General features: G+C 38.8%; 3 protein-coding genes across 7 annotated transcripts in view; all 3 read right to left on the bottom strand.

The window, feature by feature from the left end:
* Nucleotides 1-371: 371 nt before the first annotated feature.
* Nucleotides 372-5,200, bottom strand: ap3m2 (adaptor related protein complex 3 subunit mu 2). Of its 3 annotated transcripts, none has more exons than XM_059548698.1 (9): nucleotides 4,859-5,200; nucleotides 4,452-4,732; nucleotides 3,988-4,159; nucleotides 3,762-3,899; nucleotides 3,548-3,633; nucleotides 2,663-2,796; nucleotides 1,861-2,068; nucleotides 1,305-1,449; nucleotides 372-634 (listed from the first exon to the last, which is right to left on the bottom strand). In XM_059548698.1, exons 2-9 carry the CDS (start codon nucleotides 4,722-4,724, stop codon nucleotides 534-536), a joined length of 1,257 nt encoding a protein of 418 aa, XP_059404681.1. In that variant the 5' UTR covers nucleotides 4,725-4,732; nucleotides 4,859-5,200; the 3' UTR covers nucleotides 372-533. The 3 variants fall into 3 exon arrangements, with proteins under 3 accessions (XP_059404681.1, XP_059404683.1, XP_059404682.1); XM_059548700.1 differs by having other exon boundaries at nucleotides 5,111-5,181; XM_059548699.1 differs by having other exon boundaries at nucleotides 4,452-5,010; nucleotides 5,111-5,129.
* A 2,620-nt stretch (nucleotides 5,201-7,820) lies between these two features.
* kat6a (K(lysine) acetyltransferase 6A) lies at nucleotides 7,821-43,486 on the bottom strand. Its single transcript, XM_059548697.1, has 16 exons — nucleotides 42,230-43,486; nucleotides 26,811-26,919; nucleotides 25,685-25,800; nucleotides 24,893-24,974; nucleotides 24,607-24,721; nucleotides 24,156-24,511; nucleotides 23,355-23,470; nucleotides 21,289-21,404; nucleotides 20,849-20,990; nucleotides 15,997-16,158; nucleotides 15,508-15,601; nucleotides 15,123-15,354; nucleotides 14,621-14,810; nucleotides 13,839-14,513; nucleotides 13,406-13,664; nucleotides 7,821-13,299 (listed from the first exon to the last, which is right to left on the bottom strand). Exons 1-16 carry the CDS (start codon nucleotides 42,857-42,859, stop codon nucleotides 10,046-10,048), a joined length of 6,648 nt encoding a protein of 2,215 aa, XP_059404680.1. The 5' UTR covers nucleotides 42,860-43,486; the 3' UTR covers nucleotides 7,821-10,045.
* Nucleotides 43,487-60,154: 16,668 nt separating this feature from the next.
* Nucleotides 60,155-68,204, bottom strand: part of cdca2 (cell division cycle associated 2) — a 19,095-nt gene continuing 11,045 nt past the window's right edge. For all 3 annotated transcript variants that reach the window (XM_059548694.1, XM_059548696.1, XM_059548695.1), the window contains exons 12-13: nucleotides 67,850-68,012; nucleotides 60,155-61,377 (exon numbers count right to left, since the gene is read on the bottom strand). In XM_059548694.1, the coding sequence (XP_059404677.1) occupies nucleotides 60,431-61,377; nucleotides 67,850-68,012 (1,110 nt within the window). In that variant the 3' untranslated portion in view covers nucleotides 60,155-60,430. The remainder of the gene's footprint in view (nucleotides 61,378-67,849; nucleotides 68,013-68,204) is intronic.

Here is a 68,204-nt window from a genome sequence, read left to right as displayed (position 1 = left end):
CAAAGTCAGTATGTAATGGTAGTAATAGATTATTGTTCTGCAATGCAGAAATGAGTCACCTATTGACTCACTCCTCAGAGGAAGAGAGCACAGATCCATACATAACAGTGCAGCTCCATCTCATGAAGGAATAAGACCAAGAAAATTGTAGATGGTAATACAGTGTGAAGTAAAGAGTTGTAAAACTGACAATAAGAAACAAACTAAGAAAGGGTATGAAGAGGAGACAGAGAGATTGAGAGCAACAGTAACCCAAAGCAGCTCCAAAAAAAAAAAATGTAAATGAGAAAATGAGGCTCAGAAATGTAGTTACTGTCCCTTTAACTTGGATGGACCAAAAGCACACTTTGATAGTGTGCACATTTTGACACATGCTCCCATTAATGGCCGACAGTCTTATCACACATTTTCCTGAATTTATCCTGAAATGCATTCCAAAGGAAATGTATTTACTCAAATTTGTTCCCTCTCTTTGTCCCCATTTGCCGTAAACCAATTGAATAAATTATGGAATGGAAGAAGAATGAGGTCATCTAGGTTCGGACTTGAAATTTGCCAGCCTTGGTCATGTATTTGATGCCTTTGAAAGGTTTGTACTTCTCGCCATACATGTCCAACCTATTTACTTTCAGACCTGTTGGGTGAAAAAAAGCCGAAAGCAAACATGTCAGTTGCAAAACAGGTATGTGTTTGGCACAGAGTCTTCGGGGAAAGGTTGTGACTGCTAAAAGCACTAAATCGATGACCAGTCAACATGAGCTTGAAATGCTCTGTCCTACAATGCCATGTTAAAACAGCAGCTGCTCAAACCATGTGTTTCTGAATCAAAACAGCTCCATCTCCTGGCCACATAATAAAATGATCATGAATGTTCTCAATTGCTCATTCATATACAGAATTGTGCTTTATTACATTCCTTGTGGGAGATTAAAGGAACAATTTACTGACTGATGCTCAACTGTGAAAATTCCTCTGTTCACCTTTATTTTAAACAGAAGAAAGTATATATTATATTTGAATGCAATACATTTTATATCCTGTGTGGAAAATTCTACAATGCATAATTGATACACAATAAAGAAATGTGCACTGAAAGCCTATGCATATTTTTTTAAACATTCATAAAAATTCATAACTATTGCTGCTTTAAAACAACTAGTAAGGCTGAAATGCTTTCAATAGTGTATCATATATATATTTTTTGTTATTTTATTTTATAAAACAACCTTAATAATGTGTTGGGTCACAACTTCCTATGTAAAATCTGAAGCAAAATCAGTTAAGAAACCACTAATCTATGGTACCTGAAATGGCCAGCTGTTGAATCTTCAACTGGATGTTGATTGTTGGGTTTTCATCAGGTTTGGAGGCTCCAGCCTGGAGACTCATAGATCCTTTTAAACTGGGCAATTTCTGCGGGTTTATCTTACCCACATCCCATGACAAAAGCTGCAAAAACAGTTGACTGAATCATTAATATGCAGCTACTACCAGTTAAACATTCATATAAACTAAATCACAAGATCTATGCGTGTGCTAACAGCATCATATTATATTTAACTGTGCGTTTCAACCAAAATGTAGAAGGGAAAAAAAAAAGAGAGCCCATATCTGGTAAATTATTATGACCTGCTATTTATTCATTTAACTTTGTCATCATTGGACTTATTATTATTAGTTGATCACAGAGAACTTTTTAGCTTTACATGTGAAAATAGTGAAAATGCAAGGGGAAAAATATCACTCTTGACTTTTAAAAGCCTATGTAACAAATAAAAAATCCAATCAAGTCTGTTCTCAGTTGAACATCAGAACCACATAAAGAACAACGATCACAGAAAACAATCAAAACTTATTTACCTTGGTGACGGGATCAAAAGTGTAGGTGCCCTGTGAGGGGTTGAGGTTGGCGTTGAGGACGCCACGGGGCAGCTGACTGTTCACCAGGACGGATTCCACCGCCTTACCCATAGTCTGCTTTGGGCCGAGGGTGAGCTCAAAACGACCCTGAGAACTGCCCTCTCGGAAGCTGATGTTATGCTTTACATACACAGGGATGGCCACCAGGCTGAAGAACACAACAATAAAGCATTCACAGTTATAACGGTCCATTATATTGCAAAACAACACAAACAATGGCACATATTCTAATGCTCAAATGTTTGGGGTCAGTACCATTTTTTTTTTTTTTTTTTATTAATATACTGATCAAAAGTGACATTAAAGACAAAAACTGCTCTTGTGAACTTTCTATTCATCAAAACATCAATAATAATGAGAAGTGTTTATTCAGCACTAAATCAGCATTTAACAATGACTTCTGAAGGATCATGTGACACTGAAGACTGAAGTAATGATGCTGAAAATTCACCGCATCACAAGAATGCATTACATTTTAAGATAAACTGAAATAGAAGTTATTTTAAATTGCAATATTACCCAATATATCAGTTTTTATTGTATTTCATCAAATAAATGCTCGTTGAGAATAAGAAACCTTCAAACACATTCTTTTTTCTTTTTTTACTCTTACAGACCCCAGACCTATAATTATAAAGGCTACAAAAACAGAATAACATTTCTAATATTAGTAAGGGACTCTACTGTATCTAAAAGGGACTATCTTTGTGGTTTACTAATCCTGACTTTGGGAGGTTCTCACTTCTGAGAGCTGACGTGGTAGGACAGGAGGCGGAAGTTGCCGTCTGGTGGGATGAAGGATAGAATTCGCTCGGCTTCCCAGCGCTTGAACCGAACACAAGGGTGGAAGCTGACATCATCCAGGAGACGAGGGTTCTACAGAATGAAAGATGTAGAAATAAAATGTGGGTTAGTATGCATAGAATATATTACAAACTTGCACTTCAAAGTCCAGTTGTTAATTTGTTTCTCATTGCATAAATGCAAATTCTGCTAAATGTAGAAATGTAAAAAAAAATGTAATAGCCATTTTGAAACTTAAAGAGATCAGCCCAAGAAATCTTACTGGCCAGAAGAACAAGCAAAACATTACAGAGTGCACCTTCTGCAAATCTGTTATTTTATTATTAGTTATATACTATTATACTATTCATTAGTATGGCAAATTAGCTTTTATTTGTTTTTCAGTTTATATTTTAACTTCGGTTACATTTTAGTATTTTTTTGTGATGTGCTTTTTTTTCATTTTTATTATTTAATTTATATTTCTAATTATAATAAAAAAAAAAGAAAATTCTTTTTTGTAATTTTAGTACTTAAAAAAACTTGAATGAAAATGAAAAAATGCCATCTTGGGAACTAACTTCAAATAGGTTTATGTTTTTCCATATAATGTTTATTATATTTTATTTTATTTCCACTTCATTTCAATTAAAAAAAACAAATTGTAATAGCTTTAGTTACAAATAGCAACAATGCTGTGAACAGGGTATTTTTACAATTCAAACACATACTAAAACTCTGACTGCTTGTCAAGCCGATGCATCCAGGCCAAGTTATTCAGGACTTCAAAAAGTTCAACAAAACATCCTTTTATTTAGAAAAATGTCTGCAAATGCTGATTTACCATAAATGACAAGGTGAGATCAGGCATTCCTGTAAGTTTCACACAGGCATCTATCACTCCTTGAATCTCTGCTGTGATAGTTGATCCTTGGTGGGGGGGGGGGGGGGTATAAACATTTATAAATGAAGTACTGATTCAAATGTTTGACAGCAAAGACATCTGCAGTTTATGGTTGCATCTGTAAGTTATTAACATATATATAAAAAAAATCTACCTGATTTGTCAATGATAGCATCGATTTCTTCAATCACGTCAAAATAAGCTTCATTGTTGGTATATTTGACACCTGTGCGCCGCCACGGTACAACGGACAGCTGACCCGTAGGAAGCTGCTCACCAACATTAGTACTTCCTGAGCGCAGATAACAAACAGATTTAATTATTATCACGGATTCAAAAGCTGACAGATATTTAATACACGACCAAATAGCACAGAATACCTGTGATGGTGTTCACCACTGTGCGGAGGATGGTGGGAGGTTTAATGAGCTCTTTTAGGATGTTTGATTCGGTGGCCAGTGGGAAGCCATTATCCAGCATCTCCTCCAGCAGCTCATAGACCACAACAACATTGTCTTTAATGGCTGCTTCTGTGCAAACCCCAAAATAGTCCTGGAAAGAAAAAACATAACTCGATAATTGAACATATTCAACAAATAATAATGGTTTGAAATGGTAGCACTTTAATGTAATTTATAGTAAATTCAGTAAAATATTTGATAAAACAGATCAGTAGTTCACGACAGTGGAAAAACACCATGCACATACTACAGTTTTTATCAAATATAATATTAAAGCTTCTTAAGTTTCCATCTTTTTCTTTAATTAACGCAGTGGTGGCTGAAACCGAATGACCAAAGACCCCATCACTATCACCAATGATAAAGTATCAAACTCCTCAAACCTGAAATGTGTCCACCACACGATGGAGGAACTCGATGACAAACAGAGGAGGCACTTCGCTCTGTATGACGGCCACGAAGTAGATGCGATGGCGGAGCACGTTAATGAGGTAGTGATGGGGGGTCGGGATCACCGGAGGAACGTTCTCCGGTTCCGTGGCGCGTTCCAGGGCCTCGAAAAAGTAATCGCAGACGGACCGGCTGACCACACTCTTCCAGTGCTTCTCCAGAAAGATGTCCCCCGATGCGTTAACCAGGAAAAGGCTGTGTATCATCTTGGGAGCTGGAAAGACAAAGTAAAATGAATCGTTCAGGCAATAACAGAACAGCAACCTGTCAGTATCCTCACGGGTAACGAAACCGATAGGCCTCTGAGCTCATTCGTTATTCGAGAACCCTATCTGGTTACCGGACAGAAGAATAGTTTTGTTTTTAAGAGCAGCCGGCACGGATGAAGGGACAGGAACGGGATGGTTTGGCTGTAAGCAGGGTCACATCATCACCATCACGTTTATATTTTCTCCTCCCCACTCTCGCATCACAGGACTGTCTTGTGACCAGCTACGGATTAAAACAGGTTCATTCATTCCGCATTTTCATCTGTCTTTTCTTTTTCTGTGGGCGTAAAGTGAATGATCACACTGTAAATATAAATCAATACTCACGATCTATGTTTTTTTTTCTGCCACTTCCCAGGATTTATATATTAGACGGAATCAGAAATGTCGCTTCCTGCTCCGTTGTTTGAGACGACAAAATAAATGATTGTCATTCGCTCTAACCAATCACGGACTACGTCTATCGCGTGTACACGCCCGCTCCATATTTTATTGGTAGCGAGAGGACTGTAATACTCGAAGTTCATTGGACAGTGGCCAATCAACGTCACTGTACAGTGTTGTTTTATTGGCTCAAGGTAACGTGTCCTCTGACAATGTGACAATAGCATCGTTTCTCTTATGTCATGCTGAATTATATTTAGTTCAACCAGAGCCCGTCTACGGAGAGCCTTCCCACTCCCTATTAAGTCCTTTTGTACCGAATTTTGGTTGCAGTTCCACCCGAGTTCCACTAGGGGCGATCGCCATGAGTGGAAAATGAATGGGAGTCTATGGGGCTAGACGACTTAATTTGTCCCTTTCACCCGATTGCGGTTTAGAAATCTCAGATCTGATTGTAGGTTTTGCAAGTTCAACATAGGTTATAGATCGAAAGTTGAATGAACGAGTACTTATGCTGCGTTCCAGGCAGGTTTTTGAGCTCGTAATCACTATTTCATACCACGACTAACGACTTTGTACCGTTCCAGGCAAGTTACGCCAAACTTTCTGAGTGCAAGGAATTGTAACTAGATTATTTTTTTATTGCAACGGTACATTGACCTAAAATCGTTTTTTCAACGTGTGCCACTTGCATAAACTGCATCCGTAGGCAGTATTATCCGTAGGGGCTGTCATTGTTGTTTCGCGTGCTGTGTGACCTCGGAACTCGGAGTACATCGATCTAGTACGAGACACGAGTTCACGGGTGGGAAGTCACGAGTTTGATTGTCGTTCCTGTGCACTTTCACGGATTTAAGGTTGGAAAAACATGGGTTACGGGTTGCCTGGAACGCGGCATTATGTCCTTTCGATTTCTTACAGGTTGAGTTGTTGCCCATAACACGCTAGCATTCTGCTAATGAACGCAGATTGGTCAGTGAAGGACTGATTACGACCAGAGATACCGCTTGATTGCATCAGAATCAGCGGGATCAGAATGTTAAGGCGGACTTTTTCGCCAAAGTTTTTCTTTTACAACGCAGCAACTTTTTTTTGGTTGCTGGCACTTTTATCTGCCTATTGTTATGTATGTACTGTGAAATTTACACGGAAAATAAATAGAATTTGAGTACTTGTGTTATTCTTGTGTTAAGAAATACCGGATACATATGGTATTGTATTGCCACCTTAAAAAACACAAACGTCACGCTCAATAGTGCTAATATCAATAAAAATTGAAAAAGGAAAAAAATGCCTCGCAGGTGTGCAATGATAAATTGTTCTAATAGTGGGCAAGGGTTGTCCCATTTCTCATTTCCCAAGGACGAAAAAAAGGTAACCCATGTGGACTGTGTTAATTGTCAAAGCCTACCTGAATTTACGGTGGTTCACGTGGGAGGGAAAGTTGGCCAGATGCCAAGGTGGCTAAAAAATCATAATAATTTTTAAAATAATTTTTAAAGCAAATAAGTGACTCTAAAAAATCTAACACCCAGCCATGTGTAATTTCTTTGCATCTCCTTTCGAATACAACATTCAAATTACTAGACAAAAAATTATATCCTGAGAAAAGTGGATTTTGAGGGGTATACTGCCATTGACCTCCATTCATTCTGCACTCGTCCTGTGAGAGCTCTCACGTGGAATCAGAGTGGAACTGCAACCAGTTCAGAAGCCGGAAGTGTAGTGAGAGTGAAACTTCTCGCCATATTAGACATTCTCTGGTTCAACCCATAAAAAACTGCCGTATGTGTCCCTTATGCGTTAAACAAAGCCAAGCTGACACGAACTTATACTGTTATTACAGACATTTTCTTTGCATAAAGAAAAACATTGAAGATTTTGGTCTCCACAAAGTTTTTTTTTTGTTCTGTCCCTTTTCATATTATATTTTGTTGCCACTTGCCATAAATTATATAAATTAATTACATATATGAAGCCTGTTGTATTTATCTATGTAGATAATTTATATGCTAAAATAAATCTAATTCTATTTTTTTTTATTTTTGTCAAAAGACTTGAAGTTGTGTCTCTAGGTTATACACCAACTCTATTATCGATATTACGATCACTTGTTAAAATAACGTAAAGTTTAGGTATTCTCCAATTAAAAAAATATGTTTGACAACAATAAGTACCATATTTCAATGTCATCGCAAAGATTTTCTGATGGAATGTTCAGGATCTTCAAGAAATGTACTTTAAAATGGGAAAACCATTTATTTTGTTTAATGACCGAAATGTTCAAAAGCTTTTTTTCAGCTATTAAACTTAAATAAGAGATCATTTACTCATTTACAAGACCCCCATGACTAAATTTAGGGGCATTGTAAAGATTAGCCCGTTTTCAAAATGTGAACAAATGCCATGATCCAACGGAAGCTCACAGGGTCAATTAAATGGGGGTGGAAAGTTAGTTTAGTTAGCATATACAACAATTTAAATGTTTATCGGATGTCTAGAAAGTCTTTCCAGTTAAACTGTTCAGTTTAAAAGATGTCCTGTTCATACACTGGCTTTGATATGATAGAGTGGAATAACTTTTAGGAAATAAAATTCATTTGAAAATACACATTACTTTAGAGATTTTTCAAGAAATGCAATAACAAGTGAAATGGCTCAACATAATTTATTTTTGTTTCATGTTAAAATGTACAGAGTTCTTCGAAAGTACTTGCTAAGAAAAAAAGAAAGAAACGAATAAATGGAAATACATACAAGGACAAAACAGAGAGGAGTGGAAGGTGGACGCTTCCGACCATCACCGAGCGCCCCAGCTTGGCTCGCTCTCTTTCTCCGGGCTACCAGACTCTCTCAGCTTACAACTCACCATGTACAATTACAAAGTATACGAAAAGGTAAGCAATATAAACAGACAGAAATATACTGAGCTCATTTTTACATGCCTCATAGATGTAAGGAAGTTGTCACGCACAATAACCAAGAAAAAAAAATAACGCTAAGGGACTTAGATATGTTTTTTCCTTTTGATTTAAAATAGCATTAATATACTACACAAAGATAGAAAACTCTAGAGATGAGATGGAATGGAAAGGTTAAAGGCATCTTAAATTCACTAAAAGTGAGTTGTATTTTTTTTTTTAAGTTTTGAATTTCTTAATAATATTACCCCAAGAGTTGAGCTAAAAAATATGCATTGTTTTGTTTTCCTGAAACAGAAGTGAAAAAAATGACAGTACCAATATCCATGTCAGAATTTCGTTTTTTTATATTTTAGAAAAAACATTTTCTCTACAATAAGTCTTCTAAAGTCAAAAAGAGTCAGCTTGTCATAAAAGAAAGCTGCCCAGTCTGATAAAATTCAGAAAAACAAAAGCGCACAAATAATACATTAAACGTCAGGTCTTTGAGAAAGATTCCTCATATCGACAATGAATACTGGAACATTAAGAAATTCTCTGCCCATTGTCCTAAAACAGTAACCATCTTAGGACATCATGCACTTTAACCTTTATCCCGGGTATGTTCATTTGTCCATGTGTGCATTGCAGACACAGATCTACTTATTTGTAAAACTCCCTCTCGTTGCTAACCGCTAACATTACTACCGCATGATCAGCTGGAGTACGAGCAGCGCTACTTACTGGTGGCACAGTAAGGCCTACTTTATGAGGCATCATTAACATCATTGGATGAGCACAGTTGCATTGCTAACTGCTCTGCAGAGGTGCTCCTGTGTGGTTAAACCCTTTTTACCCACCACGTTACGTGGACGCAGCACTTTGTAGTATGGAATTAAATACCTCCCCTCTATTGACTGCGGTGCCCTCTAGTGGCATCTGTGGAGTGTTCATGAAAGTGTGAGTACTTGATTTCGAGTCTGTGCTGTGAACCAGGCAGTACCAGAATATTTACATTAACTAGTTTCAAAGGACTTCTGCTTAGTCCAGGTTTAGTCTATGAATGCATGGTCATTACTATCAGACGTCCATTTGGGCTCTTACAACTGTTATGTTTGGATATTCACGATTCCATACTGGGAAGACAGATTTACAGTTACCTCGGACGCCTTGTGTGTCCAAACTAGAAGTGCCTCCATGTAAGCTCTCAAGTAGCTATAGAGCTCTGCGCGAGTGAATGTGTTCATGAGTGAGTGTTTTGAGTGAGTGAGTGAGCGTGAATCACTTTGTCCAGAACAGCCACACACATAAAGCATGAGAAAGTCAGACTGAAACACAAGCATTTCAACAGTCAATGAAAAAAAGAGAACATATTAAAAATAAAGTTAATAATAATAATATAATAATAAAAAAAAGAACAAAATAGTCCATCTACAATTATTTTGTCTCTATTTAGGTAAGGCTTCCTATGTCAATTGAACGATTGTGTGCATGATTTAATGTATGTTCAATAACAACGTAAATGTATTTGTTTCTCAGTTTAAAAAGTTAGGTCCACTTCCCCTTTAGCTGCTTTGATGCTTCTCCCTTTCTGTCTCACGGATGGAGTGGCAGACATTTCGGTGGACCAACCCGTGTTGGTACAACCAAGGCAGACAGGGTCTGTGGGAGTGTGACACTTGCCACAATAAAGGTTCATAAAATTATCTCCCGTGATCAGACCATCATCATCATCATCATCTCCCCAGCTCCGTCAGCTCAGGCAGCTGGGAAATGAACCTAAAAGGAACAGAGCTTGACGACAACATATTTAGCAAGGAAAGAAATCGTCGCAGTCTCTATGTCCTCTTCTTCCACCAAGCTCACTTATCTTGTTGCCTTTTTGCGCAGACTTTGGAGGGTGGATACAAATGGAAAAAGTACAGAGATGCAGAGTCCGGTGGGGAACGTCTCTCTCTGCTCATTCTCTGGTGCTCATCTGCTCATATAAGGCGACTGTTTGGGGACGCCAGCGTAGCTGTGGTGCGAGGGGCCCGTGTACATCATGTTGCCATGATGATTGGGCTGCATAGGCTGCTGTGGGTAAGCCTGCCCTCCCATCATGCCCATTTGCATCTGCATGGGGTACTGGGCTGGCTGGTTCATATAGGGTGGGTTACTATGGTACCCGCTGTTCATCATGGGCTGCGGCATGCGGTAGCCAGCTGACATGGCAGCATTGAGTGGATTCATGTTCATGGAGTTGTAGGCAGCAGGTGTGGGCATGAGGTTTGTCATCATGCCACGTTGCACCGTTAGAGTGCGTGGGGAGCCTTGCATGGTCACGCCACCAGAGCTGCGACTGTACAATTGCTGCTGGTGAGGGGAGCCCGTAGGAATTTGAGAGGCTTTGGACCGAATTGAAATGTGGCCTTTGACCGTTGCCATTTGGCCTTGCAATCGCTGTGAATGGGGAGGGGGAGGTAGTCCAATATTAGCGCCTGCCATGTTGCACTGGATCAAGGGGGAACCAAGATTCATGGAGCCAGAACTCAAATTGGGAGGTGGGGTCATAGTGGGCTGAGCCTGGGGCAATGGTGGGTGTGGAGAAGAAGCAAGTTGCGCTAAGCCTGGGTTGGAGAGTGAAACACTCGTTGCGTATGAAGTGACTGCTGCTGAATGTGAATAAGACATGGCGTGGGGGTCCATTATGGTGTTGGTTAGCTGCTGGAGTTTGGCTAAACTGAAAGAAGCAGAGTGTTGACCATAGCCACCAGCGCCAAAGTCCTGGCCCATGCGGTCATACAAACTCCGGCCTCCTCCACCACTGCCTGCACTTTCAGGAATTTCCATGATCATGGGCGTAGAAGCAAAACCATTTCCCATACTGCACTGCGAGAGAGCTTGTTGTTGAGGTGGAGGGGGTGGTGGAGCAGAGGGTGGAGGCTGCGATTGAGGGTTTTGCTGTTGCTGAGTCGGTTGTGAGACCTTCTTCTGTTGCTGCTGGCTGGCACTTGGCGGCCTTTCGATGACGCAGCCTTGCGGAGACTTTATACCACAACTTGGAGTGCTGCTTGGAGGGGGAGGAGGTGGGGGAGGAGGTTGTGGGACGCTACTACCGCTGTTAGCACCAGGTCCATTGGTTGGTCCTGGACCTGCTTGCTGGATAAGGCTACAGCTACCCATGGCAATCTGAGAGCCAACACCTGTGCTAGAGGATGTCAGCCCGGGAGTTGAGACGAAGGAGCAGCTGTTGCCTTGCGAAGATGATGACGAAGATGTGGCTGAACTAGAGGCCGAAGATGACGAAGTGGAGGAAGCTGCTACCGCTGCTACTGCGGCTGCAGACATGCCACTTCCATTACTTCCATTACTTCCATTCCCTCCTCCGTTACCTCCACCACCCATTGTCGAGTCATAGCTGCTCGGATTGTCATAGTTTTCGGTGGTGCTTTCAATGCTGCCCAGGTCACTAAATCCACTGTCCACCACTTGTTGTGAATGATCAGAAACAGACGGCACATCCATCATGGGAGAGGTCTCCATGTTTTGCAGTGAGGGAGCTGATAGAGAGCTGGGATGCTCAGGGGTTATTTGAGTATACCCTACACCTGTTCCCCCTCCAGCTCCTGTGGGACCAGGCACTCCTGTTCCAGGGTCCATGGGACCAGGAGTCATTCCAGGACTGTTGATTGAACGGACAGACTGGTTCGGTAACGTGGGCATCGGTGGGTTGGGCATGGGACTGTGCTGGGAGGCTCCACAATCTTCCACCAGTGCTAGTGTTTCCTCCTCTCCCTCACCGTGACTGTAGCTTTGGAGGGTTCGGCAGGCAGCCAGCGTCTCTTCGCAATCCTGGTAGGCTCCATGGGACTCTGAATCCTCCTCCTGGGCTTCTCCTTGTGTAAGTGACTGGACAGCTTGCACTGTTTCCAGATCCAGCTCACTATTGTGGTGATGCGTGTGTTGCTGGTGGCTCAGGTCATTTTTGAAGTCAGGATGCTGGTGTGAATGCTCAGCCATGAGCACAGTCTTATCCTCTACGTGTAAAGGCTGGATATCCAGTGGTTCAGAGGGCACTGCGATGTCGGTTACGGTCTCTACAGCTGCTGCAGCCACTGCAGATTCCTCCTGCTCTCGCCGTTGCCGTTCTTCCGTATCAGCAGAGCTAGTCTTCACCTCCTGCACTTCCTCTGCATCCTCCTCCTCATCCTCAACTTCTTCCTGTTTGCTGACATAATCCCGTGCCACATTTGCCTCCATGTCTAAAAAACCCTCACTGCTCTGGGGTTCTTCTTTCACAGGGGGAGAGCGAGCAGGTGGTGATGGTTCCTCTTCTTCATTCTCTTGCTCCTCCACATCATCCTCAGAATCTGGGCCCTTTCTCCTTTTAGTGCTACTGCTGTTGTCATTTTTCTCTTCAAGACGGCCATCCCCTTCGTCATCGGCATCATGATCATCACTACGCCGGTTTCCTGAGCCTGGTGTTGCTGCTGTTCTCAGATTAACCCCATTATCGCAATCTTCAACATCCCGCTCTTCGTCCTCCTCTGCATCTGCCATGTCTGTGTTAGCTCTTGGCTGAGAGACTCTGGTGCTGGAAGACTGCAACATGGTACGAGAAGGCGGACGGCTGATCTTCTCAACTGACCATGGTGTGTCTTCCTCCTCATCTTCCTCTTCTGGCTCAGACAAAGGGGGAGGTTTGGGTACAGGGGGAGGGAGGTTTCCATTTTTTGGAGGCCGACCTCGCCTTTTGGGTTTGGATGGCTCTCTAAAATCCTGAAAGAAATCATCTTCCTCTTCCGAGTCTTTCTGTTTCTCAGGGCTGAGTTCTGATGTTAAGGCTCTGGCCGTCCTTTTACAGGTTTTGTCCTCCAATGTTGAATTGTCTAGCTGCTGAGCTAATCGGCTTCTCTCAAATTCCTGTCTGGCTGCTTCCTCTTGGGCCCGCTGCAGGTAATAGCTGCGAGGTTTCCTGCCAGGCTTCATTTTTATCTTTGGGGGTGGTGGGTCCTCGGAGGATGCATCTGCCAGACTGTTGTCAATTGTCTTACCAACTCCACTACCAGTCTTCCTGCCTGGACGCTTCTTCCAGTGGAGTGGTTTGCGACTCTTGCCCTTAGGCCAGCCTTTCTTCCTTTTTACTGGAACCTCAGGCATCTCAGATGTTGCCCCTTTTCTCTGTGTGACCTCTGAAGATTCAGGTCTTCTCAAGACAGCAAGCGGCTTCAACACAGGAGTGGGATCTAAACAGAAAAGAGGTAACCATGATTTTTGAAAGCACACTGTTGTAAACATTAACATCACACAAAACTTTAAAGATTGCACAAATAAAACCAAAGAAATACTAACCATCTTCCTCCGATTCAGTCAGACTGCCTCTGTTGATGCTTTGTGTGGCAAGTCTCATGTGTTTGCGGGCTGCTGGGTAGCATCGGAGAGGGTTGCCAAATGGAGTTTCTTCTTCTAGTCTGGGCATGGGCCTTTCAGAATCTGAATCCACAAATGGCTCATCCAGAACTTCGGTTGTCTCTGAGATGGTCTCTGTAACTACACTGCTGTGGGGATGGCTGCGCTGACGTACACGCCGCTTTCGCAAGGACTTCTGAGGCTACAAGGGGAGGAAAGCAAAAATAATTCTAGATTAATCAACATTTTTATTTCCTGATCTTTCTAGCCTTTATTTTGAAAAAGCCTTTTGGTATTACACACACACACACACACACAAATGTCATGCAAAAAAAAAAAAAAAAAAAAAAAACCTTAAAAAAAATATTGCACATACCTTGCATTTAAGCCCTAATGTGGGCTTGGTGAGGACAGGCGGTGAACGAGCCCTTAACTCTTCCTCATCATCTTCCTCATCATCTTCACTGCTCTCACTGCTAAAGGCTGGCATGGGTTCACTCAGCCTTGTGGTGTGGGGCAAGGACAGCAGGTCATCTTCAGGCTCCTCACTAAGCCTGCGTTTTGGGCCGCGCTTCTTCCGGGGAGGCCGTCCTCTTTTGCTTGATGGTGGAACTGCGGGGTGCCTAGAAGCATCCAAGGGACAGGCTGATGTGGAGTCAGGCTCATTTTCTGAAGCCAAGAGCATTGGTGAGGTTATCACTTTATTAATGCCAGTTCTTTTATCATCCTCCTCCTCCTCTTCATCATCATCATCATCATCGTCATCATCTGGGGGCCTTAGTTTACGGGGTCGACCTGGTCCTGTACGTGGTGGATCCTTCACCTTGCCCCATAACCAGCTTTTGGGAGGGCGTCCAGGTCCCCTGCGCTCCCCATTGGCCGTAAGAAAAAGGGAAGAATGTTCAGGACTGAGAATACTGTTGCAAACGGAAGAGGACGGAGGAGAGCTTTGGTTTTTTGGAAATGCTGGGAAGCCCTTTTTCTCTTCCTCCTTTTCCCTTTCACCTTTCATATGCCAAGAGAGTGGGGAGCTCTTGTGGCTGGGTTTGATCTATAAAAGAGACAAGAAGCATAGAACAGAAGTTCAGTTTCAGTATATACTGGTACACATACTAAATGCAGCATTCTTCATCTACTGAACCTTGAATAAATGCTTACATCTTTAGGTCCGTCCTCTCCTTCTTCCTCTTCCTCATCCTCATCCCCTTCTCCTTCAGATACTACTGTGTTGGTGATGATAACAGGTGTCCAGCGCAAGCAGTCTGGATCGACTTCAAGCAGCCGAGGTTTGGCCTTCAGTCGGGCCATGTGTGAAGCCACCAACTTCTCTCTTCGCAGGATAATCACCCTATAACAAGAAAGGAAAATAAAAAATTCAGGTAATATGATTAAAATATCTGTTTTCTACTTAAATATATCAGTGAATATAGTAAACTTTCAGCAGCCATTACTCTAGACTTCAGCATCACAAGATCCTTCAGAAATCCTTCTAATGTGCTGATTTAGTACTCAAGAATCATAAAATATAAAAAGTTAAAAAAGATCAGCACTTGTATATCAGCACTTGATAAATGTAGTGCATCCTTGCTGAATAAAATTATTAAATTTCACATTAGCACAAAACCATGTATAATCAATGAGAATCAGCCATCTTTCTTACCGGTCCCCTCTCTGTTCCAGCATATTCAGATTAAGCAGAGTGGCTGTGATATCTTGAGGGCAAATGCCAGTGACTTTACTGAGTTTGCGGATGGTGAGCTGCCGATCTCTGATCTCATGCAAGCACTCCAGCACCACACTACGCCAATATGCCATGTAGGATAGCCGGCCAAGATCTGACAATGGCTTCTCTGGTGAGCCCGGCTGGCCTTCCCTCTTGGACAGCAGGTAACCTGCAGAGAGAGTCATAACAGTTTATCCTCTCTGTCTAATGACACTATCTGAAGAAGAAGAATTCTCAAATATTTTCTTTACTAAAAAAAATAATAATAATAATACAATTCACAGACTTGGGGAACAGAGGAAAGATAATGCAGAGTGCTTACTGAAGTCAATGAGGAATCGTCCATAGCCCTTGCGCTGATATTGTGGAAGAATCATGATGCAGGATACATTATACTTTTGTTGACAATGCTTCTCCTGGAGATGAAAAAAGGGGTGAAAAAAAGCACAAAAAGATTAACAAACACATTTCTATGTGCCACAAAATATCTTATTATTCTGAATAAGAAAAGGACATAGCCATACAGAAAACATGCTGAAACATACACAGTTGTGAATATGGCTCTTAAAATTATTTAAACCGAGTGCATAAACAGCATCCTCAATTCTCCCTCAAAATAAGCAAAAATAATAACGGCAAACATCTTTTCCAGGAGTATATCAACCCATAAGGGATCAAATAAACCATCTACTGTAAGCAAGCCACAAAAGTAAAAATTTGATTAAAAACAAACCCAAATTGCTCAACATTGTCATCTAACTTGAGTGAACCTAAAAGTGGATCAAAAAGGTTTGTGAAATGATTAGCTCACCTTTGAAAAGTATCCTACGAGATGGCAGCCCTTGCTGTCATTCTGTGTGAGAACATAGAAGAGGAAGGGCTCCACATCATAGTACAGCGTCTTATGGTCCAGAAAGAGCTTGGCCAGCAGGCACAGATTCTGACAGTATATTGTGCTGACATTTCCATCCACCTGGAGTGTAGAAAAAAACATTTTTCAGCCTTTGGTTGACATATTGTGTCCTAACCAGACATGATGCAATTAAGCGACAATGTAAAGTGAATTTTCTAGGGTTCATATACTGTTACACTTTACAAATCGACTCCAATTCCTTATTCATATTTGCAAAATGTAATTCCTGTAAGACTCTTAATTTCTAAATACTATTTTAACATTTTGAAAGAAATTGTGCAGCAGAGACATGAGGCATGAAAGTCGCTCCACAAGTAATAGTGGCTGTGGTGAATTGCAAGGCGCCTGTTTTTGCTATCGGCTGAATGCCAACAGTGTCAGCTTTCAGTAGTGTTGCCACCACAGGTCTCCTGCTGAGTCAGGACCAAACCAGGAGCAGCTCCGAAAACTGAGCCTCTAAAACCAACTGGCTAAACAGGAAGGCAAGCACTAACACACCCGACAACACAAGTAGTGTAGTAGTGCTGTTAAATGTGGAGAGTTTAACATTTGGTTTACTTGTGCTATGAATGGAACCACATTGGAGGACTAGTTATGACAGGTTCACACTGCATGATTTTCAAATCACTGCTGTTCTTACCATCCACGACTGTCTGGGATACCATCTAGCTGCTGTTGTGTGCACAATACATGATGGATCACAGACAACTCTGCATTGTCTACAACCAAACACACAAGAATCGTTACGGGAAATAATGCAAGATCACGCGAGAGACAGGCATTTTCATGTGAGAATGGATTTGATACTGTCAAAGACAGTATCCCACAAAAAGCTGGCAGTCCAAGCTGTCTGTATGATGATTTGCAGTGGAGAGGAGAAAAAATAAAAATCATTTTTAGGACAGAATGATTGCTTGCTTATGTCCTGTTGCAGATATATTATGATTCAACCCCTTGAACTTTCCTTTGCCCTGTATCTTGCTCTCTCATTGACTTTAGGTTCTCGCCGATGTCATTTCCAGTCAATACACATTTCATAATGCATGACTTTGAATCTAAAATCATGCAGTGTGAACTAAGCCGCAACACCGGAAACATCATTTGCCCACCGCTGACCGACTCCCACCATCGTTTAGATTTTTTTTATAGTAATAAAAATTATAGTTGAGTAAGAGAACAGACACTACAATTAAAAACTGAATGCGGCTGCTCAGTGCAGTATTCTGAATGACAGTCGCATCACAGATCAGATTTCATTTATCCAGTGAGAGTGAGTCAAGCTGACTGACAAGAAGAATATCGTGCCTCCAAGCTTTCATAATCATTTTGCTAATAAACGTTCTAGGTTTCTTATTTTTTTTGTTATATATAATACATGTATACTTAGCCCATTTCGAGTTTTGTATACCCATTTAAACTTTATGCAAGTTATTTGTTATTTTATATTAGACATAGCCTGCCCTATAGCATGGTTATCTCTATTGTTATTTGTTTTGTTAATAATAGTAAGCAGCTCACCATAATAATAAATAATGTTTATTAAATAGGCTAAAGGGAGTTTGATGTTGTATTTTGTTGTTGCATTCAAGCAATTGATGCTTAACTGCCGCTAATTAAAAAATGAAAGTAAAATGTGCACAGTGCTTTTAAGCTATTTAAAAGCGAAAGAAAGCATGGAAAAGAGGGAACGCCCCGTGCCTCCAGGGTGATACCGGTATTACCAGTGTTGTCACAAGTCGATTAACCAGTGGGAAAATTTCCTCATCGTCACAACTCTACAGTCGTGGCCAAAAGTTTTGAGTATTACATAAATATTAGTTTTCAAAAAGTTTGCTGCTAAACTGCTTTTAGATCTTTGTTTCAGTTGTTTCTATGATGTACTGAAATATAATTACAAGCACTTCATACGTTTCAAAGGCTTTTATCGACAATTACATGACATTTATGTAAAGAGTCAGTATTTGTAGTGTTGGCCCTTCTTTTTCAGGACCTCTTGCAATTCGACTGGGCATGCTCTCAATCAACTTCTGGACCAAATCCTGACTGATAGCAACCCATTCTTTCATAATCACTTCTTGGAGTTTGTCAGAATTAGTGGGTTTTTGTTTGTCCACCCGCCTCTTGAGGATTGACCACAAGTTCTCAATGGGATTAAGATCTGGGGAGTTTCCAGGCCATGGACCCAAAATTTCAACATTCTGGTCCCCGAGCCACTTAGTTATCACTTTTGCCTTATGGCACGGTGCTCCATCGTCCTGGAAAATGCATTGTTCTTCACCAAACTGTTGTTGGATTGTTGGAAGAAGTTGCTGTTGGAGGGTGTTTTGGTACCATTCTTTATTCATGGCTGTGTTTTTGGGCAGAATTGTGAGTGAGCCCACTCCCTTGGATGAGAAGAAATCCCACACATGAATGGTGTCAGGATGCTTTACTGTTGGCATGACACAGGACTGATGGTAGCGCTCACCTTTTCTTCTCCGGACAAGCCTTTTTCCAGATGCCCCAAACAATCGGAAAGGCGCTTCATCTGAGAATATGACTTTGCCCCAGTCCTCAGCAGTCCATTCACTATACTTTCTGCAGAAGATCAATCTGTCCCTGATGTTTTTTTTGGAGAGAAGTGGCTTCTTTGCTGCCCTTCTTGACACCAGGCCATCTTCCAAAAGTCTTCTCCTCACTGTGCGTGCAGATGCGCTCACACCTGCCTGCTGCCATTCCTGAGCAAGCTCTGCACTGGTGGCACTCCGATCCCGCAGCTGAATCCTCTTTAGGAGACGATCCTGGCGCTTGCTGGACTTTCTTGGACGCCCTGAAGCCTTCTTTACAAGAATTGAACCTCTTTCCTTGAAGTTCTTGATGATCCTATAAATTGTTGATTTAGGTGCAATCTTAGTAGCCACAATATCCTTGCCTGTGAAGCCATTTTTATGCAACGCAATGATGGCTGCACGCGTTTCTTTGCAGGTCACCATGGTTAACAATGGAAGAACAATGATTTCAAGCATCACCCTCCTTTTAACATGTCAAGTCTTCCATTCTAACCCAATCAGCCTGACATAATGATCTCCAGCCTTGTGCTCGTCAAGATTCTCACCTGAGTTAACAAGACGATTACTGAAATGATCTCAGCAGGTCCTTTAATGACAGCAATGAAATGCAGCGGAAAGGTTTTTTTGGGATTAAGTTAATTTTCATGGCAAAGAAGGACTATGCAATTCATCTGATCACTCTTCATAACATTCTGGAGTATATGCAAATTGCTATTATAAAAACGTAAGCAGCAACTTTTCCAATTTCCAATATTTATGTAATTCTCAAAACTTTTGGCCACGACTGTAGTTTGAACCAAGGATTACGTTAGGCATGACAGCCATAATTGACCATGATCATGAGAACCAAAACCAGAGAGTTTAGTTTTTAAAATCAAATTTTAAGACCTTTTAAGACCTGCAAAAATAAATTTGATACCAAATGTCCATCCAAAATAAACCCAAAGAAAATACAATTAAATCATTGTTTTTCAGATTCTTTGACTAGCTAAATTGAGCATGCTGGGGCATTCAATTGCAAATCGAGTGATACTGAATTTTATACTGTGTTAAATAAAGTTCTTAGTCTTTTTCTTCCTGTTATGGGTTGGCCCAGTGAGAAGCCACATGGGTTTACATTGAATCAACTGCCAGATAAATATTTTATATACAATATTTCATTCACACAAACAAGCCCAAAATACAGAGTCTTGAAATGTAAAATATCTTGAAATTTGAAATGCATTCCTTAACTCCTCAAGTTGATTTGGATATAAAGCGTCTACTAAACAAATATATTTGTCTCTTATCATTTACAACTGCTCCATCAAAAAGATGTAAGATAAAATATGCACTCCTACATCAATCTATAACATATCACTATATAAATACCAAAAAGTAAACATGGCAATCACTTGGCATAAATGCAAACTATTCATTGGTTTGTGAAGTGCTCTGAAACAGCGAGCCAACAGTACCCCATTTTTATTTCAAACATACAACACTCATATTTTTTTTTTATCAAATCAAAGTCTTTTGAATTTTAACATTCACATTAGACCAAATCACATGTATACTTAAACGTGCTTATGAAATTGGATCAAGCTGAATTTAAAAGATTTTAGGGACCCACAGAAACCTTGGAAAAGTGGCTTGAAAAGGGTTAATCGTTCATATAGATAGTAAGCAGGATGGTCCTGTAAGTTGTTTTCTTTACTGGAGAATTCAAAAAATCATATGGTTGTCAATCTCCAAACTCATGAGTGGGTGAACGTGACTATGTAATATCAGTAAAATATGGCAGCATTGGCTTAGAGTACACCAATTCAGATCTGCATGTCAAGTTTACACCTAGATGTTCTTTCATAGAAACACAAAGGATGTAGTAAATCACCATAGTGATTCTGAAACAATGAGAGCTTACCGTTTTTCATTTATAACCCTGCTGTGTGGCATCATAACAACCCCTAATGAGGGCAGGATGTGGGCGGATGTTATTGCCTGAGCCAGTGTGGGAGTGTGCACACACACATCAGTGTGAATGAAATTTCCTTTGTTGGCTCAGCACGTATGAATACACATATTTGCGTGTACATGAGTAGAGTGTCGACGAGCATATGTCTCTGCTGCCAAGTCTGTATAAACAAAGATGTGTGTGTGTGTGTGCACGCGAGTGTCTGTGTTTTGTTTTTTTTATCTGGGCGGAGATTTCTCTTCCTCACCTCGAACACGGACACGTCCTCCTTTCTGTAGATCTCGTTGGCAGGTGGGTGAAACCAGTTGCACTTTCGCATGTGCTGGTAGAGAATGCTGCGGCTCTTCATGTAGCGCAGACAGAACTCACAGAGGTAGAGCTTAGGCAGCCTGTCACAACGAAACAATCACACATCAGAATTCACAGCCTAAAAGTGCTCAAGCACATCCCTCTTGTGATAGCATTTAAATGCAATAAAAACAGTAAGAGGTTAAGATGGTCAACAGCTAGTTTGAAACATGACCCCTTTAACAATAAAATTACTGTTAAACTACCAAGTTAAATTGAGCAAGTACTGCAATATTAAATATATATACTGGAAATTATAAAATGTGCCTCATCCACTTTTTTTTTTTAACAACAAATATCAAAATTTTGAGAATGATTAGGAGACATGCCGTTGGTTACCTGCTGTACTCCTGTGGGTATGGAGAAGAGTACCACGTCTGAATTTCATACTTCCCAAACTCTATAACAGATGGGCAGCGCATTTGGGGGTCTGGTGGACCAGTCACCCCGACTTTCTATAAGAGTTGAAGAAAAAAAAAAACGGAGTTAAGGCAAAGATAAAGTGGGGACATTTACAATTTAGAGACTCTTAGGCCACTATACCCTTTTTCCAGAGCATCCTGCCACACACAAGAGAACAGTCACTCTCTTTTACACAAGCAATATAATAATCACAGTTTCTCACGAGCATACAGCTCCACACTCAAGCTTACAGGATTATTTTTAGCTCTTATCCGCAGCCCAAGTGGAAATTCAGAGCATCTGCCACTTGCCAGCCTGCTGACACTCAGTAGTGATCACACACTTCTCTGCTCTGCATCTCATGCAGATACGCAAAGCAGAGGTGAAACGGCAAGTGCTGAACCATCGGTCAGTTAATAACAGCATTAGCAGTCCTCTCTTCAGTAATTCAGACGACATCTGGAAAATGTTTCATTATTAGTGCCATTATTTAACCTAAACAAAATCATAAAGATTGTATACAAAATAATGCTATTAATGGTTTCTCACTTGAGATTTTTTAACTAATAACTCATGTCACTCATAAATTTGTCTGAAATGCTATAGTAGAAATTACACATTAAAATGTTTAGATTTTGTTTATCAAACTGAACAATGCTTTTTCATACAGCGAAAATCCAAGGAGATTTCTGTATGTTCTTGCTACATCTGGTTCCGCTTGCTAAAAGAAAATTGTATCGCCAAACTGCCAACCATCGTATGTTCAGGAATGACTCTTATATTAACACATACAGAATATTAATTTAGGGTGTTTCAATCCCAAATTTAAACGCAGCTATCACTAAACTTTGCTGTGTGTACATGTTCTAAATATTATAGAGCACACACATTCAGTTAATATAACATGGTATTCTTCCTTTCTGGCAGCTCAACAAAAGCATGTTGGATCTGTCTGATGCTGCATGCGAATACGATTGTCTCTCTGGGTTAGTGAGTGTTTTTCTTCGACTGATGGCCTCAGGCAGTCAGAGAGTGGCTGCTTCTGCTGAGAGCTTCAAATCACACACAAACACACACCAATCAGCCAATCAGTCTACACATGTGCATTTGTGTTTGTGTATCACTGAGAGAGGCACCAGCTGTCAAGATAATGGAAACTCTCAAATCCCCCACATTACATTCTGCAGAGTTAAAGGCCTTCATGGCTTCCAAGTCTTTGCTAATATAGCAAAAGAGAATCAGTGACTGCAAACAAACAATGGACACCCCTACCTCTAAGCATACAATTTATCGACAGAAGGATTCAGTTTGTTTATATTGTTTATAGTAGTGCTGTCAAACGATTAATTGCATCCAAAATAAGTTTTTGTTTACATAATGTGTGTACTGTGCATATTTATTATGTATTTATGAATACACAAACATGTATATATTTAAAAACATTTACATGTATAATTATATGCATATATATATATTTTATATATATAAACAAAGCAGTTTCTGAAATATATACATGCATGTGTGTATTTACATATACATAATAAACATACATCGTACACACACACACACACATATACATATATATATATATATATATATATATATATATATATATATATATATATATATATATATATATATATATATATTACATAAAAACTTATTTGGATGCTATTAATCGCAATTAATTGTTTGACAGCACTAGTTCACAGCCGTGAAAGTTTCCATGTTAGCATGTGTTTATTTAAATGTTTAACACTGAATTTTTATGTTGTTAATGCATTTATTAAATGTGACTTTTCAGTTTCATTTCTGTGTGTTTTTTTAAAAACTTAACTGAAATACAAGTGTCTCTCACATTAGGGAACAGGTTTCTCAGCAAACGGAGAAAGACATTTTTTGCGGCTTATTTATGAATCAAATTCAGATGGGACGTATAACAAAAGCACATTAATTTGCATTTGTATGGCAAAATGTAATGTCTCCCCCATCCCTTTCTGTACCTGTAGTGCCAGTTCCTGAATGTGTCTGAAGAGCTCCAAGTCTTTCTCAGTTAGGTTCTCATGTCCTGGCAGTTTGTCCTCATCCTCCTGCCAGCTGTCTCCACACTCCTGATTGTCTGTGATTCAAAAAGATACCAAGACAGTTAAAATGGCCAAAGAGTGAGTGGGAGCACAAAACTGTAGGTACAGAGCAAAAACACTAATAAAAGAGACGGCACATTCATGTTTAATTTTTACTTATCATATTACACTGTGTCTTACCCAGACAAGTTTTCAATTATTCTGTCTTCAAATGAGAGTAAAGGTATATTCTATTTCAAATAAATTCTGTTCTTTTGAACTTTATTTATTGAAGAATCCCGAAAAACAAATATCATAGTTTCCACAAAAGTATAAAGCAGCACAACCGTTCAACACTTATAATCAGAAATAAAAAATAAAAATCATCATTGGATCACAGGACTAAATTACATTTTAAAATAATAAAATGGAAAACAGTTATTTTAAATAGTAATAATCGCTCATATTACAGTTTTACAGTATTTTGATTAAGTAAATGCAGCCTTGGTGAGCATTAAAGACTTCTTTCAAAAACATCTTACAAACTTCCAAGTTTGTGAACAGCAGTTTACATCACCAAAAAAATACCTTTCAATTTTAATCTTACAACATGTGATATTGAGAGAAATTGCCATTGTTCAGTCTATTTACTATCCTTATCCAAGCATACATTGCATAATACAGATGTTTAAAACAAAATAGCTGCTAAACAGTTTAGATTTAGCTTTTGACCCATCTCACCTCCTGTCCTGTCATCGTGCTCGCCCTTGCGGTTGCTCTTCTTGCGTATACGATATTGCTGGGAATAGTCCACCACTTCAGCGCGGGCTTTCCGCCCATCCGGGGATGGTGTAAAGAACTTGCTGAGGGCATCGATTAGGCCCTTTGTTTTCTTGTTAAAACGCAGGCCACCATGCACTGGGTCATCTTCTCTGAGAGAGAACAGCATGCGATCGTCACCGGGGTAACCTTCGCATGAGGAACTGGAGGAAGAGTGTGGGGAGGAGGAGCCTTGTGAGCGCTGATCAACTCCTCCGGCACCCCGCCTTCTCCTGCCACGCCCACCACCTCGAAGCTTCTTAAAGGGACGGCCCGGTCTGAGGACAAGAGAACTCGAAGTAGTCTCAACAGAGTAAATTTCTACAGAATTCTACAAATGTGGTCGTATACAGAACCAAATGGTTTATAATACCTGCCCTTCGGCCGCCCCAGTGGTGCATTATATCGCCGCTTGATTTTTGCTGCTTTTTCATGTAAGAGCTTTCTTCCCTTTTTTCTTGGCCGACAGATCTGACAGATCCACATGCCTGCAGAACAGCAATCAAGAATCATTCATCATAACTATAACTGAACAGAAAACTAATTCTTGTGTAAATTAATGCATCAACAAAACATACAGTTAATAGAGTGTACCTTAAGACAAATCCTATGATAACAACAAGTAGAACAAGCATGCATTTGAGTGTGTAGGCACTCACCTTTTGGCATTCGCATTAGTGGGGGGTCACAACACTCCATGTGGAAACCTCGGTCACAGGAGTCACAGAACAACATGTTGTCCTGTAAAATACAAATGCACGCAGGCAACAGAAGAGTCAAGGACCCTACTGTATTTTGAACACTAGATGAGATAATGACTGCTCTTTTAAGAGTTCTTCCATTGAAGAGAAGTGATAAGGAACACAAGGCTATAAAAAAGAAAGTAATAAATCTGCGGTATCAGGAGACATTATGACATGGTAGTATGTCCCGACTTTTAGCCACTATTGTACTACACTGAAAAGTATGTCCCATAACCAGTATATGTATAAAGTGCATAAGGCAAGCATATTTTGAAAGAAATTAATACTTTTACTCAGAAAGTACACATTATTGATCAAATTGATCAAAGTTAGTTTTTAAAGATTTCTGTAAGTGCTGTTATGAATTTAATATTTATTCAAAAATCAAATAAAGAAATCATAGTTTCCACTAATATATTACACAACCAACTGCTTTCAAAATTAATAATAAGAAATGTTTTTTAAGAAGCACATCATCGTGCCATCACACGAAAGATTAATTTTAAAACAAAATTCAAAAGTCATTAAACTGAAGTAATACTTCACAATATTACAGTTTTTACTGTATTTTTGCAGACTTGGTAAGCATAAGAGACTTCTTTTAAAAAATATAACAAAAACTCTTACCAACCCCAAATTTTTAAATGGTAGTGTGAATGAGGACACATACTAATTTAACATAAGACAGACCACACAAAAAAAACCTACAGCATTTTTTCCTTGGTCCTGGCAGCTGCTGCAGGTTTTGCACTCAATACACTGCCACCACAGAGCTTTGACCCGTGCTGTGAGCTCTGGAGAGAACTTCAGACAGGATGGGTGCCCTGAGAAGACAGAATGAGACAGCTTTAAATAACTACAATAAAGCCTCATCCTGATGAAAAGACAGACAGTGCTATTCCACTCTGTAATAAAACAACTTTTCTACTCTTATCTTCCGAAATCAGTTAGTTCCAGTGTATCTGCAGAGCTTTTAAAATCTAATTTAAGACTTTTTAGAACCTTTAAGACCTACACAATAACACAATTTAATAATTCATGCATTTCCAATTATTTAACTTTACTAAACATATTTTATTAAATACATAAATGCATACATATGTATTGAAATTGGTTTATGTACCAATATACCAATAAATACAAATCAGGCCAAATGATTTAGAATTTTGTTGATTCAATAATACTGAGTTTAAAGAAAAACTAGAAACTTTAAAAAGATTGTGCAGATATTTTTAAATCTATTAGGGGTGTAACGTTATACACTATTTTTTACGTACCTCGGTTTTGGGGTCACGGTTTGATGTTCGGTACAACAGGAAATTTATTTTTTCATTTCTAAGTAGTGCTACATGCATGTAGCATGAACAGTTGTTTTTTATTTTAATTAGATTGTATAATTTCAAGATTTAAAGAAAAAACTTGGTCTGACATTAGATTTGTAAAATTATGCTACATAAGCCACCTAACCAGAAAGATTTTTATGCATAATGGAAATAGAGGCATAATTGATCATATGCAACTCTTGGCATAAATGTGCGGTATACACAGTTTGCAAACTACTCTGTGACTGCAGAATATGCAGCATTACCACATGCCACATCATGCCTTTAAATACTTTTGTTGTAACATTTACAAACATATTTTGACCTTAAATCTCGATGATACAGAGTTTAAAACATTTCAAGACTTTATGGGCAAGCAGGGAACATGAATTTGGCCAACAGGTTTGACTTGTGTAGTATATATTTCAGCAGAACACTTACAGTACACTTTTAATTGAATACATGAGTAATAAAAATATTCAAAGTCGAATGAACTTTGAACACTTCCTTACCGCTGTTTCCACAGTCTGCACAGGAGATGAGTTCTTCGGGCTTCTTGTCACGGTTCTGTTCCTTGGTCCCCAAACAGAAACTACAGATGGGTATGGGCTCTGCCACAGGCTGAGAGAGGAAAAACAGAGGAAAAAGAGCAAATTAGAGTTATTGGACAAAATATTAAATGATACAGTGAAACAACAGAGGGCTGAATACTGTGTAAATGAGCAAGTTGGATAAATTGGATAATTGCCCTTTATGAACCATATTAAGACCTGCTTCCTTCAGTTCTGAGCTAAGGACACTACTAATACCTTTTCCACAGTGACAGATTTAGCAAAGCTTGAAGCAAATAGACTGACTTTTATTCTGGTTTTGTAAAATTGATTTTTAAAAATCAGCAAAAACCACTAGTCAAATCAAATGTTTGGGATAATGAAGATTTTTCAAATGTATTTAAATGAAGTCTGCTATGCTCACCAGGGCCGTGTTTGTTTGATCAAAAATACAGTAAAAAAAAAAAAAAAGTAATATAGTAAAATATTATTACAATTTACAATCAAATAACTGTTTTCTAATAACACATTTTAAAATGGAATGTATTCCTTTGATGCAAAGCTGAATCTTCAATGTCACATGATCCTTAAAATCATTCTGATATGCCGATTTGATGCTCAAACCTTTTTTTCAATTATTATCAGTTATCAAATAAATACAGCATTGTTGATCATAATCTTCTTTTAAAAACATTTAAAAATCTCAATTATTCCAAACCTATGACCGGCAGTGTATAAATGTTACAGAGGTAATTCACACTCAAAACACTTAAAATTCCTTGTGAAAAAAAACAAGAGCTTTTAACATTTGTTAAACATAAATTGTACACCCGAAATTGGTTTCACTCAATGGCAATTTTAAGGCATTTGCAAAGCTCTCTGAGGTCAGTCAATGAGTGCCATCAAAAAGCCCTAAAAGATTCTTAGTGATACAACTATTGTGGCTCAAAGTTTTGATGATCAAAGAGGATACACTGGGCATGATCACAGTGAATATGTGGGACTAGAGGTGGGTTTATTGTCAGGGTGTGGGCACAAAAGCATGTGTTGATGTTCATTCTAAGCCACACCATCTGACATTTGCTTCTGGAACACCATTAATCTTTCAGTGTGTGTCCAAGAGAGACCCACCCACGATGCAGCATGCATCAAACACCACACACACAGCGCACAAACAAACAGATACATGTGAATGCAAGGAGACAAATGTGTGGAAAAAGTTCAGCTATACAGATGTTGTATAACATTACAGCCAAAGCAACAGTACAAACATGAAAATTGCTACTATGGTTTCGAACGTGATTGTATCAATCCAATAGGCGTGTGTGTATTAGACTAGAAGTGTTCATATGGCATGGATGCAGAAAGTATTAAGAAATGGCAGATTTAGGCTGGGAGAAAAAAGGTCAGTGCCTATATGAGGTTGTTTCTAAGGTTTGGATGTATGTGTGTTAGTGGTGTAACGATTCACTCGTTTTCTCGATGCATCGATTACAAACCCTGTCGATTCATATGCATCGATCTTTAAACATGATTTTTGAATCGTGAATCGCCGATCTTGGACAGTGATCGATTCAAAATGCTAAGAATCGAATGAATCCCGATTTCTATAGCGATTCAATGCTTTCAAAATGTATACACATTAAATAACTACACGGTACACGCACGAATTAATGGAGACCTTGAAGAGTGTTCGTGAATCGTGCCTCTTATCTGTCCTTCACGCGCTCCACTGTTTACCGACTGAGACTGTCACAGGATTGCGCTCGCGCTCCGTTCGTCTCTGACGCAGCTGACGTGTGATCTATAGGACTCGTGAAGTAGTTTTATACTTTTCTGTGGTTTGTCAATGGCTCTCTGCATCTTACCGACGGAGTTACCGGAGCCGTCGACAGCTGTGTTTATTGCATGGACGGAGCAGAAATGTAAGTGTCTAAATCATACGCACAGTTCCACTGAATGATAAATGTGTTTAAACAATGCGGATGAACCGAATATACGAAGGAAACTTTTAAAATTAACCACCACATTAACAACGACCTTGAAATAAGAGCACGAGATTTATCTGATAATATGCATGAAAGTAGCCTAGCGTTTGTTTCATTAGCAAATAGACATCTGGCGCGTTTTCTCTCACAATCATTCGCTGATGGAACGGAAAAGTTAAATAGAGATGAAGACGTTTTCACACTGAAAGAGAAGCGATCTCGCTCTCATAGACGTGCCAGGCTATATCTGCAGCTAAACTGAATAAAAGCAGAATGAACTGATGAAACTAAAAAAAAAACCACAAACAATTTATGAATGATGCAGTGCTAATTGACATTTATTACACTACAGAAACTATAAAGTATATTTTCTACCTTATTTTGTGCAGAAAATTTAAATAATTGCTAATTAAATGTAGCCTAGTATATAAAACAATCATAAAATTGCCATTAGGAAAAAAATATCGATTACAAATGATTGATTATTGTCCAGCAGTGTATTTGATTTATTACAGCTAATTAAAAGTAATTAAAAAAGAAGATAATTCCTTGTAAAAAAAATAAAAATAATAATTATAATAATAATAATAATTATTATTATTATATAGGCTACATACATAAAATGATTGTATTTGACATTTCTGTCACTTCTGAAATTATGGCTACGCCCCTGGTGTGACAAAATGTTAGCTTATACATAATACTCTTTAAGCTCTTTTTTAAAAACTTGGCTTACATACATTTTTACGTATGCCATGTCACATCATTAAACTATCATTTAACAATGGACAAAAGTTTTTTTTTTTTCTAACCTATGGTTCTCTAACGATAAATGCTACTGTAATTTGCCCCCTGACTAAGCATTTAAAAAATTTAGTAGAAGCATTTAAATAATCCCATGAATGCACTTAAAGAATGCAGAATCGAATCGTTATAATCGAATCGAATCTAATTGTGAATCGAATCTAAATTGAATCGTTCTAAATTTGCAAAAATCGTTCTTGAATCGAATCGAAAACCTATGAATCGTAATCGAATCAAATCGCTGCCTTGCCAAAGATTCACAGCCCTAATGTGTGTATGTGTGTAAGAGCAGATCCAGGCAGGGAGGAGAGAGGACAGTGTGATTTATTGGGTTAATTTTCCTCTGACTCAGGTCCACACACATACATACTCAAGGGTGGGACTCTAAGAAAACCAAACCCTTACACACACTTCTCCTAGCCAAGAGATCCAATCAGAACTAGGTTAAACAGAATACTGTTGTATACTTCAACCATAAGAGGCCATTTAATGTCTCTTCTCTCTTTGTGTCGTGGCAGAACTAAGACTTCACAAATCAGGGATTGAAATCTTTTTACCTCTAGCATCTTATCTGATGATTTCATCTGATCAGCCAACAGAGAGAGAATGAGCTAGAAAGATTTTGCAGTTTACAGGGTTTTTACTCACTCAAGAGGAGGCAAAGGTGGTACTGTCCTGATCATGTGCAAATATTGTACCCACCCTTCAACTGGCTGAAACAAAGATTTTTTATATGCAACATATTTGTGGTGTTCTAATGATTAGATGATTGAAGAAAAAAAAAACCTGTTGAACATTAAATTTAATACAACATAACAGCTAAAGGGGCCCTTTCGCAGTAGAGCTGAACATAAACATAACATTAGGTTGTTAAACACTTCAGGAAATTGAAAATCTTTATTCACTCCTTATCCATGCATATACATTTACTGAGCGTCAACCTCCCGATCATGAAAACAGAGCCTTCTCAGCCGCTCCTGCAATGGACGCAACCTGGGAAACTATCAGCCACTCCAGCAAAGGCCGAAACGCTGAAAACTATCGGCATGGATTTTTGCTGATAACCGATTGTTCCAGCAATCAACTATCGTTGCCGATTAATCGCCAAAACCGATAAATCGGTCGACCTCTATTAATTATATATTGATTATTAAATCTAGTTCATAGTTTAACTAATGTGAACAGATATTGTGTATATTCTCAAAGTTTAATTGCTTCTATTTTAGAACATGATGATTATCTAATCAAAATAACAAAATATGTTAGTCACACACTGGGCAGCACCGCGTCTAGGAGAACTCTCAGAAATCACACACACCCGACGCATTGCATTCAGTTCAAGCGGCTGTCCAAAACGTTTTTTTTTTTTTAATCATCAAACGGACAAAAGTTTACCTCAAGAAAGATTAAAAAAAAAAAAGCAGCAGAGAGGAGTTTGAAGTTTAAAAAAACAGAGCAAAACGGAAAGAAAAAGCACAATCTGTATTATAGCTCTCTATATGAAGCATTAGTGTTGCACGGTGCACCAATACTTTAAAAGTATTGCGATTCTCAGAAATTAAAAACGTCACGATTCCTACATTTATTAGTATCGATACTTCAAAGAATGACTGCGTTCCAGATTTGTAAGAGACGTATTTCATGTTGGTGTGTGCAACGCACGCTTCCAGTGCCTCTCTATGGACGTCTGTGTTTTTTCTCCTCATGCAAGCAGCAAAAAAGCACTACAGCGATTTGTTTGGTCGGACAAGTTCATATATAATATTCACATTAATCAGGGATTAAACGTGGAGTTATGTTCTGTATGCTAAATATGAGCGTATCTGCACAGCACCTATAACTGCGCTTTGTATCTGCTGATTGCTGATCGAGATTTACATGCTTGGCTCACTGACCCTGTATACTCATTTCATTCACGAAGGAGATGTATCAGTTCATTCAGCTCATTCACGAATGAGAAGATCTCTCGATCTCGTTCAACAAAGCACATGCTCCGTCACATCTTGAGTAACTCTTTGACAGGATGAAACAGTTCACAGAGCTGTTCACGAGCTACGCATTGCACTGCTAATAGCGCCGTGCTCGCGCGCTGCTGTGGAGGGAGGAACTTCAGTGAACAAGAAATATGAGTCTAGTAGCAACGTATCTTCCGTGATGTCCCCGGTGTGCGGGTCGGGGTGGGTAAAGAAATGTTACTTTATTTGCGGGCTGGGACGGCCAAATAATTTCATAAAAGCGGGACCCGTGGGTTGGAAAAAAACCCGACCCGCGCATCACTAGGCAGCATGTGCGAGCACAAGTGATACTGTGGCCGCCGGTCCACGACTGGTAGAAAAAAGATGACGCTCACTAAAGATGACGCTCATTTAAGCTCACTGGCTGGGTTTTCTCCTCTGAAAGAAAAGGTTGCACAACTGACAGAATAAGTTACAATATCTGAGATATTGCTGCTAATTTTTTTTTTTTTAATGCCATTGCTTAAATTTATATTATTTATCTTTTGACATTTAATTTTCTTACTTCAGAAACATTGTTTAATATAATCGCTGTTCATATTTTTATTCAAAGTTCAGAATCAAGATAAATTTATTACTCTTATGTTTCTTATGATAACTGAGATAATGCTGCTAAATTTATTCTTTCTTTACCTTGAATGTCATTGCTCTATTTTATTTTTTATATTTCATATTTTGTTCAAATGTTTAATATATCTGCTGTTCATATGTTCATTTATTAGTGTGTTATATGATTAGAATGTTGTCCCGGTTTTAAAATAAAGCACAGCAATGATATTTGAGTGTATTTTCCCTTTTCAGGAAAAGTATTGAAAAAGTATCGAAATCGCAATTCTTGACTAGGTATCGGTATCGAAACAATTTTGGTATCGTGACAACACTATGAAGCATACAGACTTTATTGGAGCCACAGAAAAATAATTGGGGCCACAGAAATGTTTCACTGAAAAAAAAGCACAATAAACAAATTTTACAGCATAGGGTGAAGTCATTATGTCCATTAACAATGATTTGGGACAAATATAAATGTCATTTAACCTGTTAGCCAGCAACCCCCATTATTGGACTCACAGCTGAAAGTACCCTACCTAACTTAAAATTGCAACGGTTCCTTACTTTAGTGTGTTACAAAGATAATTTGATAATTTGGTGTCTTTGGAAAGAAGACTTTTTGGGCTGTACTTTTTATCAACCAGAGTTGATAATGCTCAAAAATATTACAAGTTATAGACACTGAAGTGCCTTGAAAATTTTTTTACCACACTGAATTATTATTTTTATATAAAAATACATGAAATCAGTTCTGGAGCGATCTAGAAGTAATGGGTTGAAAGTCAAATGTCTCATGAGTTTCTATTTCAAATCTGAGGAAGATACCATAAAAAATGGGATTCCTGCAACCATTTTTTTTATATGCAACCATATAGACTGTCAATCGTCTATCGGCACAACCCTAATATATAGCCGATTGCAGTAATAGTCAAAACCGATACATCAGTCTACCTCTAAAGTAAATTTATATAATCGCCAGTGGCAAACACGGCAACTTTACTTGCAAATTAATTTATATTGGCTGCAAATACATCCATTATAGGTGCAGTCTAGAGACCAGAAATAACAAATAAATACATTTTAAATAACCCACCTTTTTTTATTTTTTTTTTTATTTTTTTTTAAACAATGTAACTGATTCCTGTGAGGGCAAAGCTGGATTTTCAACATCTTTACTCTAGTCGTCAGTGTCACATGATTCTTCAGAAATCATTATAATATACTCATTTGGTGATCAAGAAACATTTCTTATTGTCAATGTTGAAAACAATTGTGCTGCTCATTGCTGAATAACATTAATAAATAGTATTAATAAAAAAAAACATACATGTATATATTGTACTACCACCAGCTTTTGAACAGAACATTTTTTTCTTTTGTTTGTACACACACACAGCTTAGGACAGTTTGCAACCTGTATTGGCCTTGATAATAGCTTTTGCTTTGAACTAGTCAGGACAAGTGGAGAAGCCTGGACAGTTTGCGGACACACCTTGCATTTATACAAAAACTCTTTCATTCTTCATAAAAACCAGCAGAACAACTTACATGAGATGAGCAAACTATTCATAGAATATTCACACTATTCATACAAACTATTCGCAGAACAGCAAAATTAAAGCACATCTGCAAGGCAGCAGACCACCGCAGGAAGTCTAAAAATATTCCATGTGGGAGAGAAAAATGATTCTTACAGAAGCACATCTGACAGAACAAAAGCTGCCTCCTCACACACACGTGCATGCATGAATCTGCCAGTTTTTTTTCCCATTCTAATGAAGCCTTCAATTTCCTCTTAATAGAAGCAAAACTGGGTACATGTTGTGCGTGGGGAATCGCGAATGAGTAGATGGGGATGCAACAGGAATGGCAGGGGGAGGGAGAACATAACTTACTGTCCTTGTCTCTGGCTCGGTCAAGGTTCTCATTAACATGTGAAACTCATTTCTGTATTCACCTGCCAGTGCAGCCCCAACCGATCACCCATAAACTCCTTTGCAAGAACCTCACTGATCAACAAACAGAGGGAGACAGCTGGACACACTAATAAAACGCACCCAAACACAAACAGGTGAGATAAAGAAACAAAGAAAACAAAAATATAGGGTAGACAAGCAGATGAAATACTACTATCAAATGACAGAACAAGACAATCTCTCAGCAGTGGTTCTGCAGACGACCAAAATAATGGTGTGTCTCTTAGATCAGAATATGTGGTGTTCCTAGAAATGACCTTATAAAGTCACAATGCATGGTACCAAACAACCTTTTTATGTCCCTTATCATCCAACTCGAAATGTTACTTTTAAAGTGCCCCTATTATGCCATTTCAAAGAACGCCTTTCATGCAGTGTGTAACATTGCTGTAAGTGAATGTAAAATATCTGCAAAGCTGGAAGTGCATGATAAATAAAAAGTTATCATCTCCCAAAAGGGAGAATGGACTGAACGGCCTAAACGAATCATCAGTGATTTGGATCCCACTTCTGTGATGGCTAAACATCACGGGGTATCACAATTGCATTATGCCCCCTACTGGCCGGCCATGAGCAATTTGACCCCACCCTCAAACACTGTAGCTTGTTTGTGTGGTTATTATTGGTTAACATGTCGAGAAGACGCTGTTACCTATGTTGTGAAAGTAAATTTGTTTTTCACACAGAATTAGTGTTTAAAACTCATTTTCCACTAGAATCCACACTGTAAGTATGACAAATAATAGCCTCGAAGTTTATATTTTCTATCAAGTGTTCAAAATATGGAACTGTGGCAATGGGCGCATCATTTACGACATGCGCTGTATGTGGTAAATTGGTAAAAATAGACTGTGACATCTGACCAATCAAAGCAGAGTAGTCTCATGGAAAAAATGGGTTTAGAGGCTGAATTTTAGAACTGCTTCGAATGAATTGTTTGAGAACCATTGGAAAATAAGGTCATATTAAATCCATACTTTTGAGAAAAATAAAGCACTTTTTTTTTTACCCTGCATGCATTTACACCTATTATAGGCATTTTTTACTAATTATACTGATATAATTGCATTACTATTAACATTATTAAAATGTATATTACAATGATTCCCTTTTAAACTAAATGGAATTTTATGGATGATATTCTAAAGAATGATGGTAATCAGTTTTGGTTCCCACTGACTTGCATAACATGGACAAAAACCACAGTGGAAGTCAATAGGAACCAAAACTGTTTGGTTACCAACATTCTTCATATATTTTTTCATATTCCACAGAATAAATAATATCATACAGGTTTGACATGGAGGTGAGAAAAATGAGGACAGAGCATTTATTTTTGGCTGAAAAAAATTTATATAATTAAAAAACACCTTTAAATAGATCAAATGATAGATGAAACGACAGAACAGAATGATAGATAGATTATTTAAATTCATGTCCTCTATTTCTAAAATACCTTTCATGGAAACACAAACAATAAAACACCTTTCAGATCAGGTTCAAGTGCCAAAATGCCTCTTGCTGACTTTAGAAGCAATGAGAAATGAAGGGCAGTGGTTGGTTTATCAAGTCTCAGGGTGGCTACACAAACTGAAATGGCAAACGAGCCAAAATCCATTGTACTACAACACACACTAAGGTATAGAAATAAAAAAATAAAAAATTGTGCTGGTATCAGACCGGTATCAGTAGGGCTCCAAATAGTGCTGGGCGGTATACCGGTTCATACCGGTGTCGTTTAACAAATGTTCAGAACGCATCTGAGAGGGGTCTCTTCACCGTTGCACTTTGGCGAATTCCGAAACTGAAGCTGTAGAACTAGTAGAACGTGATGATACAGAAGAACTCGTCCACAATATCTGCTGACACACATAACCACCGCCCGCTGCCATCAGCTCCTGCGCCTCACACACAAGCGCAACTTTAGCGCTAGATTTAGCAACTTTCAGACGCTTTAAGAGGCTTTTTTTCCATAGGTTATATGTACTGACAAACCTAGAGACTTTTTTGGATAAACAAATGTGATTCGGTTAGATGATGTAGCCAGTGCTGCCCCGCGAGCGCTAGATCTGGCTCTGTGTCGTCTCCCGGTGTCTGTTCTGTGCACTGAGTGGCAGAGAAGCATTTCTTTAAGCTGCCCGTACCGCAGCAGACTCATCAATAAATGAGTAAAAAAAAACTGACTGTTTGGAATTATAAATATGTTCATAGTTCGTCTGTTAATATTTAGGCTACTATTACATTTAATTACATAATAATATTATGCATTATTATACACATTGTAAATTATGCAAAATTATAGCATTTAAATGGTAGAGTTCTCCTTTGTCAAATAGTGTCTATTTTACTATTAAAGAGTAACTAAACCCTAAACCAACTTTTTTTAGTTAATGATCTGTAAGAATGGGGCTTTATTAGTGTAATATATGGTTTATAATATATGGCATATAATATATGGTGTAAAAACGTCTGAGTGCTGCCCTCTTCAGGTTGAACGGTGGCTACTGCAGTTGATTTTTCCTATTGGATGTTGCGGTGGCAAGTGACGTAAACGGTGGCAGGTGACGTTAGCAGTTTCCAGCTCACCACGCCCCTTGGAACGAGCTACCACGCCCTTGGCAGTATAAAACCATCTTGTTCCATCAAAATTACTGTAGTGAGGCAGGAGTTGGAATTGCGAGTATTGAAAACGACCAGGATAGAGTATTATAGCATCTATTTAGCATACCATTTAAATAGTTATTTATATTATTTCGTGTAGCCTATGTAGTTAATTAGCATAGTTGTTCGTGTAATGTATTGTTAGAAGCATAGTTAGTTAGTAGCATAGTATTGCATCAGTTAGGATAGCTTCAAGTTAGCGTAATTTATTTACAGTGGTCAGGATGGTACGTGCTGGTTGCTGGTTGCAACAGCATGGACCGTATAGTTTTCCAGCAGACTTGAAAATTAGGCACTGGAAGACCGCAAGTTACCGCCTAGAGCTAGAGTGTGCAAACTGCATTTTACGCGGGATTGCTTCTCCAACGCAATGGAGGTGGAAATGGGCTTCTCCACACAGCTTGCGCTGAAAAGCGACGCGGTGTGGGGGTTAAGACCGCAGTTTGAGCCAAGGGTTCGAATTAATATGGCTCAGGCCACAGACACCTCGACATCCTCCACTTCAGGTGAAGGTGGGGGAGAAAAGTCCTCTACTTCAAATGAACGCTATGTTGCAAAGCTACTTGCGTCACTACAGTCACTCTCCATTTTAGCGACTCTGACAGCAGCTGTCAATTAATCCATCACTGCGGGTCTCAGGTTCACGCCCCGCCCTCGGTTCATCCCCTCTATCTCCGCTGTGCTCTCCACTTTTCAGCATTTTTCAAATATTGCCAGTGGGTGGAGTCAGGCTCTGACCAGGGGTTTAGTTACCCTTTAAAATCCATATTTTGAATAATGTGTGTCAAATAAAGTTCTTAGTCATTTCTTCCTGTGGGGAAGCATCCCAGCCAGAAACTACAATAGCTTACTATGAATGAAATGGAAATTAAATTAAATACAATTGTGTAAATGGAAATTAAAAAATTATGTAACCAAAATACTAAAAATGGCCAGAAAAACAAACAAACAAAAACTTAACGTGTGACTTTTAATTATAAACAAGCCTGAAATACACTTGGACTCTTATTTTTAAATGTCTATACTATTGCAGGCTGATCCTTCAAATGAGAGAGAAAATATGCATTCTTACAACCATCTAAAACATTATATAAATGTCAAAGTAGACATTGTTATAATTCATCAACTCGAGTTCATAAGCAATCGCTTGGCTTAAATGTGCACTATTCATTGATTGAGAATCACTTTGAAGCAGTCTGAAGTGCACGTGGGAATGTCAGCGGGAGGAAACAGTTCTTGCACACACAGAGAACGAGTAGACATGAAACGTGAAGGGCGAGGGAAGATTTAACACTAGTTAATTGATCGCGGATGGTTTCATTAATTTGGGCAGATAAAAAAGTATGACGATAAAAATAATAAAAGCAAAAATGTTTCTCCATATATACTTGGGTATCGTTAATATCGTTAATATACCTGGGTGGCCTGCCCAAGTAAAGCCTATGTGTGGGAAGCACTGGTTGAAATAACTGGAAGAGAGTGATGGGTTTAAAATATGATGGATACAACAGGAATCTGAACTCTACAGAATTCCAAGTTCTACACGACACATGTGAGAATTCCCACGTCCCCAGAATGACTGCCTGAGGAGCTTCCCTTCAACCCTGGAGCTTTCAGCTGTGAAAGGGCAACACCAGGCTCTCATCCCTCTTAATGCTGACTCTTACACAAAACCCCCTCATCAGGACCAGCCCTCTTAATGTTCAATATACACACGCTCTCAGAATAACCCCCCAAAAGCTATGTGATTTCCCATCTATATCTCTGTGCCCCTTGTTTGACTCCAGCCCCCACTCACTCCCCACAAATGCCCTGGCAATGACCCTCTATTAGAGGAAGAACATGTGAGTGAGTCTGCGATCATGTTTAAATGGAGGAGTGTGTCATTTGTGTGTTGACTACACAAATCTCTACTCCATATCGGGGTCTCAATACTGAAGCAGAATCCTCAATGATCTTATACAGGCTGCATGGGAAGAGTCAGCAATATGCGGCTATAAACAGTCAGGCAGGAAACAGCATCACTGACAGCTACCATATCAGACAAAATCACACCTGTGATTTTCACCTTGAGTGAAAATTCTTCTTAATTCAATCATAAAACCAAAGTTGAAAACAACCAATTCAATGACCATAAATGATCATTTCTGCAATAAAAGTATAAACAGGTCCAAAGTGTTTTGTTTGCAGTAAATATGTACAACAAGAGTTTTGTGTGTGAACCTGGATCCAAATTAACCTAAAAACTCTACAAGTAAAGGGGTGGTTCACGGTTTCTTTTCTAGGCTTGATTGTATTTATGGGGTACAGTCTTTCATGTGTTAATGCTTCATTTAAAAAAAAATAATAATTATTATTATTTTTCACATAATCTACCTTTATTCCACACTGCTCTGTCCCTTCTCTGAGAAACGCGCTGATCCTTTGCTGCTTTTATGAAGCCCATCCCTCAGAAAGGGGTGATGTGCTCAACTGATTTATAGCAGATTGGGTAAACTGCCTCTTGTGCATGCCTAAACATCCCGCCCCTCACCTCTGTAGCATGTGCTCTGGTGATACTGTAAACAACGGCGTCATTACTATCACTTATCAGTTTGAGCCCGATTGAGAAGCAGAGGATATTATTGAAAAGGATCATGCAGAACCTCTGCAAGCATGGCTTTTAATGGTAGGGCTATTTTTTGTTTTTGGTTGTGGTCTCATACTTTTAGATATTTTGTTATTTGTAAATGCTACTGCCTATGTTAGCTTTTAATATACAGTTTTATCCTGATTAAAGCTTAAATACAGTATGGCAACTATATGAGTGTCCATATTTAACTCTTCTCATAGCTATGTGAAAAATGTATAATTGGAACAGTTCATTGTTGGAGCTGAGCTGAATGAGAGAGAGTGTGAGAGAGAGAGAGAGATGCAGAGCATAGTAAGGGGATTCGAGGAACAGTATTAAGAACCACTGCTTTAGAACAATGATTTTTAAACTTGTGAATCCATTAGAAACGTTAAGACAGAAGCGTGATTCATATACGAATATATTTTTATGTGCACCTCTAGTTTTCTCTTCCTCTTCTCTAAACCAGCACAGCATGGCCTCGCACCCTTTGCTGCCTTTTCCCGAGTCCCAACCAGCTGTTTGTAGGCATTAAACTGACAGAATTTTAAAAGACGATATCTCCGTTTGCACTGAACTTTCAGCTTAATAACTTTGCAGATAATGTTAAAGATCAAACAGCAACATTACACACTAATTAATGTTAAAAAAGTGAAACAGCAATCAACTACCCCTTTAAGGCTGCATTAAAAGCAATGATGATACACACTGCATGTGTATAGCGATACATCGTAAAAACGATCTGGTCTGGGCTTGAAATCAATTCAAAGTGCGATTACATAATTTGTTGGAATGTCACTTATCAATTCTTAAACACATTCTCATCTTAACCACATTACTGCAGGCATGGCAGTACAGCACTCAAATTCTGTCAAAAAAATATAATGACTATGGGGCCATTTACACAACAGCAAAAAGCTGAAATTTTTTATGCGTTTTGTCTGTTCGTTTAAACGACAACAGCATTTTGGGTAGTGAAAATGCACATTTTTGAAAATGGGTTTCAAAGTGCAAGTTTTTGAATGACAGTGTTGTTGTTTCAGTGTAAACACCCAATACAGGAATCTTTGAAAACGGTGACATCACGTGGGTGCGTAGTACGTGTTAGGTATTTAGATATGCGCAGTACATGTCGATTTTAATGGCAAGCAGAAACAAACATACACAACAATGGTGGAGTACATGGTACGTTGTTGCTGCTCAAGAGTTTGCTAACACTTCTTCAGCAAACTGTGGATTTACTTTACCAATATCACAACCAACAGTGGAGACGCATCATATAATCGTCACTTCCCTACAGGTACTGTTTACTAACAAGGTGACAGCACCAACTACTATCCAGGCATAAGTCGTACAGTGTTTTTGCGGATGTGTGTACACGCAAATCATTTTGAAAACTTTAAAAACTTAAAAAAATTTTAACTTTAACTCATGAAGAGGAATATTTAGCCAATAACATTGAGAGTTTTAACTTAAAATTATAACTGTTGCTGATGATCCTCACACACATGAACATCACTATTGGGAAGAAAGACAATCAATCTTTAAATTAAGCACAACTTAAGAACATAAGTGTTAAAATGTTCGACGTTATAAATATAAAATGACATCAAAACTAGGTGGACATTTCCTCTACTTTTTCCTGCGACGCTTGATTTACAATAAATCTGGAATCCTGTGCATCCTAAAAAAAAAAGAAACTTGGCATCGCTAAGGTGATCTAATCCAGATAAAGCCAATGGCAAATTCTAAGCTTTTTCTTCTACTGCAGACGCCTGGAGAGGTCATGGGATGTCAGGCCACTTGTGGAAGCCTTAATTCCTGAGCCACACACAACACATTTGGAGAACCTTGGTTGCATGTAAAAACTTCAACATCAAGTACCCGAATAAAAAACACAGACATGAACAGCCGATCATTCTGACAGCCAACACCCTGCAGTGCAAATCATAGATGTGACCCATATCAGATGTGATAGGAGGGGTGGGTGGGTGTGAATGCATGTGTTTAGCCTCTGGGGAGCATAAGGCAGAGCTGCTATTTATCAGGTTACAAAAAAGTGGGTGTGTATTGTGCCGCTCTTGCCGCCTGTGTGTCTGCAGTTCAGCTTCTATCTCTCTTCATCCCTTGCTCCCTCTCGAGCAGAATGGTATGGAGTATATCAGTCTGAGAATGTGTGGATCTCTTCTTCACTTCACCTCTCTCATCTGGTCTAACACATAAACCCTTGTTTTGTCTTACAACTCCAAACACAGAAACAAACACACCCCTTCTCATTCAATCACTATGTCTCTTTCTCTGTCTCTTTCCACCAACAGTGGCACAACTTGCAGCTGGCAGCCTTGGCAGGAAGCAAAACTCATTACCGCTCATTCTTGACCATCTCTGTCATGTTTTCTTTTAGACCATCTCACATAAACAAGGCATTTCAGACTGAGAAGTGTAGTATTTTGTGACAGCCCCTACGCTGGTTGTACAGAACAAGAAATCTTGAAAAAAAAAATGCTGAAACCATTAGGAAGTGATCTGAACATGTTAAGGTCTTACAAGTAAATTTCCAAAATGTAGGATGCACTTTGACCTGCTTTAAATTATTTCTAGATGCTTTAGTGAGTCTCAGAAAGCTGTTTGCTTACTCAAATCATGTCACAGCTGAGAGCCGGTATTTGAAACATAACTGAAATATTTAAATACTGGTCATCAGAAAGGGAAACTGTAAGTGTGCTTTGCAAAAAACTTCAACCGAACAATGGGAAGAGCTTATTCAACTCACCCGATCTTGTTCATGAGGCAGGAGACGCACTGGAGGCAGAGAATCCAGAGACACGCACCCCGTCCCGTCATTATGAGAACTCCTGCTTACCAACCGGAAGAGCGGTCCTTGTTTTACCACCCGTCCGTGAGAAACAGCCCGCTTAAGAGCTACTCGGAGCTGCTGGTGGAAAAGGCCTGGCCCCATAGAGCCACTGCCAGACAGATAACCCGCAACATCTGCCTGGCACTTCAGAAAACGTTCGATACTCTTCAGGGATGATCCACTGGGTTCATGAAGCCCCTCTAGAGAGCGCTTGATGAGCTTGTTCCAGTCCAGACCAGGTTTTTTACTAGAGCTGGAGGTGCTGGAACTGCCGCCGCCACTTCCTGCCCGAGGCTTTGGGAACGCCAAGCGTCCAGGATTATCAGGGTCCTTGTAGGAGTTGAGCCCCTTATTGGACACCTTGAGTACGGAGCCATCTTTAACACTGAGCTCAAGGTGCTCCAGGACCGTCTTGCGGTCAAGCCCATGGGACATTGACACAGCATTGCAGATGCGCTCTTCGGATGGCCGCTGCTTTTGCTTTTTCACCTTGTTGATGGCTTCCAAGATCCAGGTGGTGTACAACGAGTTTGCCAACTTCACCATGGCTGCTGTAATACTGCTGGGCCAAGGCCCAACACACTCTCGCAACTGTTAGGAAGCACCCAGTGGCCTCAGCCCTGGCGCTGCCTCGTCGTTGTCCTCCTCCTCCTCTCTTTTCGTCCAGGAGGCTATCCTTTGTCCCGGGGAGGTGCAGTAAGTCTCTCTGTGCCTGAGCAGGAGCTGTTAGAGAGGGAGCTGATCACCATAGCATAGGCTCCCTAAACCCCCCCCCCCCCAACCTAGAACAGATCCCCCAACCCAGTGATCCTTCCTCCTGAAGGGCTGCCACACCAAAGCAAAGAGGTGGGGTATGCAACAGGCAGACACAGCAACTACCCCAAAAAGAAAGCAAAGCTGCAAGAGCCGTGGGTATCGTCTTATCTGCCCGTCTCAAAACCAGTCAGTAAGGTAGAATCATTGATTCTGACAGTTAGGGTTATCCATTTAGATGGAGCATCTTTGTAAAGAATTGTAGCAACAGTTTTAGAGACTTTCTGATAGGAATGTGAGTGTCTCAATTATCTTCCCAGCGCTGTTGGAAAAAGCAGTCCAGAACAGATCCCTCACTCCAGTAAGTAAAGTAGGCTGATCATCTTAAAACAGAGTATTCTTCAGAAGCGAAGCTCTTGCAACCTACAAAATAAAAGAAGAAAAAGAAAGGATTAGACTCTGCAGAAAAATAAATAAATAAATACATTGCAACAAACAAGGTTTTTGAACACTCATCTATATGAAAGGATCAGTTCATTTCCAGAATAGAAATTTCCTGATAATTTACTCGCCCCCATGTCATCAAAGATGTTCATGTCTTTTTTTCTTTAGTCGCCAAAGACCAATCGTTTTGCTAGATGTGACCCCTTAAACCTATAATGAAACTGCAATTTTGACCTTCAACCTGTTGGCCATGATTGAAGTCCATTATATGGAGAAAAATCCTTGAATGGTTTCCTCAAAAACCTTAATTTCTTTGCGACTGAAGACAGAAAGACATGAACATCTTGGATGACATGGGGGTGAGTAAATGATCAGTATTTTTTTATTCTGGAAGTGAACTTATCCTTTAGCACATAAAAAAAGGGAAAAAAAACACAGCAAACAGTTTTACAGAAACATACGGGCCTTGCTAAAGAAGGGAAATGTATCTTTGTGCATCTACTGCACAATGATGGTGAACTACAACTCTAGGTGTACAACTTAGGTGTTTTTTTACTATTATAATTAGGTGCAATCAATGTACTTATTGTATTGCAAAACACTTTCGCTGCTATTAAAGTGGGATACGGTCAAGCTTAGGTATAGGTTTCTTGGTGTTGTAAGGTTTAACAGTGTTACTGTAGATGTAATTACAGAAACTAAAAACAGATTTAATTACATAAAGCTAATTTTACATGAGTACAATATAAAAATGTGCATGTACACAATATATGTATTGTCTCAATGATAAACATTTTTTGTTCTGCATTCAAATACAATCAGTTAAGATTTAGTTTAAACAAGTTAAAGTCAATACTGGCAGGAATAAACTTTTAGTGTCCTTTTAAACACATGTAATGGCTTTTAATTACAGCAAGTAATTCTAAACCAAATCATAACTAAGAACTAAAGGGAATAGAGTAATATTTATCAGTAACGTATGTGTAATTACACTGTAACAAAGATACATTAAAATAAAGTGTAACAATCTAAACCAAAACAACGTGCAACAGAAAACTGCCTCATGATCAGTTGTAAACACACTACATATACAGTATATCTAAAAATATATAAAAATAAAAATGTCTAAAACGCAAAGCGCCTGAAACAAAGTTATATGAATGGGAGAGAAAAGAATCAGTGGTTCTCTTAAAAACACAACGATCTAAAATTTGTGATGCAATGTCTTATAACTTCAAAATAAAGTTTAGCAATCTCCCAACACTATGACAGATGGCCATTTATAAATTATCTGTAAATTAGGTGCTAATCGTATGTCAATCTGCAGAAAGAAAATCACTTAATGTCAACACATGGCTAATAGTAAACAACACGGCAACGGTGCTTGAACGTTGAAAAAAAATGTAAACAGTATTACACACAGCAGCTTAATAGTAGCTAAACACTTGACATTGAAAATAAACTTGACTGTATTTAAGCATATTATTCCATTCCAAACAATGTAAACTTTGAAGTAACGATGTCAGTGCACTAGACGGATGTTGTTAGCTTCAAAACACCAGCAACGTGCTGTTGAGAATAAGGACAATGTCTCCTCCATTCCCTCCAGCGCCTGAGATTTCGCACCATAACAATCAGAAAACGGCATTTTCTAGACCTTTATCCAGCTTTATGTTCCGTTAAGAAACCTTGCGGCCTAAACGAATACACAATGGCCGTAACCAGTGGCTACCGCGGTTAGCGCGCCTCAGCCGTTAAAAAAAAAGGAACGCCAAGATTCCTTCCTTCCTTCCCTCGCGCCAACGTTTGACACGGCCGCGCGCGCGGCCTCAATCTCTGCCTCGGATAAGCGCTTGACAAAAAATAAATAAATAAATCCTCACGCGAGCTGTTCGAGTGCTTTTCTGCGCTTCCTCCACCATTTTTTCTCCTCCACTTCCTTCCCCGTTTACTGTAACCCACCCTCCCTACCCAACCGGAGAACCTGCGGCGGCGGCGGTGGTGGTGGTGGCGGAGGAGGAGACGAGGCCCGTGAGGGAAGTAGTTAGGCCTCGGCTAGCCTCCCCCCCACACACCCTCCCCCTCCATCTCCATCTCCGCGCACCCCCCGTTCCCTCTACCTTCTCCCGCTCCTTCCCTGAAAGACAGAACCACGAGTCCAGTTCGGGCTCACGAGCCGACAGCATTTTAAACGCTACACGTAACTGCGTGCTACTCACCTTAATTTCGGGTCGAGTGGCCGAGGAAAAGGTGCCAGAAAGCGTTCGAAACACAGACAACAACAAGCCCGAAAAATGCAACCAGAGAGCACTGGCTCCAGAGCTGACGCCATCTTTGAGTGAAACAGGAGCTTGGCGGGTGGGGGAGGGGGGAAACAGTCGGCGCTAGGGAGCGTCTGCATCGTGCGAATCTGAATCGGAGAGGGAGAGGCATGGGATAAGAAAGGGACTGCAGCGGGAGGAGAGAGGGGGGTACGGCTGCACACATCTGAAGGGCGAATGTCCGTTGCTTCTGCGTGAAATGGAAGAAAGGGACAGATGGTAAAGCGGAAAAAAAGAAAAGGCGATGTGGCACGCTTAGGGAACGTCTGCATGTTGCAGTAGCGCCTTGACGGCGGCAGAAGAAATCATAGCGACGGTGTGTGGTTTTAATGTTAGAGGGTATTTAAAGATCAAAGACGGCCCCTCCACACCTCCCATCGGGGTTCTGCGTAGCCATTCTGCTGTTTTCGTCCCCTGTTTCCAATATCAATCATAATGCTATGAAAAATACATAAGCACATACCCAGCACTCATGATGAATCAAATGTTTTTATTTTGGGAGCGGGGACGCACTACATAAACAATGCCAGTGAGAGTAACTACTAGAGTGGGATTATGTAAATTGCCCGCAGTGCCATATGAGGCAGGGATGACAGGTGACCCACACACCTTTCCCTTCGGTGCTCCATGCGAGAGATGTTTTCAATTTAACACCCACTCGGGAAATGAGAATCTGTTGCTATAGTGCCATCAGTAGTCATTAATAGAATATTTATGATATGATGTAGTTGCGTTGTAATTGCTGTAATGTTTGAGCTGCGTGAATATATTAATATTATGAACACATAATTACTATTCAGGGCATGCTTTTTAAATTTTAAGAGAGGAAAAACTTTAATACGAATTAGTTTAGACAATCATAATTATTTCAGAATAATTGGAATTTACACACATGCATTCTTATTTGCCACACCTGTATTATTAAACAACTGGATCATCAAAGCCCCTTGTTTGGTGTTTAAATTATAGATGTAATATAAATGTTAAGTCTGACATTCATGCTTCCCTCATATTTCTCTTTTATAATGAGAATATAAAATAAAACATTCAGCTAATTGTTGACATATACATTAATACATCATAGTATCAGTAACTATAGTGTAGACTGTAAATAATAGTGAAAGTGAAGTGACATTCAGCCAAGTATGGTGACCCATACTCAGAATTTGTGCTCTGCATTTAACCCATCCGAAATGCACACACACAGAGCAGTGAACACACACACACTGTGAGCACACACCCGGAGCAGTGGGCAGCCATTTATGCTGTGGCGCCCGGGGAGCAGTTGGGGGTTCGATGCCTTGCTCAAGGGCACCTAAGTCGTGGTATTGAAGGTGGAGAGAGAACTGTACATGCACTCCCCCCACCCACAATTCCTGCCGGCCCGGGACTCGAACTCACAACCTTTCGATTGGGAGTCCGACTCTCTAACCATTAGGCCACGACTCCCCACTAAATAATAGCTTATGTACACTGGCAGAAACCAATATTATATGCTAAGATAAACCAAAATATATACACGAAAACCAAGAAGTAAGCCTAGAAAATTGCCTAATGTGCATGCAGTGCATTTGCCATTGACTCAAAGTCAGCCAGTGGACCAATACATATTCACATAAAGTAGGTATTATTTCCTGAACAGCACCCTGCAGCTTTGTGACAAAACTGGTGTCAAGGACTGCAAAGATAGACAGCCAGCTTTATATGTATATACTTTTATATGTCTTTACAAACAGCAGTCACAAAGTGATGAATGTTGCAGTCATTCCTGTCTCTTTAGGAAAGCTGTCAGATGCAGAGGCAGCTGACAGGTGTGTTGAGAACAGGAACTAATATAAGGGAACTGAATTCAGAATTTTTAAACAGTCTGGTTTTGGTCAATGTTTGTGTATTTATAAATCAAGCTTTTTTAAATTAATGGCTCACCTGCTGGTTGAAGTTGCATTAAAGAAAGAACACATTTAAGCTATTTGTGACCATTTATTTTAAAGCTGTAGTCTTTAGAAAGAAAGTAAACTATTAAATTTATATTTATTTATTGATTTTTGCATTTGGCAGAAGCTTTTAAGTGGCTACACTGCATTCAAGGTACAAATTTTTTTATTTCAGATTTCAGCTTTTGCTTTCCCTGGGAATTGAGCCCATGACCTTGGCGTTGCTCACACCACACTCAACTGTCACTATTAGTATCATAGACAATTTATTGATAGTTAGATCTACCCGTTTTTCCCTCCACAGTTTCTCATATGTAGTAGCTAAATGCTTTTATTTTATTACTCTACGATAACATTTTATGTTTAAGGTGGACAATATGAAAATGAGGAAGAAACCTTGGCTGGCTTTGTGAGATCTGAACTTTCCAAAAGGAAGTTGAGAGTGTGTTAAGTCTTCAACAACCTCTATGATGCTTTGACAAGTACACACAATGTCTGTTTTTTCATCTGAAATGTTTGTTGTAAAATAAATAAATACATCTTAATTATTACGTTCATGTTTCATCATTAATTTGTAACATGACTCAGAGGTACAATAACTCAACCAAAGCACCATTATGCCAGATTATTAAAAAAAAAGAAAAAAAGCCCCAGTATTTAACTTTTATTATAGTGTTTCTTGCTTGGTTATATGTTTCCATTGGATCCATTGGTGAGCAAGTGATGTAATGCTTAATTTCTCCAAATCTGTTGAACTAATGAACTAATCTACATAATAAATACATTTTCGTTGTTGGGTAAACTATTCCTTGTGCGAAAACAAACAAAAATTCTGATAATCTTTTTTTTTTTTTTTTTTTTTGCATGATGAAGGTCATATGAAATAAATCCTCAATTTTGGAAGTCCTCTAATATTCGAATTTATGTTGGTGAAAGTGTGAAAACAGCATCATGCCAACATTCTCAATGAATGAGGGGGTTGTCCTGTTTTTGATTGCGACCAGCACTGTCACTATAGAAACACACATATAAAAATAAATATAGCTATACTATGAGGAGGTAGCAATGGGACCTGATAGACATTCATAACACTATGTGGGCGAGCTGTAGCTGCCCTGCAGCACAGATTTCATCAAATAAAGATCATCACAGTTTAATTAAAAACTTTAGTTTAACTGTTGAGTCATTCCTACTGTGATAAACATGAAGTGTTAACTAGGATAAAACCATGTTTATTTGGTAAATGAAAAGAAGAACAAGCTCACAATTCTAGTGGAATAAAAGAGCAGTACTGACCTTGTCTGCAACACAAAAGCAATTTGTACATACTTTTATAGAAGAATATCTGCATTGCAGATATACTGAAAACATACTGATATACTGAAACACTTCAAGCACAATTCGGGTTAGAAAAACATGCTGACATATGCAAGTGTTTATTTGAGCTTTTAAAAGACCCATACTCCTCTGTCAAACACTGGTTTCTAGTTTTGTGGATAAAGATAAGGAACGGTGAAACTAGGTTGTAGGTTATAAGGGCAATCTTTATACTATCATCATTGTGCCCTTGAGCAAGGCACTTAACCCTAGGTTGCTCCAGTGGGACTGTCCCTGTAACTTAAGAGGCAATGCAGCACATATGAGCCATTGCACTGTGAGTTGTGGAAATTAATTCCACCACCCTTAGCTGATTGCTGATAAACAGACCTTCTATTCCATTTTATTCTATTCTATGTATTTTTGCAACCAGCAAATCGCGGTAGTTCATCAAAAAAATGAGAATTATCATCATTTACTTATCCCTCATGTCATTCCAAACATGTATGACTATCTTTCATCTATGAAACACAAAATAAGATATTTTGAAGACTTTAGGGGTCCAAACAACATAAACTTTCTTTCAGAAACTTTCATTATAAGGACAAAAATAAATAAAAAATCAAAATGACTTCTGTGTTTCTATTAGTGAATTCTGTCAATACTGCAAAAACAATACAATAGTACAAAATAAATACTAATTTTACAAAATTGGTAATTTTGTACCTCGATTAAATATAATTTTTTTTTTTTTTTTTCTAATTATTATTATTATTTTTTGATATATGAAGTAATTTGCCTAAAATACACACAGATTATAACCTGTTTATATATATACAATGACAACCACCTGAAAATCACAGATGGTAAAAAGAGAGCCACATAACACATTTTTTTTTAAATTTTTTTAAGGAAATACAGAAGGTGTGCAGAAGGTGCAAACACGAACAATATGCATTTAAAGTATTTTCTCAAAATGTAAGACACGTCTACATAGGGTCGGATATTGGCTTTGAAGAAAAAAGAGAGACACTGTTGATGGGGGTTGAGGAGAATGATGACAGTCGTGTCTACCACAGACATCCTTGGAACTAGTCATTACTGCTTTTGTCCGTGTGAACCAGCAAGTTTCCTGCTGGGTCTGGCTCATGGCCAACTCTCCAACCCCAACTTCAGTCCCAAACCACTGCTCTCTATTTCTCCATAACACAGGCCCTCCCCTCCCATCCTGAAGCAGACGGAGACATACAACGGAAATTTCCAGGCATACCCCCCACCCACGTCAACATATCTGTTGGCTCTCTCTTTATAGTCAACATGGATTCAAAACTGACCAGATTTACTGCCTTTACATGCTGGTGGTCACATAATATTGTACACGATTCATCGGTGTGTGTTTTTCTTATGTTTGTTTTCATAATCTTGCATGCCTTTACATTTTGGTTGACATCAATGACAAAATAAGTTGATAAAAACATCACAATAATCCACAGGTAATCCACACGACTCCAGTCCATCATTGAAGTCTTGTGAAGTATAAAACTGCATTTGTTAGAAACAATTCCATCAAGTCATCTCTCCCAAATAAGGAGAGAAATATGCTCAGATCAAGCATAGTTTGGATTTATGTTGTGGATTTTAATGTGAGACTTTTTGGGGGGAAATGATGAGATTTGAATTTCTGGGTGATTTTTCCTTTAAGAAACAGTCAAATAAAAAAAGGAGACTTAATTAAAACAGTAATTTTAACAAGAATAAAGTTAGCGTTACAGCAATAATAGTAACTTATTATATTTTCTGGAAAATGCTGAGATGCTGAACTTGCCTCCAAGTCTCAAAACCATCTTGGTTCCCAGAAGGCAGAAGTTTAAAAGAAAAAAGAAAGAAAAGAAGACAAAATATGGAATATTAAGTTGCACCCTGAATGTTTTCTCATTCAATATTCAATTTCAATAAAAAAAATTGTACTTGCTGAAATAAACAAAGACTTTATCTGTCCAGTTGACAGACCCCACCCTCCTCCTCCTCACTTTCAACTCAATTGAAACACCTCTACCTCGTCCAAACCACTACAGATGGTTTTCATCCCGAAGCCTCTAGCAGAGAGCAACTTCAGCAAGATCTCTCTGATACTATACTTTATTCTGTGTTTCCTTCTCAATCCCTCAAGTGCACAGAAGTGCACTCTTCACTGAAGTAGTGTACTTCTAGGGGCCTGTAGGACCAGTGTTCATGTCTGCTTGTGAGAGAGTGGTTGAAATGTCTGGATGTGAGGTTTATAGTGATTTCAAAAGCAAATATTATGGTATAGTATTCTGTGATCTTAAATTCAACATTGTGCTTGCAATTATCTATCTATCTATCTATCTATCTATCTATCTATCTATCTATCTATCTATCCATCCATCCATCCATCCATCCATCCATCCATCCATCCATCCATCATTAAGTTTGTTGTGATAAACTTTTGATAAAGCTCTTAGTTAAAATTAGTTTAATTGAATGAATTTATGCATGTATGAATTTCTTTCTATTTATAATAAATTTTAATTCTACTTCATACATTAAAAATCAAAGTTCAAAGTTATTCAGTGTTTTCCCCCCTTTTTTATATCGGTTGTCCTATTTGTTTGGTTTTTTATTTACTTTATTTTGAAATAAAAAGTGTTTATCACTGAGTAAAGTGTGTCTTTTTTCCCCAGCCATTCTGGAATATTCTCAAAGGGGCAATATCTCAGGTTACACAGGGCAGTCAGAGCAAGAAAAAGAAGTCATGGACCATATGGCCCTCTGGCAGCCCACTATCAGATTCAAAAAAAAAAAAAAAGAGAGAGCTCTTTACTCAGAGTCTGCATTATAATTACAAAAGGAGGATGAAAACCTTGAAACAAACTACATGTTCTTCACAGGGTCATGTGACACAGAGCAGTATATATTTACAGGGCAGGATACACTGCAGACAACAATGCAACCTAAGACCTACATGCATTCCTGCAGGGGCTGTTGGCGGGTATTTCTTCTTTTGAGCCTATAGCAGACAATGTGTGCCTCTCTCATTCTCACTCTTCCTCCTCCCTCTCTCTCCTGTTTTGGGAGTGAGTGGAGGACGCTCCCTCCTGCTGCTTCTTTCTGCCTACACTCACCCCAGCAGCACACATCATTCACGTAGGCCTCCAGAGTTAGAGCTCAGACTATATGTTTCCCCTAAGAGCTCAATGTGCATCTGTCTTTTGTTTTTCAGTGGAAATGATGCCAGTTTTGACCTCTGAGGTCACATCTTATCAGGCTGTATCCTCAAAACACATCAAAATTTTATGCACTTGAATGTGAAATGAGTTTGCATCATTATTGTTCAATCGATTTAGTCTGTAATTTCAAAGCCATGTGTATCAAGATGACTAAAATGAACCTTTAGTGCTATTTTGCTTAAAGTGATCAAATTAAATCAAAACGGATGATATTTATTTTCTTTAAGGAATAATTCCCCCCAAAATGAAAATTTGTAGAAAATCTACTCACCCTGAGGCCATCCAAGATGCAGATGAGTTTAATTCTTCAGAACAGTTTTGGAGATCATTACAGCTTGCTCACCAATGGAGTGTTATTCCAAAAAAAAAAATTAAATTAATTTTTAATTAAATTAATTAAAAAAATAAATAAAATCACACTCCAAACAAACAAACACACTCATTCAAATTTGCATTGAAAGAGTTACTAGATCCATATCTAGACTGGCCATACTTTACAGTGGGCCTTTTTGCCTTGGGCCGCTTAGCATAGCATTAGCCTAGCAACAACCAAAAACACCTTAGCAATGGCATAGCAACACCATGGCAACCACCTTAAACAAACAAATCTGTGACTTTTATAGCATGACTTACTTTAAAGGAGCATTGCGTAGGTTCTGAAATTTCTAAACGTTACTGACACCAGTGGCCGTTAGAGGAACTGCAGCCAGTCTCATGCTCGTTCTCAGTGCGCACGCTCTTTTTTTTTTAACTTACGAGGAGTGTCCGTGGGTGTCTGAATTGTGCTGGAGGCTGGTCGCTTCTGAAGTCCATTTCAAAACACTATTGCCGCTGCTTACTATAATGGCTGGCGTCCCGTACGGTTGTAAGCCCAAGTAGACGAAAACGCGCATGACGTCACATTTTGTGAATTTTCGCGCCAATTCGGGCCCGACTCCTCCACACACAATTGAGCCTACAGGCTGATAGAGGCAACCGTGGTGGACAGTCGAGGTGTCATTCTTTTTTTTACATCATGGTTGGCTCATACATGTACAAATGAAAACTCTATCTTAAAGATTTTTTTTAAGTAAAAACCTCCACATAGCTCCTTTAAAAGTCTGATTTAATGATTTGTTTTGGATCTGTTTTGAAAGGTTTTGTCCACATTTCTTCATGCAGGATGAATTTCTTCTTTATCTGTATAGTGCTTTATAGGATACTGATTGTGTCAAAGCAGAATGTAAGTAGATTTACTTTAAATTGATTTATTGATTTCAAGTTTAAGTGTAGCAGTCAGATTCATGTTACCCCCAATAATGCTTTCGGCTGCTCATTATATCAGCTCTGGCACTCTGATATAAGAGCCTGTCAGTCTAATGAGACTAATCGCCATGAAATTGAAGTTAAGAGTCAGCGAGAAGTGTCTTTAATTCAATAGTACAAATCCATATATGATTAGATCCTGACAGAAATAGCTGAAATGCATTACAACGGCAGGCTGATTGTAGTTATTTATCATTCCTGCTCTGTGAGTAAACAAAAAAAAAGCTGTAAAATACAAGGCCGATGTCTCAAATGAAATAAAATTCTTCAGCTTCGACAGTACATGGAAAATGAATTACTGTTATTGGATTATGTCCAGTTTCCAGGACACACAGAGACAGCTTTCCTGTTTTCTGAACTGTCTTGATAAATTGTTGATAAATTTAACGTTGCACTTTAAAAAAAAATACTATTCATACACTGATACACAATTTTCACAATATCTCTCGCTGACAGTCTTGTCACACTGGAATGTTTTCATTGCCACAATCGACATGCAGTCTGTGGGCGGGCTGTTCTGGCTTGTGTTTTGATAGTTAATCTTTGGATCTCTTCACAGAACAGGCACTCTGGCCAAGGGCAGCGTGACCCCTGACCTCTTACAATCACTAATCTAATACATCAGTCTGCCTCTACCCGTCGCAAGCTGTTCACTCTGTTACAAACTCATGACATCACTGCTTAACCCTGATTAATTTACTCCACAGTGTGTGCTCAACTAATTCTACTGTAATCAGATACACAAAAACCAACGAAGAAAACAAATACTTTTAAGTGGCCTCATTACACCCTGGCTTCTGAAATGAAATCCATCCTAAAGCAATAAACCAGATGCTTAAGGTTTCTTAAAGGAACAATCTGGGTTGAATACAAGTTAATTTTATTTAACCACATTTGAGTTGATTTACACAAAAAATTATTCTGATCCTTTTACAAAAAATAAAATAAAAAATTATACAGTGAAAACCCTATAATGGAAATGAATGGGGCAATTTTGAAGGACTTAAAATCAGGAATGTAAGGCTTTTAATTTTTATAAAAGCACTTATATTAATTTTTCTGTTATAGTTTGTTATTTGAACTGTAAAGCTTTTTTGTTTTTGTCATTTTAGGGTTTTATGGCAACAACTTGATATAACTTTACACGGAAAATGTTAGCAAGTAATTTTTCACACTAAAATCATGTAAAAAAGTGAGTATTTAGCATTTGCAGATTAAAAATAAATAAATAAATAAATAAAAACACCAAACAGTTGATGGTAGCTATTGAATTTCACGGTGGAAAAAAAAAACAACAACAACAACTGTGGAAGTCAATGGCTACCATCAGTCCTTTGGTTATAAACATTCTTCAAAATATCTTTTTTGTTCAACAGAAGAACGAAACTAGTTTGGAAAAACTTGAGGGAGAGTAAATAATCACAGAATTTCCTACATTTTCTAAACAGATCAACCCCCCAAAAAATCTGATCGTATTTCTGTACACTTGTTACTTAAAATTTTTTAATTAAAAATACTCATTACTTTCAATTAATCTTAACTTGAAGTGTACCAGGAATATTCCTTAAATTATCAACACCCCCAAAAATGACACTTTTACTTCTGCTTATACTTGTAAAATACTTGTAATTACAAAAATGCTAATTAAGTATTTACTTATTTGTTAATTTTAAGATTTGTAGTGAACCCAGAATATTCCTTAATATAAACAGTTTAAGCCCCCCCACCCCCTAAATTCTGTCATTGTTTACTTAACCTTTTGTTGAATAAATTATATAAATAGAAAAGTAGCTCTTATTATTTATTTACAAATGTGAATTTAAAATTCAAAATGAATTTGTTTACTCGTTACTTTCGAGAGAGAGGGAGAGAGAGAAAAAAAAGGAATTTAATTATGGAATGCTTGTTATTATTGTATCAATAATATGACAAATTCCCTCCCAAAAAAACATCCAGAATAGGAAACAGGCACTGGTACTGCACCAGCGCTCAAAACCACTCAAATGCAGACATGGTTTGCAGCTCGCAGTTCTTACGTTGTCATCTTTAGGCAGCAGACAGAGAGTGTGCTGAGGACTCAAGTTTATTAATAATGGAGCAGGAGGCATAGGTTCCACATCTCTCCACTGAAGTCCGTCCCAATGGAGATGCGGCGAGCACATCCTCCCTCTCACGTCTCAGGTACTCGCTCACAGGCCAAGGAATATGATTTGACGTAAAGAGAGCACGTTTCAAAGAGATAAACAGAGCACAGACTGGCAGCCCTGCTGTTTGGATCCTTTGGGCTGCTGGGAAACTAATGATCTGGGATCTGGGCTGCAAACACTAACTTGTAGATTCCTTTCCAAAGCAGGGGTTCTCCATCACCTGGAGAGCTGTTCAGATGTTTTTTGCTTGTTATAGCACCACTGTGTGTGGCCTCGAGCAAGACATTTAAGCTCATAATGTTCCTCAAGACGTGGACCTGCAAACAAAAAGGTAAATGTCAAATAAGGCCAGAGTTAGTTCTAACTCTAATCAAACACAACTGAACAACTGTAGCAGCTCTGCAGGACACTGGCCCTCCAGGACCATGTTTGGAGACCCCTGCTCTAGGTTGTTATGTGGTGGCTAGGCAGTAGCTATTTGGTTGCTCGGTAGTTGCTGGGGTGTTATTGGTGGTTGCTAGGGCCAATAGACCAGCTCATTCGAGTCCGAGACGAGATTGAGTTCAGAAAGGGTTGAGTCCGAGTCAAGACCGAGACCATAGAGATTGGGTCTGAGACAAGACCTAAAGAACTCTTCAAGAGTATGCAAAATGTTTGGGGGAAACAATAAAATTGGTACCATACTCAAACAATATATAGAATATAGAATGGCATGTACACTGTATTTTATTTACTTGATATAGGTTTAAAAAATATTATCAGTAAAGGGTAAAAAGTCACAGAATGTTTCTTTTTTTAGAGTCTTACTGCACTCTTTGTGGCTCTTATATGCAAACTGAATAATAGATGTGAAAGTGACGTGACATACAGCCAAGTATGGTGACCCATACTCAGAATTCGCTCTGCTTTTAAGCCATCCAAAGTGCACACACACAGTAGTGAACACACACACGGAGCAGTGGGCAGCCATTTATGCTGCGGCACCCGGGGAGCAGTTGGGTGTTCGGTGCCTTGCTCAAGGGCACCTCAGTCGTGGTATTGAAGGTGGAGAGAGCGCTGGACATGCACTCCCCCCACCTACAATTCCTGCCGACCCGAGACTCGAACTCACAACCCTTCGATTGCAAGTCCAACTCTCTAACCATTAGGCCACGACTTCCCCGATGATGATAGGTGATGTAACAGACGTTTTAAAAAGTTAGTGTGTTAAGTTCATGAGACATCCTGACCTGAGTCCTGCTGCCTCTGAACTAACGTTATGCTGACATTTCACGTACATACTTTTTTCTCAACTCCTTTTTAATGGTTAAATGTAATTGTATTAATCAAAAAGCATGTCTATTTGATTAAAATCATAACACATACATTTTCACAATTTATTCAAAGTTTAACAAAACTTTCCCCTCAGAAATTTTGTTGTGTATTTAAATTGTTCTGGTTATCTAATGAAGGCATAAAACATTCATAAATTTTTTCTTCTAATTATTGAAAATTAAGCAAACTTAAAAAGGGGATTTACTATTAAAAATAAAACATGTAAGAAATGTTGTGTGATTATTCCTTAAAAAAAAATAATGTTTCATTTTAGTAGTAGTAGGCTATGTACATTCTGCTGAAGTAATAGATTTCTGGCAAATACTTGTCTTTAAATTAAACCAGATTTTTATTTCGGCGGGTTACCGTGAATACCTTTACAGTTCTGTGTATGTGATATGAGCTAGTTGCTAGCTGGATTTACTTATAGTAGTGTTAACAAAAGTTATCGTGTGCATTGTAGTAACAAATGTCAGTAAATGAATTCTTGAGATCTCCGTGCATACGTGCTCAGTGTTGAAAAGGGGCGGAGCTACATAAGATCTATGATGCTTATCACTCTATAGCGCCTCTCTTGACGTGTTGATAATGAATGCTGTGTTGAAAGTGACAGTTATGTTTATTGTAACAGACTGGAAACAAGACTTCACACATCGTGAATAATTAAGCGACGCAGCAGATGACAATTGGAGAACGTAAACAATCTCAACAACAAGTGTTTGACCTCAGACCACGTTAATCTAATCGTGGTGTGACATACTCATCAATTTTACACGAGTCTTTCTGTTAAGGATCTAGCATCACTTGCGATGGAATAGATAATGGGTGATAAGGGATCTGAAATTATTAACAAATAAAGGAAGACGGACAGCCGCTCAACACTCAGCACGCCACGGGCGTGGGCGAGAACATAATGGGGCAGAACAAAGTGGAGAGTTCTGAAGCTCAATGGGACAGACTCCATTTTTGTTAGTTTCTCTCTCCAGCTGTCAGCTCCTACGTTGTCTCGTGGGGTGGGGGGGGGGGGGGGGGGGGGGGGGCGTGTTGCTACGGTGACAGGAGGCCACATGTCTTAAGGGCCTCATTTTGGTCAAAGGACCCCATTGTTCTGGTGCTAAGCTGCCTTCACTGGGACTGTAGGATGGGGGAGAGGGGTTTCCCTCCTTCACACGCCACAGAAAAAACACTTGGCACAATCATTATGACCCCAACAGTGGCACACACGCAAACAATACATCATGCATGCTTAACAGCAGGAATTCAAGAGATCATGTCAACTAACAGGGTCAAAATGAGCATGGAATAATGCATTATTTGTTTAATCACTAAAATTCTGCCATCATTTACCCACCCTCATGTTGTTCCAAAGTTTTATGGGTTTTTTTTTCTGTGGAACATAAAACAAGCTATTTTGAAGAATGTTGCTAGCCAAACAGTTGCTGGTAGCCACTTCCAAAGCAAGGAAAAAATACCATTGAAGTCTATGGCTACCACCAACTGTTTGCTTGCCAACATTTTTCAAAAAACAATCTTTTTGGTTCAACAGAAGAGAGAAAATCATACAGTTTTGGAAAAAAATGAGGGTGAGTAAACGATGACAGACTTTTCATTTTTGGGTGAACTATTGAGTGGTGTTATCACTACAAAGTCAGATACAGTTTATCTCGTTATTTGCAAATTTGGGGAAAAATAATAATCACTGATTAAAACATGGATCCTGACAAGTTACTTTTCTTCCTGTAAGAGCTGGTGAAGGCCTAACGTATTACATCCACTAGATGGCAGTGTAATTACTACAATAAAACTAAAGAAAACTGTCTGTCCAAAGCCAGTATAAAATGGCTTTTTAGGCACATCCAACTAAATACCAACAAGAACAAAAAATTAAGCTGCATTGGGAGAAGAACAATTGTTCATGAGCTATTGACCAGGTACAGCACAAGTGTAAGTCCATGCTGAAATAATGCCTCTGGATCTCTGAAAATGAAATTGGAGACTGACTACAGGACATAAATATTTAAACGCTGTTGCAGTGCTATTTCTCCCATGGACACACCACAGCAGCACTGCTGAGGATTGATTCACATAAAACATAATGTGCGTGCTAGTAAACACACACACAGCTGAATGGAGACTGCTGCAGATGGCTCGAGTAATTATTTCCAGGTTGTTTATAAGTATTGACAGTTTTGTGGGACACTGAAACGATAGAGTAAATAGAATTGTAAATAAGTAATTCTTTTGAACTCCTATTGTGCTCCACTGACTCAAGATGTTTCCCCTCTGAATTTTCTGTTAGCTTTAAACACAGTCGGCTCTTTTGCAGCACGAACTGCAATCACAGGTGAAACGCACAACTGTGAAGAGCAGCAGATTAAACTACTGAGTGAATTTCACTTGCATTCCAGAATGTTTTAGGACTGTCGCTTCCATTCCAAAATGTTGAGTAATGACTGATTGGCAAAATTTTTGGAGTATGTGAATCCTGAGTAAATGTAATGAAACCTGACAAGAACATGTCTGGACCATATTTCACCTCCACAAAAAGAGAATAAATAAAATAAAATAAAAATTCATATCAATACAAATATTTTAATGCAATTAAGAATTTAAATATTAGTAAAATAGCTGTGAAATATGTATACATGAAATTAACTGAACTGCAATGCAAAGGCTGTTTTGTTTTTCAATTACAGTATATTAGTAATAAGAATAATTGAGGATAATGAGAATAAAACATTGAAAATTAAACAGATAAACTAGATGCATTATGGTAACAAGAATGTGTTTGACTGTCAAAATAAATGACACACCCAAAAAAAAAAAATTCTATACAAAATATATATTTTCTCCTGATAAGTTGAAATATGATCCAGGCATGTTTTCACAACATTCATCCATGTAATATTTAAAGCTGGTCCCTATAACCCTAAATGCTGTATTACATCTGTGAATGACAAATAGCACAAATGGAAAACAAGATTGAACGTTTGGATGCAAATATTAGTTTGCACTATTGAATTGTGAAGTAGGCAAATTCAAAATAAAACAAAAACCATGTCCATGCAAACTGGGATTGCCATTTATGCAAAAGAATATGAGATTACCACAGGAAAATCACCTTCAAACATCAATTCATTCACCCAATAGAAGATTTAATGAGTAGAAGTAATCTAACAATAATGTAATCTTCTTAACAAGAGCAGGTTTCATCCACAAACACTAAAATAGCATAAAAAAGAAGAAATGTAAAACATTAGATAAGAGGAAGGAATAGTATTTTGTTCACTTGACAGTAATTGAACTGCTAACTGACACTTCTGATTGAGGTCAGTTACTCTCCCGGGTTTGGTGTTAGTTCCACAGAGGCCTGAGAGATGAATGGTTCAGACACTCCACTGAGTCTGCCGCGAGTCCTCCTCCGACTCGCTTTACTCAGCTCCGGAGAGGTGTGGTCCACCCAGGCCAGGCCCGCAGCTTGAAGGTCCACGCTCCTCCGGTTCCTCAGGCTGCGTCGCACAGAACCTCGACTCTTTGCCACAGGTTTCAGGATGTCGTCGATGTTGAAGTCAGCCTGCTGCCACGGTGCCAAACTAGGCTCTGTAGGTCCAGCGTTGTTCTCTGACGTGTCATCAGTAAATCGCTCAGACTGACCACTCTCAACTACTTGCTCTACCTCAACATTAAGCTTTCCAGGAGGACTTTTCAGTGCCTTTTGGACCGGTCCACCTATTTTATTACTTGGTGTCTTCTGCTCTAAGCCCTCAGTGTTCATAGATTCTTCATGTGGTACCACACAGCTTATTAAAGCCTCAATTTCTTTGTTCTCAGAACACTCAGCCACATCACGCACAGGTCTGTCAGGACTGTCTTGGTACACTGGGTTCAAACCTGCAGATTCAGTTGGGTTTTGGCTCTCGGTATCTTGTTTCCTAGTTTCACTGCCTGATTCAGTAGTGGAGCTAATAGCTGGACTTCCAAGCTTCTTTCTTTTGGCTGCACCTGAGCTACGACGTCGGTGCACAGGCCTCCCAGAGTCACGATTGGCTTTGGAAGTCTTTGACCCTGAGCTTCCTCTTTCTGCAGGAACCCGAGCACTGACTGAGGGCTCCAGACAAGTCACATCCATATCTGATTGATTGTCAGTGGTGTCTGACACATTGGAGCTTGACGTCTGCCCGTTTTCATTGGTCCATGTACAGGCAGTATCCAGACTTACCATGGGACCAACTGTCTTGCTATGGGGAACGTTCAGAGTCTCAATGCAATCTTGCTCTCCATCTGCATTGGAAGAGAGTAAAACTTTTACATCAGATTTTCAAAACGCCATCATAATATATTTCTGTGCTACCAACTCTAGATTTTGAAATGCATTCAGAATCTCAGTTTCAGAGACCTTAAAGGCTTAGCTCAGTGAACAAAATTGTAATTCTGTTATTTATTTTACCCTCCTGTCATTACAAATCCATGACTTGTTCTTCCATGAAACACAAATTGAGATATTTTGAAAAACACTTTGCTATTTTCCATACAATAAAAGCATATAACAATGCTTTCAAGCTAGAGGTTGACCGATATATCAGGCCGATATTTGTAATTTTTAATATTTCGGCATCGGCCGATATCAGTGTTTGGTAACGCCGATTTAAAGTCAGGCACGTCAGCGGGCAGCCCCGTTTAATTGGTGCGGTGGAAAGTGCTGCTGTCGCATGTGAAGGACCCCATGCCAAAACTTTTGGAAGATTCAACAACAGTCCTGGGAGATAAAGAATTTCACTCTGTAAATGGGGTGGAGAAGTTGGCAGCTCTTACAAACACTGCAGCGTGATTGAGGGCTACGTTACTCCGCCCCGCTCACAGACAGCACCATGCTCGGAGAGACAGCTGTCCTAGAGCTTCCCAGAACCATGAATGACATTTGTTCGGAAGCATGGTTTGATGCAGACAATAGCCAGGTTTCCATCCAACTAATTTGCATTTAGGGATGTCAATATTCGATAATTTCCATGATCGATCGTCGTTTAATGATTTAATAAAATTTAAAATAATGTTGCAAAATGTGTTTGCAGCAGTACTATTATTATGTGCAAAGAGAGCGCGCCATACGTTTGAGATCATTTTACTTTGTGGACTGTTTTCTGTCAAGGAGACCGCTGAATGTGCCTCTTTAAATGGTTTCGTGGTGCTCGTATGTATTTTAAAACGCAATTGAAATGTTTTCTAATGACACTATAGCATTAAAAATAATATTATCCCAAACGTAACTGTGGTTGCTTGTGGCTGTGCTGTGCAGTCAATGAACCGCTTTTCTCACATCAAACATTTTGTGCAAGTATTATGACTTTTTTGTTTGACCCTGTTCTGCAAAATATTTGATTTAGAATTTTTGTGTTCCGCTAGGCCTAAATTAAAAAAAAAAATCCGGCATTTACAATGCATTAGATTGAGTCATGAGTACTTGCATACGAGGACGAGCGAGCGCGGGTTTGGCTAGATAAATTTGGAGTAGGGCTGTGCGATTAATAGAAATCGAAATAAAATCGCGATTTGAGTGCGCACAATTTCTAAATCGCTTTATAGCACGATTTTCCGCGGCCCTGACCTCCCGCAGTATGTTATCTGAACCAATCAGGATGTAGCGCACCTAAGTGTAGCGTGAGAACAGAGCAGACTGGGCATATGCCTAACTCCAGGTTCACACACTGTCTGTGATGCGTAGCCTTTTTTATTCGAGCCCATGTTAATGGATCAGAACGTTCACACTGCATGCAGTAAAAAGATGAGAACAGAAAAGGTTATAAATAGAAACGTGCGAAAATATTTAATATCTTGCACGTGAGCACAGAGACAGTTGTGAGTGCACAGGATACAGGTTGAGTGAGAGGAGACATGTTGTAAGGCAGCATATATCTGAGCCTTATACAGTCTATGATCTGAGCACGCGCATCTGGTTTTGTTAACAGAGCAAAGGAAATCTGCGTGCGAGTCAGTGATGCGCGGGTTGATCCAAAATGAGCGGGTGCCCGCAGTTACGAGTAATCCAAAAATATTTTTAATTATATATGGGTCATGGTCGGTCGGGTCCTTTGAAATAAAAATCCCAGTTAAACCTTTGTCATTTATATAGTACTAGATAGGGGTGGGCGATATCTCGATATTTAAAATATTTCGAGATATTTTTTAAACACTATATGGATTTTGACATATCGTATATATCGATATATTGTTTATATTTAATTCTGATTCCGCCACTTTGCTTGTTTGCCTTCTCTGTGCTGTGCTCGCCCCCGCTCACTCGCCCCCCGCCTCCTTGCTTTTGTCCCCTCTCCCCTCGCGTTTAGAGAACTAGTCTAAAAAAAAAAAAAAAAAAAAAAAAAAAAGGGACATTAAATATGAATCCTCCATGTTTCTGCGTGTCTTTGTTAATGAATGGAGCAGAAGCGCGTCTTCATTCATTAAACACACGGAAGCTCGCGTGATGCTCCGGTGATTTCAGCGTCTTTCCTCTCTCTAAATAAAGACGTGAACACATGAGGAACATCTCCAGAAATGCACTGAGTCTCACTTCATGAGCATCTGACCATTTGATTTGAGTAAAACTAGCTCATATCATATCATATCATATCATATCATATCACAATAGACTGTAGTATCACATACACAGAACTGTAACTGTAAACCCGTCAAAATAAAAGTATTTGACAGAAATCTATTACTATTGTTCAGCAGAATGTACATAGCCCACTACTACTACTATTAAAATGAAACTTTTTTTAAGAAATATTCACACAACATTTCTTCCATGTTTTATTTTTAATAGTAAATCCACTTTGTTTACCAAAAAATAAAGTTTGCTCAATTTTAAATAATTAAAAGATAAATTAAATGAATGCTTTATGCCTTCATTTAATAACCAGAAAAATGTAAATACACAGAATTTCTGAAGGGAAAAAAACATTTTACTTAAGGCAATTGTAAGATTTTTTTTAACTAATTAAGTTGTTTTTATGCATTTAAATAATTACACATGCTAAAACACAGAATTAGGTAACAATAAAACATATGGTGAAGAAAAAAATAAAACGTTTCATAGGCTCCTAAACATGTAATATTTGGCATATTTGTTTTTCCAGTAGTTTTTGGGGGGTTATTTTTCCTGTAAAGATAGAGATATATCGTATATCAAGATATAGCAAAATATATTGAGATATATTTTTTGCTCCATATCGCCCAGCCCTAGTACTAGAAACATTTTTGAAATACAGTACAGACCAAAAGTTTGGACACACCTTCTCATTCAAAGAGTTTTCTTTATTCTCATGACTATGAAAATTGTAGAGTCACACTGAAGGCATCAAGGGCTATTTGACCAAGAAGGAGAGTGATGGGGTGCTGCGCCAGATGACCTGGCCTCCACAGTCACCGGACCTGAACCCAATCGAGATGGTTTAGGGGTGAGCTGGACCGCAGACAGAAGGCAAAAGGGCCAACAAGTGCTAAGCATCTCTCGGGGAACTCCTTCAAGACTGTTGGAAGACCATTTCAGGTGACTACCTCTTGAAGCTCATCAAGAGAATGCCAAGAGTGTGCAAAGCAGTAATCAAAGCAAAAGGTGGCTACTTTGAAGAACCTAGAATATGACATTTTCAGTTGTTTCACACTTTTTTGTTATGTATATAATTCCATATATAATTCCACATGTGTTATTTCATAGTTTTGATGCCTTCAGTGTGAATCTACAATTTTCATAGTCATGAAAATAAAGAAAACTCTTTGAATGAGAAGGTGTGTCCAAACTTTTGGTCTGTACTGTACATAGGCCTACACTTTATTGGCTGAATAACAGGCATGAAGATGACGCACGAGCTCAATCTCCACGTAGAGATTGAGGCGGCAAAGAAGACTGCATGGGGAGCAACATCGCTGTTTTTGGTAAAACATGATTTTGACGACTTCATTAAGTTTTGTTTTATAGAAAACTATTTTTAAAAGATTTTTGTTTTGTATAAATTGTATCTTAATTTTGATCAATGTTTTATCATCAGTTGCCTGTATTTAATAAATAAGAAGCCAATATGTAGCCTAGCAGACAATGTAATAAGGCGCCAGCAGGATAAACTAAACAACAAAAATATTCAAACCAAAATAAATGGGCTACTCTCTGATGATGTAATCCATATGAAATGTGCATTTCTCTCTGGCGTTCATGGCGAGTCTGCATTGTCAACTTCATCTTTGCAGCGACACAGAAAACACCAGTTTATTACTAATTAATAAAATGACTCCTTGCATATTTTCGAACCAGCAGGCCATTCTGGGTTGAGCGCGACCCCACAGAATGAGCGAGCGGATCGGGATATTCAGAAATGCTCTCCGCTCACGAGCTCTGATCGGAACAAACCCGAGCCTCAATGTCTGCTGACCTTGCAGAAACATACAAATAGACATAGCCAGACTAGACTATTTTAGTACAAATTATGAGCTTACTGGCGATTTTTTTATAATTCTTGACAAAATTATAACATATTAAGTTTTTTTTTTTTGCCTAGTTAGTTTTGCCTACGTCGGTCGGGTGCGGGTTATTAATACATTGACCCGCGCATCACTGGTGCGAGTGGATAGATTTGCGCCTGCGCATTATTTTAATGTGCTTTCGCGTTACAATAATGCACTCTCCTTGCTGCTTCTGAACCGCATACACATAACTTACTGTATACGCACTGCAGATGGAGTATGTGTAACCCTTGGTCAATAAATATATTGGGCAAAACATATAACACCTGAGGCACCGCTACAGTGAGTTCTATGACCAATGCATGGCACAAAAAAAAAAAAAAAGAAAAATCCCTGAACACGGGTTTATTTTATTTTTATTTATTTTTCCAAATGTCTAAACATTTAGTTTGACATCTTTACTTAGTGATTATTTTGACTTATGTCTATTCTAGAGACATTTGATAAAGCTCTCATTGGTTTTCTTTTGGAAATATGTTTAAAATTTATACTGAATGCACTTATCACTTTAAAGCATGTCTGTGTGTGTCAAAATCGTGATTAAAATCGAAATCGCAAAATTGATCAAAAAATCGTGATAGGTTTTTTTTTGTCCATATCGCACAGCCCTAATTTGGAGGTTATTGCTCACATCTCGTTCTGCACATATCCAAAGGTTTCCATATTCACAATGTATCTGAATGTTAAACTATAATATTTTTTATTTTTTTAATGCTAAGTAGACGGAAAAGATCATCCTCTCCACATGAGCAAAAATTTCCTTGGCATAACAGCAGAGTGGTCCATTTAAACTGACCAGTGTAACCTTGTATATGTTTGGTTGACTGTTTAATAATGAACAGAACGCGATGTAAGTTTGAAATTAGAATGCACTTTGATGTTGTGTCATTTATACCAAACACAAATGTTGCTGGTTGCCAGTGTGTTTGCAGCACTACTATTATTTATTTTTTATATATATATTTTTTTATATTTTTCAGTTTAATTGATTTTTATTTATAAAATTTTATTTATTTTATTTAAATGCATATTTAAGTTTACATTTATGTTCCAACAAACTTGAAAAATTATGCTTGATAAATGCTCTAAAACTTTTATGTAAATCATTGACATACCTGACAAACCTGTTTTATATATTTAATACTTAGTTTATTGATTTGTTTGGTTAACTTTGGATACATTTTTTTAATACCGTGCAGTGCACAAAATTTAAGATTCGAGAGATGGTTCAAGTCAGTGCTCAATAAATGATGATAAGTTTAGAAATGTTGTGCATCCACTTATTATTAGTGTGACATTTTAGCATGCAAATGAAAGGGAAAACTTCAAGATATCGCCCCTAAAAATCTGCAGCACATATCGGCCATCGGCTGACCCAGACCTCTAAACATCGGCATCGGCTATAGAAAAACCCATATCGGTTGATCTCTATTTCAAGCTTCAAAAAGGAAAGAATGCAAAATGAAACACCAACGCAACATGTGCTATACTCCAAGACGTCTGAGGCCACATGAAAGCTTTGGAGGAGGAATGGTAAAAAATGTAACTCATTCACTGAAAACATTGCTATATACACTACTGTTCAAATACTCAGGGTAAGATATTATTTATTTGAAAGAAATCTATTATGCTCACTAATGCTGCATTTATTTGACAGTAGAAATGGTGATATTGTGAAATATTCTTACAACAGTTACAACCATTTTCTATTTTAATATATATTTTAAATGCAAGGCTGAACTTTCAGCATCCATTAGTCCAGTTTTCATTGACATTATTCTTTAGATAGCACTGTAATATGCTGATTTGTTGCTCAACAAAAATTCATTATTATCAGTGTTTAAAACTATTGTGCTGCTTAATATTTTGCGAAAACTGTGATAATTTCTTTAGAATAATTTAATGAATAGAATAGAATAAAATAGAATAGAATAAATTAGAAATCTTTTGTAGAAAACGTAAATGTCTTCACTGTAACTTTTGATCAAATTAATGCAACTTTTGATTCATTTAATGAATTGGGGAAGTCACAGCCTAATGGTTAGAGTCGGACTCCTAACCCTAAGGTTGTGGGTTCGAGTCTTGGGCTGGCAATACCATGACTGAGGTGCCCTTGAGCAAGGCACTGAACTAAATTTGAGCTTCAACTATTTGTTTTGTTTTGGCGGCCTTCAGGACCTTTCTCAGACCACCACTAAAAATTAATCACCAAGTGGGGGAGTCATAAATGAAATTTTACCTATTTGTTTTCCTGATTTGGCCGGTGTTGGTGTGCTGTTGAGACTGGTAGACATGGTCTCAAATATGGGGCTGAGAAGAGGGTTTTTTGAGGCATAGTCTCTTTTCCCATACAGAGAACGATCCACCTCCTTATTGCCAAACCGTCTTTTTACTTCTGTGTTCTGGAAGCGAGAAAACAAACTGCAGTGAGGAACAGAGTTTACACACAAATGTGCTCAAAGGCTCTTTAGATGGATGGAATCATACATCATGCTATTTATATACTAAACGATAAGTCCAAGTCACATTAGTGTCATTATTTCAGGCTCAGTGTCAGTTTGATGCCAGCGTTAATAATCAGAGCCTAAAATCCC

Source organism: Carassius carassius, chromosome 4 (genome assembly GCF_963082965.1).
Source record: "Carassius carassius chromosome 4, fCarCar2.1, whole genome shotgun sequence".
Classification (NCBI taxonomy): Eukaryota; Metazoa; Chordata; class Actinopteri; order Cypriniformes; family Cyprinidae; genus Carassius; species Carassius carassius.
Note: the sequence above shows the minus strand (reverse complement) of the source record. Positions and strands in the feature narration are given on the sequence as shown.

Excerpts from the sequence above, each read along its gene's own strand:
- ap3m2 (XM_059548698.1), bottom strand. The coding sequence starts at position 4,724 with ATGATACACAGCCTTTTCCTGGTTAACGCATCGGGGGACATCTTTCTG. Across the intron at positions 3,900-3,987 it reads AGTGGTGAACACCATCACAG|GAAGTACTAATGTTGGTGAG; the intron begins GTATTCTGTGCT and ends ATCTGCGCTCAG. Across the intron at positions 2,797-3,547 it reads ATCTCACCTTGTCATTTATG|AACCCTCGTCTCCTGGATGA; the intron begins GTAAATCAGCAT and ends TTCATTCTGTAG.
- kat6a (XM_059548697.1), bottom strand. The coding sequence starts at position 42,859 with ATGGTGAAGTTGGCAAACTCGTTGTACACCACCTGGATCTTGGAAGCC. Across the intron at positions 24,512-24,606 it reads CTGGGGCGGCCGAAGGGCAG|ACCGGGCCGTCCCTTTAAGA; the intron begins GTATTATAAACC and ends TCTTGTCCTCAG. Across the intron at positions 13,300-13,405 it reads GACTGAATCGGAGGAAGATG|ATCCCACTCCTGTGTTGAAG; the intron begins GTTAGTATTTCT and ends TTTTCTGTTTAG.